General features: G+C 44.3%; 2 protein-coding genes across 2 annotated transcripts; both read left to right on the top strand.

Annotated features, from left to right (window-relative positions):
* Positions 1-17,647: 17,647 nt before the first annotated feature.
* Positions 17,648-46,291, top strand: saxo6 (stabilizer of axonemal microtubules 6). Its single transcript, XM_090201348.1, is given in 15 exon segments — positions 17,648-17,868; positions 18,609-18,717; positions 20,402-20,703; positions 20,991-21,131; positions 22,458-22,640; positions 24,423-24,589; positions 25,822-25,918; positions 26,970-27,008; positions 31,362-31,570; positions 31,926-32,180; positions 33,155-33,294; positions 35,170-35,303; positions 36,309-36,546; positions 43,779-43,847; positions 45,822-46,291. Coding segments are annotated over 15 exon segments (2,211 nt in total). The 5' UTR covers positions 17,648-17,850; the 3' UTR covers positions 45,932-46,291.
* Positions 46,292-62,081: 15,790 nt separating this feature from the next.
* On the top strand, positions 62,082-64,185 carry il-22 (interleukin 22). The gene is given in 5 exon segments (NM_001164064.1): positions 62,082-62,237; positions 62,413-62,472; positions 62,670-62,828; positions 63,188-63,247; positions 63,429-64,185. Coding segments are annotated over 5 exon segments (522 nt in total). The 3' UTR covers positions 63,516-64,185.
* The last annotated feature ends 7,904 nt before the right edge of the window (positions 64,186-72,089 follow it).

Here is a 72,089-nt window from a genome sequence, read left to right as displayed (position 1 = left end):
CCAAACATCCTACTAAATATCCTACTAGACATCATACCAAACATCCTACTAAATATCCTACTAGACATCATACCAAACATCCTACTAGACATCCTACTAAACATCATACCAAACATCCTACTAAATATCCTACTAGACATCCTACTAAACATCCTACTAAACATCTTACTAGACATCATACCAAACATCCTACTAGATATCCTACTAGACATCATACCAAACATCCTACTAAATATCCTACTAGACATCATACCAAACATCCTACTAAATATCCTACTAGACATCATACCAAACATCCTACTAGACATCATACCAAACATCCTACTACATATTCTACTAGACATCATACCAAACATCCTACTAGACATCCTACTAAATATCATACTAGACATCCTACTAGACATCATACCAAACATCCTACTAAATATCCTACTAGACATCATACCAAACATCCTACTAGACATCCTACTAGACATCTGACTAAACATCCTACTAGACATCCTACTAGACATCCTACTAGACATCATACCAAACATCCTACTAGACATCCTACTAGACATCTGACTAAACATCCTACTAGACATCATACCAAACATCCTACTAGACATCATACCAAACATCCTACTAAATATCCTACTAGACATCATACCAAACATCCTACTAGACATCCTACTAGACATCTGACTAAACATCCTACTAGACATCCTACTAGACATCCTACTAGACATCATACCAAACATCCTACTAGACATCCTACTAGACATCATACCAAACATCCTACTAGACATCCTACTAGACATCATACCAAACATCCTACTAGACATCCTACTAGACATCATACCAAACATCATAACAAACATCCTACTAGACATCATACCAAACATCCTACTAGACATCCTACTAGACATCATACCAAACATCCTACTAGACATCCTACTAGACATCCTACTAACATCCTACTAGACATCCTACTAGACATCCTACTAGACATCCTACTAGACATCCTACTAGACATCCTACTAGACATCCTACTAGACATCCTACTAGACATCCTACTAGACATCCTACTAGACATCCTACTAGACATCCTACTAGACATCCTACTAGACATCCTACTAACATCCTACTAGACATCCTACTAGACATCCTACTAACATCCTACTAGACATCATACCAAACATCCTACTAGACATCATACCAAACATCATAACAAACATCCTACTAGACATCATACCAAACATCCTACTAGACATCCTACTAGACATCATACCAAACATCCTACTAGACATCCTACTAGACATCCTACTAACATCCTACTAGACATCCTACTAGACATCATACCAAACATCCTACTAGACATCCTACTAGACATCCTACTAAACGTCCTACCAAACATCCTACTAGACATCATACTAGACATCATACTAAACATCCTACTAGACATCTAGTCAAAGTAAAAGTAGGTTATAGATGTAGTGAAATCAAACCGTTTATAAGACTAAAGGTCTAAAGCTCTTATGCCACAACAAAATACCAGCTGTAAGGAGCCTTTGGATCACCCATGTAGGCTACGACTTGGCTTATATTGATTTGTGAAGCATGTATGTAGTACTCTTCATGAATGCCCTCATAAAGCCTTAATATGGTAATTCGTTGTCTGTTAAAAGAGGGACTGTAGCAACAGGAGGAACACCGTTCGAGATCTGTTGATAAGGGGCCTCCGTCAACAGAACAGTATAATTAAACTACAGGAATGAACGACGGAGAGAATGTTTGTTTCCCGTCTTCCGGAGAGTTCTGGAATGTTGCTGATTATAGCGGTGCTCGTCGACAGACCTCATCTTCCCTGACGGACATACAGGGACACAGCGTCTGGTTGGTCACGGCAACCAACCAACCGCTGTACGGATGGAGGGAAGGGGGATCCGAGAGTGAGCTGAGGGGTAAGGGGAGAGGCCTAGTCACTTCCTGTCAGAGAGCAGGAGAGGAGCGTGTTCTGAAAGAGGAAGTGTATTGTTGGGAAATGGAGCTGATACCATGAAAATCCTGGTGAAGCTACGATAATGTACTGGCAGTAGGGTTGTTATACTGATACTCACACACAGTGTAAAGGGAGAATAGTCAGAGGACACACACACACACACACAATAGAGTGAGAGAATCTCCCAGAGTCCCCTAAGCAGTTATCAGGAAGGCTTCATTAAAATCAACAGCTGATATGGCATGTCTGTATTTCCTATCAAATCAAAGCTTATTGGTCACGTACACAGTTCAGCAGAGGTTATGTTACGAGCTCTTAACGATACAGTAAAATGTCAAGCAGGTACATCAAAAAAAATCAACAAATCTGAATCAAGAAATGTCGTAACAAATCCAATGAACAACCCAAATAACACTGTAACAGTGATCCAGTAGATATACTAGGAATGATATGAACAGCAGTAGATATACTAGGAATGATATGTACAGCAGTAGATATACTAGGAATGATATGTACAGCAGTAGATATACTAGGAATGATACGTACAGCAGTAGATATACTAGGAATGATATGTACAGCAGTAGATATACTAGAATGATATGTACAGCAGTAGATATACTAGGAATGATATGTACAGCAGTAGATATACTAGAATGATATGAACAGCAGTAGATATACTAGGAATGATATGTACAGCAGTAAATATACTAGGAATGATATGTACAGCAGTAGATATACTAGGAATGATATGTACAGCAGTAAATATACTAGGAATGATATGTACAGCAGTAGATATACTAGGAATGATATGTACAGCAGTAGATATACTAGGAATGATATGTACAGCAGTAGATATACTAGGAATGATATGTACAGCAGTAGATATACTAGGAATGATATGAACAGCAGTAGATATACTAGGAATGATATGTACAGCAGTAGATATACTAGGAATGATATGAACAGCAGTAGATATACTAGGAATGATACGTACAGCAGTAGATATACTAAGAATGATATGTACAGCAGTAGATATACTAGTTATATAGGATGGTGTCTATAGACAGTAGTTATATAGGATGGTGTCTATAGACAGTAGTTATATAGGATGGTGTGTATAGACAGTAGTTATACAGGATGGTGTGTATAGACAGTAGTTATATAGGATGGTGTCTATAGACAGTAGTTATATAGGATGGTGTGTATAGAGAGTAGTTATATAGGATAGTGTGTATAGACAGTAGTTATATAGGATGGTATGTATAGAGATTAGTTATATAGGATAGTGTGTATAGACAGTATAGACAGTAGTTATATAGGATGGTGTGTATAGACAGTAGTTATATAGGATGGTGTGTATAGACAGTAGTTATATAGGATGGTGTGTATAGAGAGTAGTTATATAGGATAGTGTGTATAGACAGTAGTTATATAGGATGGTATGTATAGAGAGTAGTTATATAGGATAGTGTGTATAGACAGTATAGACAGTAGTTATATAGGATGGTGTGTATAGACAGTAGTTATATAGGATGGTGTGTATAGACAGTAGTTATATAGGATAGTGTGTATAGACAGTATAGACAGTAGTTATATAGGATGGTGTGTATAGACAGTATGGACAGTAGTTATATAGGATGGTGTGTATAGACAGTAGTTATATAGGATAGTGTGTATAGACAGTATAAACAGTAGTTATATAGGATGGTGTGTATAGACAGTATAGACAGTAGTTATGTAGGATGGTGTGTATAAACAGTAGTTATGTAGGATGGTGTGTATAGACAGTAGTTATATAGGATGGTGTGTATAGACAGTAGTTATATAGGATGGTGTGTATAGACAGTATAGACAGTAGTTATGTAGGATGGTGTGTATAAACAGTAGTTATGTAGGATGGTGTGTATAGACAGTAGTTATATAGGATGGTGTGTATAGACAGTAGTTATATAGGATGGTGTGTATAGACAGTAGTTATGTAGGATGGTGTGTATAGACAGTAGTTATATAGGATGGTGTGTATAGACAGTAGTTATATAGGATGGTGTGTATAGACAGTAGTTATATAGGAGTGTGTGTATAGACAGTATAGACAGTAGTTATATAGGATGGTGTGTATAGACAGTAGTTATGTAGGATGGTGTGTATAGACAGTAGTTATATAGGATGGTGTTTATAGACAGTAGTTATATAGGATGGTGTGTATAGACAGTAGTTATATAGGATGGTGTGTATAGACAGTAGTTATATAGGATGGTGTGTATAAACAGTAGTTATGTAGGATGGTGTGTATAGACAGTAGTTATATAGGATGGTGTGTATAGACAGTAGTTATACAGGATGGTGTGTATAGACAGTAGTTATATAGGATGGTGTGTATAGACAGTAGTTATGTAGGATGGTGTGTATAGACAGTAGTTATATAGGATGGTGTGTATAGACAGTAGTTATATAGGATGGTGTGTATAGACAGTAGTTATATAGGATGGTGTGTATAGACAGTAGTTATATAGGATGGTGTGTATAGACAGTAGTTATATAGGATGGTGTTTATAGACAGTAGTTATGTAGGATGGTGTTTATAGACAGTAGTTATATAGGATGGTGTGTATAGACAGTAGTTATGTAGGATGGTGTTTATAGACAGTAGTTATGTAGGATGGTGTCGACACAGCTGTATTCAGACAACAACATGTTTCCACCAACACAAGTATATATACACTCCAGTTTAGATGCACTCCTCCTCCTCGCCAACCCTTACATCTGTTACGGTTCGACAGGAAGAGGAAGTGATGGGGTAATAAACCATTCCTTCTCCTTTAAGGTGACCTGACCTGACCTCAACCCCCTTTAATGCCTAATCCGAAGATCTCTCTCCCCTCTATCAATGCCTGCGGCATCATCAAATCAAATTTATTTATATAGCCCTTCGTACATCAGCTGATATCTCAAAGTGCTGTACAGAAACCCAGCCTAAAACCCCAAACAGCAAGCAATGCAGGTGTAGAAGCACGGTGGCTATAGAGGATGGTGTCATGTGATCGCTTCTCTGCCCAACTCACGGTTGTCATGATGCCTGGTACCAGTGTGTGTCTCTTCTCCTCCCAGAGGATCCCTGATGTCTGACCTGACCTCTACCCCAAAGTGCTCACTCCTCCCCAGCTCACGGTTGTCATGATGCCTGGTACCAGTGTGTGTCTCTTCTCCTCCCAGAGGATCACTGATGTCTGACCTGACCTCTACCCCAAAGTGCTCACTCCTCCCCAGCTCACAGCTGTCATGGTGACTGGTACCAGTCTGTGTCTCTTCTCCTCCCAGAGGATCCCTGACGTCTGACCTGACCTCTACCCCAAAGTGCTCACTCCTCCCCAGCTCGCAGCTGTCATGGTGACTGGTACCAGTCTGTGTCTCCTCTCCTCCCAGAGGATCCCTGATGTCTGACCTGACCTCTACCCCAAAGTGCTCACTCCTCCCCAGCTCACGGCTGTCATGGTGACTGGTACCAGATTGTGTCTCCTCTCCTCCCAGAGGATCCCTGATGTCTGACAATAACATATCCTGACATAATGTAAACGTTATACATTACCCTCTCTCCCTCAGTGACAAATCCTGACATAATGTTAACGTTATACATTACCTTCTCTCCCTCAGTGACATATCCTGACATAATGTTAACGTAATACATTACCCTCTCTCCCTCAGTGACATATCCTGACATAATGTTAACGTTATACATTACCTTCTCTCCCTCAGTGACATATCCTGACATAATGTAAACGTTATACATTACCCTCTCTCCCTCAGTGACATATCCTGACATAATGTAAACGTTATACATTACCCTCTCTCCCTCAGTGACATATCCTGACATAATGTAAATGTTATACATTACCCTCTCTCCCTCAGTGACATATCCTGACATAATGTAAACGTTATACATTACCCTCTCTCCCTCAGTGACATATCCTGACATAATGTAAATGTTATACATTACCCTCTCTCCCTCAGTGACATATCCTGACATAATGTAAACGTTATACATTACCCTCTCTCCCTCAGTGACATATCCTGACATAATGTAAACGTTATACATTACCCTCTCTCCCTCAGTGACATATCCTGACATAATGTAAATGTTATACATTACCCTCTCTCCCTCAGTGACATATCCTGACATAATGTAAACGTTATACATTACCCTCTCTCCCTCAGTGACATATCCTGACACAATGTAAACCCAACAATACATGTGAAGTGGGTAAAACAGTATGTAAACATCATTAAAGTGACCTGTGTTCCATGACTCTATGAACATAGGGCAGCAGTCTCTAATGTGCAGGGTAGAGTACCGGGTGGTAGCTGGCTAGTAACAGTGACTATAGTTCAGGGCAGGGTACCGGGTGGTAGCCGGCTAGTAACAGTGACTAAGGTGCAGGGTAGAGTACCGGGTGGTAGCCGGCTAGTAACAGTGACTATAGTTCAGGGCAGGGTACCGGGTGGTAGCCGGCTAGTAACAGTGACTAAGGTGCAGGGTAGAGTACCGGGTGGTAGCCGGCTAGTAACAGTGACTAAGGTTCAGGGTAGAGTACCGGGTGGTACCCGGCTAGTAACAGTGACTATAGTTCAGGGTAGAGTACCGGGTGGTAGCCGGCTAGTAACAGTGACTAAGGTGCAGGGTAGAGTACCGGGTGGTAGCCGGCTAGTAACAGTGACTAAGGTTCAGGGTAGAGTACCGGGTGGTACCCGGCTAGTAACAGTGACTATAGTTCAGGGTAGAGTACCGGGTGGTAGCCGGCTAGTAACAGTGACTATAGTTCAGGGCAGGGTATTGGGCGGAGGCTGGCTAGTGGTGGCTGTTTAACAGTCTGATGGCCTGGAGATAGAAACTGTAGAGACTGTTTTTTCAGTCTCTCGGTCCCAGCTTTGATGCACCTGTAGTGTCTCCACTTTCCAGATGGTAGCAGGATGAACAGGCCGTGACTCTGGTGGCTGAGGTCCTTGATGATCTTCTAGATGGTAGCAGGGTGAACAGTCCGTGACTCTGGTGGCTGAGGTCCTCAATGATCTTCTAGATGGTAGCAGGGTGAACAGTCCGTGACTCTGGTGGCTGAGGTCCTTGATGATCTTCTAGATGGTAGCAGGGTGAACAGTCCGTGACTCTGGTGGCTGAGGTCCTCGATGATCTTCTAGATGGTAGCAGGGTGAACAGTCCGTGACTCTGGTGGCTGAGGTCCTCGATGATCTTCTAGATGGTAGCAGGGTGAACAGTCCGTGACTCTGGTGGCTGAGGTCCTCGATGATCTTCTAGATGGTAGCAGGGTGAACAGTCCGTGACTCTGGTGGCTGAGGTCCTCAATGATTTTCTAGATGGTAGCAGGGTGAACAGTCCGTGACTCTGGTGGCTGAGGTCCTCGATGATCTTCTAGATGGTAGCAGGGTGAACAGTCCGTGACTCTGGTGGCTGAGGTCCTCGATGATCTTCTAGATGGTAGCAGGGTGAACAGTCCGTGACTCTGGTGGCTGAGGTCCTTGATGATCTTCTAGATGGTAGCAGGGTGAACAGTCCGTGACTCTGGTGGCTGAGGTCCTTGATGATCTTCTAGATGGTAGCAGGGTGAACAGTCCGTGACTCTGGTGGCTGAGGTCCTTGATTATCTTCTTGTCCTTCCTGTAACACCGGGTGCTGTAGATTTCCTGAAGGGCAGGCAGTGTGAACCCCCGGTGATGTTGTGGGCTACCCGCACCACCCTCTGGAGAACCATGTGGTTGAGGGCGGAGAAGTCGCCGTACCAGGCGGTGACGCAGCCCGACAGGATGCTCTCAATGGTGCATCTGTAGAGGTTTGCGACGGTCTTAGGGGGCAAGAATCATTTCCTCAGCCTCCTGAGGCTGAAGAGGCACTATTGCACCTTCTTCACCACGCTGTCGTGTGAAGGGACCATTTCAGGTACTCTGTGATGTGCACGCCAAGGAACTTCAAGCTTTTGGTGGTCTCTGGGTCTCTCCCTAGAGCAGGCACTAACAGGCACCCAGTTGTCTCTCCCTAGAGCAGGCACTAACAGGGCCCCAGTTGTCTCTGGGTCTCACCCTAGAGCAGGCACTAACAGGGCCCCAGTTGTCTCTCCCTAGAGCAGGCACTAACAGGGCCCCAGTTGTCTCTCCCTAGAGCAGGCACTAACAGGGACACAGTGGTCTCTGGGTCTGTCCCTAGACCAGGCACTAACTGGGCCCCAGTGGTCTCTGGGTCTCTTCCTAGACCAGGCACTAATAGGGCCCCAGTGGTCTCTCCCTTGATACCGGTTCTCTATAGTCCATCCTCCTCCATAACATCTGGACATATGTTTCTTCACCCACTCAGACGTGACAGATGGATGACAGAGAGGGAGCGAGAGGGAAAAGGTCAATGGTTGTCACGTGGCTTTGTAAACAGGCCCTCAGAAAGTGAGTCCATTATGTGGCATTGTATACAGGCCCTGAAAGAGCAGGCTCTCATCAGTAAGATAGGAGTACTGGAGTAGCTATGACTCAGAGAAGCATTACTCACCCTCCTCCTCCTCCTCCTCCTCCTCCTCTTCCTCCTCTGCCTAGGGATCAAGGTCAGACAGCGTTAATGAAGTTACTCCAAGTACTCTTTTTCACGTGTCCAATTCAATGCCCTCCCTCGCCTTTCTCTCACGAGTGTGTGTGTGTGTGTGTGTGTGCGTGTGCATGCGTGTGTGCACGTGTGTCCTACACAAGCAAATAGAATCATGAATCCATTGTTCTTCCCACATGAAAGTTTCCATCACCAGTGGTATTAACAGATCACTGATGTCCACGTTAATGTTACCTCACCAGTGGTATTAACAGATCACTGATGTTAATGTTTCCTCACCAGTGGTATTAACAGATCACTGATGTTAATGTTTCCTCACCAGTGGTATTAACAGATCACTGATGTTAATGTTTCCTCACCAGTGGTATTAACAGATCACTGATGTTAATGTTTCCTCACCAGTGGTATTAACAGATCACTGATGTTAATGTTTCCTCACCAGTGGTATTAACAGATCACTGATGTTAATGTTTCCTCACCAGTGGTATTAACAGATCACTGATGTTAATGTTTCCTCACCAGTGGTATTAACAGATCACTGATGTCCATGTTAATGTTTCCTCACCAGTGGTATTAACAGATCACAGATGTTAATGTTTCCTCACCAGTGGTATTAACAGATCACTGATGTTAATGTTTCCTCACCAGTGGTATTAACAGATCACAGATGTTAATGTTTCCTCACCAGTGGTATTAACAGATCACTGATGTTAATGTTTCCTCACCAGTGGTATTAACAGATCACTGATGTTAATGTTTCCTCACCAGTGGTATTAACAGATCACTGATGTTAATGTTTCCTCACCAGTGGTATTAACAGATCACTGATGTCCACTCACCAGTGGTATTAACAGATCACTGATGTCCACGTTAATGTGAGACACAGTGAATTATCAGTGAAAAAATCTGTCTGTAAACAATTGTTGGAAAGATTACTTGTGTCATGCACAAAGTAGATGTCCTAATCAACTTGCCAAAACTGTAGTTTTTTTAACAAGAAATTTGTGGAGTGTTTGAAAAACTAGTTTTAAATGACTCCAACCTAAGTATACTGTATGTAAACTTCCAACTTCAACTGTATGTGTTCAGCACTTTTGAAATCTATAGCGACAGAATTCCGAACACGGGCCATTCTTACAGTATTCTCCCTGTACACCAAGTCAGAACTATAGGATAAATAAAGGGGGCATATAAGCAGACAATGAAAGCTATTACAATATTTGATGATGACATTTCTCTAAAACAGGCCATAGGCTACATGGGCATCACCAAGTCAGAACAGTAGGCTAAATCATGAGGGGGAAAGTGACAAAATTATTCGGGGAGGCACATGTGTTACTAACAGCTTACTACACAACATACACTTAGTATTACTTTCTTAGCTACAGTTTACATATCTCCCTGGCATATTTTAAGCCAGCAGCATACCACCCTGCATACCACTGCTGGCTTGCTTCTGAAGCTAAGCAGGGTTGGTCCTGGTCAGTTCCTGGATGGGAGACCAGATGCTTCTGGAAGTGGTGTTGGAGGGCCAGTAGGAGGCACTCTTTCTGGTCTAAAAAAATATCCAATGCCCCAGGGCAGTGATTGGGGACACTGCCCTGTGTAGGGTGCAGTCTTTCGGAAGGGACGTTAAATAGGTGTCCTGACTCTCTGAGTTCATTAAAGATCCCATAGCACTTATCGTAAGAGTAACCCCGGTGTCCTGGCTAAATTCCCATTATGGCCCTCAAACTATCACGGTCACCTAATCATCCCCCCAGCTTCCAATTGGCTCATTCCTCCCCCCTCCTCTCCCCTGTAACTATTCCCCAGGTCGTTGTTGTAAATGAGAATGTGTTCTCAGTTAACTGACCTGGTAAAATAACGGATAAATATTACCTCATTTATACAGCAGCATACAAGACATTTTTGGCCTCACCTTGTTGTGCTGTGATCACTTGATCAGGAAGGTGGCGTGGCGGTCCTTCGTGGACAAATTCTGTCATCGAACTTTGTCAAAGTCCGGCATTCTCTGAATTTATGGTGCTTTCAAGACAACTGGGATCTCGGGGAAAAAAACAAGGTTGAATCATGACGTTAGTGATCTTCAGGTCGGAGCTCTAGAAAGAGGCCCGAGTTGGATGACTGTTCAAAACGTTTCCAGTTGTTTTGAACTCACTGAAGTCTCACAATTCCCAGGTTCCGAGTTTCCAGTTGTTTTGAATTCACTGAAGTCATGCTGAATTGACAGCATGACCCATGTCGAATGTTTATCTATTTAAGCCTGGAAAAGAGACCCTTCAACCCAGACTTGGACCACACATCCACTCCATTGAATAGCAGGCTAGTGACTGCTTTGCAATGCTTGCAGTTAATCACTGACCACCTTCCAAACCTGTCATTGTTGAATTTGCGATTTCAGTCCAATCAAAGCTACTGTAGATATAACGTGATTTGAGGTCACTTTATCTGTGGCCAATGACCTTGAGCCTTCTTGGATGGGCACTTCTAATGTAACTCTACTTCCTTCTACTTTATTGTGGTCATTACCATAGAAACGGCAGTTGTTTGACCTGTTGCCCTCATGCCCTGATGTGTCATTTATATCAACTCAGTTACACCACTACATTCTCCCTCATTTCAGTAGAATCACCATTTTGTCTGTCTAATTAGACTAGTGAAAAATCAGCTGAAATTAAAACCAGCTGAAATGTATTGATTAGGGGTGCGTCCCCAAATGGAAGTGTGTTCCCTATGCAGTGCACTACTTTTGAGCCCTGTGGGCCACTATAAAGGGAATAGGGTGCCATTTGGGATGCAACCCCAGTTCTATCCATGCTATACTAGTTCTATCCATGCTATACTAGTTCTATGCATGCTATACTAGTTCTATGCATGCTATACTAGTTCTATCCATGCTATACTAGTTCTATGCATGCTATACTAGTTATATCCATGCTATACTAGTTCTATGCATGCTATACTAGTTCTATCCATGCTATACTAGTTCTATGCATGCTATACTAGTTCTATCCATGCTATACTAGTTCTATGCATGCTATACTAGTTCTATGCATGCTATACTAGTTCTATGCATGCTATACTAGTTCTATGCATGCTATACTAGTTCTATGCATGCTATACTAGTTATATCCATGCTATACTAGTTCTATGCATGCTATACTAGTTCTATGCATGCTATACCAGTTCTATCCATGCTATACTAGTTATATGCATGCTATACTAGTTCTATGCATGCTATACTAGTTCTATCCATGCTATACTAGTTCTATGCATGCTATACTAGTTCTATCCATGCTATACTAGTTCTATGCATGCTATACTAGTTCTATCCATGCTATACTAGTTCTATGCATGCTATACTAGTTCTATGCATGCTATACTAGTTCTATGCATGCTATACTAGTTCTATCCATGCTATACTAGTTCTATCCATGCTATACTAGTTCTATCCATGCTATACTAGTTCTATGCATGCTATACTAGTTCTATGCATGCTATACTAGTTCTATCCATGCTATACTAGTTCTATGCATGCTATACTAGTTCTATCCATGCTATACTAGTTCTATGCATGCTATACTAGTTCTATGCATGCTATACTAGTTCTATCCATGCTATACTAGTTCTATGCATGCTATACTAGTTCTATCCATGCTATACTAGTTCTATGCATGCTATACTAGTTCTATGCATGCTATACTAGTTCTATGCATGCTATACTAGTTCTATGCATGCTATACTAGTTCTATGCATGCTATACTAGTTCTATCCATGCTATACTAGTTCTATGCATGCTATACTAGTTCTATGCATGCTATACTAGTTCTATGCATGCTATACTAGTTCTATGCATGCTATACTAGTTCTATCCATGCTATACTAGTTCTATGCATGCTATACTAGTTCTATGCATGCTATACTAGTTCTATGCATGCTATACTAGTTCTATGCATGCTATACTAGTTCTATCCATGCTATACTAGTTCTATGCATGCTATACTAGTTCTATCCATGCTATACTAGTTATATGCATGCTATACTAGTTCTATCCATGCTATACTAGTTCTATGCATGCTATACTAGTTCTATCCATGCTATACTAGTTCTATCCATGCTATACTAGTTCTATGCATGCTATACTAGTTCTATGCATGCTATACTAGTTCTATGCATGCTATACTAGTTCTATCCATGCTATACTAGTTCTATGCATGCTATACTAGTTCTATGCATGCTATACTAGTTCTATGCATGCTATACTAGTTCTATGCATGCTATACTAGTTCTATGCATGCTATACTAGTTCTATCCATGCTATACTAGTTCTATCCATGCTATACTAGTTCTATGCATGCTATACTAGTTCTATCCATGCTATACTAGTTCTATCCATGCTATACTAGTTCTATCCATGCTATACTAGTTCTATCCATGCTATACTAGTTCTATGCATGCTATACTAGTTCTATCCATGCTATACTAGTTCTATCCATGCTATACTAGTTCTATCCATGCTATACTAGTTCTATCCATGCTATACTAGTTCTATCCATGCTATACTAGTTCTATCCATGCTATACTAGTTCTATCCATGCTATACTAGTTCTATCCATGCTATACTAGTTCTATGCATGCTATACTAGTTCTATCCATGCTATACTAGTTCTATCCATGCTATACTAGTTATATGCATGCTATACTAGTTCTATGCATGCTATACTAGTTCTATCCATGCTATACTAGTTCTATCCATGCTATACTAGTTCTATGCATGCTATACTAGTTCTATCCATGCTATACTAGTTCTATCCATGCTATACTAGTTCTATCCATGCTATACTAGTTCTATCCATGCTATACTAGTTCTATCCATGCTATACTAGTTCTATGCATGCTATACTAGTTCTATGCATGCTATACTAGTTCTATGCATGCTATACTAGTTCTATCCATGCTATACTAGTTCTATCCATGCTATACTAGTTCTATCCATGCTATACTAGTTCTATGCATGCTATACTAGTTCTATGCATGCTATACTAGTTCTATCCATGCTATACTAGTTCTATGCATGCTATACTAGTTCTATCCATGCTATACTAGTTCTATGCATGCTATACTAGTTCTATGCATGCTATACTAGTTCTATGCATGCTATACTAGTTCTATCCATGCTATACTAGTTCTATGCATGCTATACTAGTTCTATGCATGCTATACTAGTTCTATGCATGCTATACTAGTTTTATCCATGCTATACTTCACCTTTCGGTCAGCTCTCACTAAAGCCTCCGTCCATATGAACGTGATGTCACTGATGAGCTCTGACAGGAATGATTGTTACAACTCCTGTTATCCACACTCAAAGAAGGTGTGTGTGTGTGTGAGAGAGTGTGTTTGTCTAAGGGTGATTAGGGGCCAGAGGAGGAAGCATCTCTCTCTCTCTCTGTCTGTCTCTCTCTCTCTGTCTGTCTCTCTGTCTGTCTGTCTGTCTCTCTGTCTCTCTGTCTCCCTCTCTCTCTCTCCGTCTCTCCCTCCCTCCTTCTCCATCCCTGCTCTGAGGTATATCAAAGCCTGCGTTGCCAGGAGACAACATGCATGCATCAATAGTGTGTTTTCTCTCTCTTAATTAGTAGTGTAAATATTCTCTCCCTTTTCCCTCTTTCTCTTCCTCCTTCTCTTCGTCCAGTCAGCCAATAGTATTGTAGCCCTTGAGTCTCAGCCAATAGTATTGTAGCCCTCGAGTCTCAGCCAATAGTATTGTAGCCCTGGAGTGTCAGCCAATAGCATTGTAGCCCTCGAGTCTCAGCCAATAGTATTGTAGCCTTCGAGTCTCAGCCAATATTATTGCAGCCCTCGAGTCTCAGCCAATAGTATTCCAGCCCTCGAGTCTCAGCCAATAATATTCCAGCCCTCGAGTCTTAGCCAATAGTATTGTAGCCCTGGAGTCTCAGCCAATAGTATTATAGCCATGGAGTCTCAGCCAATAGTATTGTAGCCCTGGAGCCTCAGCCAATAGTATTATAGCAATGGAGCCTCAGCCAATAGTATTGTAGCCCTGGAACCTCAGCCAATAGTATTGTAGCCCTGGAGCCTCAGCGAATAGTACTGTAGCCATGGAGTCTCAGCCAATAGTATTATAGCCATGGAGTCTCAGCCAATAGTATTGTAGCCCTGGAGCCTCAGCCAATAGTATTGTAGCCATGGAGCCTCAGCCAATAGTATTGTAGCCATGGAGCTTCAGCCAATAGTATAGTAGTTGTGGAGTGGTGAACTGTGCCGCGTCGCATCAGAGGCTCTGGCCAATAGGAGCGCCCTATATAAGGAACAGGTTATCATTTGGGACTCACAACTGGTGAACTGTGGGTCTGTGGTGACCTTTGACCCTTTGAGGATGAGGAAACAAAGACCAGCTGTGGAGTCCTGAAGGGTCTGTGTGTCTCTGTGTGGGGGGGGGGGGTTGAGTCATGTGGTATTTGGTGTTGTCATGTCATCGAGGAGCAGTCTCATCGTTGCCGGCACTTAGTTCATAACACAAAGAGAGCTACACGTCTGTAACAAGGGGGCCTCTTTTCTTTCTGAGTGTGAGGGAGGACGAACAAGTGTGTGTGTGTGTGGGGGGGGGGGAGCTGTTGAAAGCGTGTGAGGGTGAACAAGGCCTGCTGTGGTGCTGAGCTGAGCTCATCCCATCAGAAACACTGGGCGCATTGGACCGTGCCTAGCTCTGCCAAACGGTAAGCCTGCCCTTGCAAAGATCAGATCAGTACAATCCCTGTGAGAATCAGTGCCAGTTGCTACCCACAACAGTTTTCAATGAAGATGTTTTGTCAGGAAGTGAATTTTAAAATCACTTCCTCAATTGACTGAATTGGCCCCCCCCAACCTGCTGCATCAGTCATAAAAACGAGAGAACAGATTTATTTTTTAAATGTAACCTTTATTTATGTAGGCAACCCTTCATATTACCTGTCCTCCATTTCTCTCCACTATCATCTCCCACATCCAAACCGGCCTCTATCAACGAGACGCAGCAGGAAACAGACTGTAAGAGAGCCAGGCAGCCAGGCTCAGTGTTGCAGCAAGACGAGTGACATGATTGACAGGTGAACTGAAGAGGCCTGTGTGGCACTGGTACAATATTAAATATTCCATCGTTAGTACACATTATCATTAAGGCCTAGTAAACATGGACACTCAGGCTCACTCATTTATATAATATAATATTTAGTTATTATATTATGATTAGTTATTATAATAATGGTTGTTGCCATGTTGCAAATGACCGACACTGAGCTGATTGTAGTTATAAGGGTTTTAGCGCCCCCTTCTGGGCATTCTAACATACCAACTTCAATAGGCTGAAGACAGTGTAGGCTACCTCTCTCTCTCTCTCTCTCTGTCTATTATTAGGTTGAAGACAGTGTAGGCTACCTCTCTCTCTCTCTGTCTATTATTAGGTTGAAGACAGTGTAGGCTACCCCTCTCTCTCTCTGTGTCTATTATTAGGCTGAAGACAGTGTAGGCTACCTCTCTCTCTCTCTCTCTCTATTATTAGGCTGAAGACAGTGTAGGCTACCTCTCTCTCTCTCTCTCTCTCTATTATTAGGCTGAAGACAGTGTAGGCTACCTCTCTCTCTCTCTCTCTCTGTCTATTATTAGGCTGAAGACAGTGTAGGCTACCTCTCTCTCTCTCTCTCTCTCTCTGTCTATTATTAGGCTGAAGACAGTGTAGGCTACCCCTCTCTCTCTCTGTCTATTAATAGGCTGAAGACAGTGTAGGCTACCCCTCTCTCTCTCTGTCTATTAATAGGCTGAAGACAGTGTAGGCTACCCCTCTCTCTCTCTGTCTATTATTAGGCTGAAGACAGTGTAGGCTACCTCTCTCTCTCTGTGTCTATTATTAGGCTGAAGACAGTGTAGGCTACCCCTCTCTCTCTCTGTCTATTAATAGGCTGAAGACAGTGTAGGCTACCCCTCTCTCTCTCTGTCTATTATTAGGCTGAAGACAGTGTAGGCTACCTCTCTCTCTCTCTGTCTATTATTAGGCTGAAGACAGTGTAGGCTACCTCTCTCTGTCTCTGTCTATTATTAGGCTGAAGACAGTGTAGGCTACCTCTCTCTCTCTCTCTCTATTATTAGGCTGAAGACAGTGTAGGCTACCCCTCTCTCTCTCTGTCTATTAATAGGCTGAAGACAGTGTAGGCTACCCCTCTCTCTCTCTGTCTATTATTAGGCTGAAGACAGTGTAGGCTACCTCTCTCTCTCTCTCTGTCTATTATTAGGCTACCTCTCTCTCTCTTTGATCTTAAGTGACTTGCCTAGTTAAAGGTTGCATTTTATTTTTATATGTGAACAGAACTGTCGTTTATGGTGAAACTATTCCTCATCAAATAATTTATTTTCAAAGGAAACATTGAACATCTAATAGCCAAATCATATAGTGTAAAAGTAGGTGAGCTGGTTCTACTCCTTTTAGTGTAAAAGCACTATATGTGCTACCTAAAAGCATAGGTCTGACACAGCTACTAGTTATCAACCCCTCTAAGCATAGGTCTGACACAGCTACTAGTTATCAACCCCTCTAAGCATAGGTCTGACACAGCTACTAGTTATAAACCCCTCTAAGCATAGGTCTGACACAGCTACTAGTTATAAACCCCTCTAAGCATAGGTCTGACACAGCTACTAGATATCAGCCCCTCTAAGCATAGGTTTGACACATGTCGACACAGCTACTAGTTATCAACCCCTCTAAGCATAGGTCTGACACATGTCGACACAGCTACTAGTTATCAACCCCTCTAAGCATAGGTCTGACACACGTCGACACAGCTACTAGATACCAACCCCTCTAAGCATAGGTCTGACACATGTCGACACAGCTACTAGTTATCAACCCCTCTAAGCATAGGTCTGACACATGTCGACACAGCTACTAGTTATCAACCCCTCTAAGCATAGGTCTGACACACGTCGACACAGCTACTAGATACCAACCCCTCTAAGCATAGGTCTGACACATGTCGACACAGCTACTAGTTATCAACCCCTCTAAGCATAGGTCTGACACAGCTACTAGATATCAGCCCCTCTAAATGACAACGGGTTTGATCACGCATGCGCAGGTCGACGCTTTGCCAAGGCAACTCAAAGCCGCTGCTGTAACCGTCCAGATACCTTGTAACTTCACCTCACAACAATAACAACATAGCTGGAAAACACAGACACAGTTCTCGCAAACACCTGCAGAATTTTAACCAACAGAACAATGCCACTACATTTCAAGGTAAACAAATGTACTTTTTAAATTGAACGAGTATAGAAATTCAACTCTTGGCTTTGGTTAGCGCAGTGTTTTTGAAACAACCACGTCCAGTAATCTGGGTCACCGCCTGAGTGAGGTGAAGAGGTTTCGACTGATACGAGAAAACGGAAACATTGTTTCATTCGCACAAATACAATGTTTAGTTTATTAACATCGTGTATTGCGATTACATCGGATAAACCATCTTCGACGATTGCAGGTATAGTTAGCTAGACGGGGAAACAACCAAGTCCCACGTCCAAGGTGTCGGTTATTAGCTTGGTTTAGCTAAGTGTTTCCTAACACGTTACAATGGTATACAGCGGATAAACTCATGTAAACTAGCTAACAGTGGCTATTTCCTGTTTTTATTGATACATAGAGATACGTGGTTAACGTGGTTTATTGCGTTAGTATGATTAATCAGCCTAGATAAAGACAGTGGTACAGTATGGTTTATAAACTGTGACCTAGACAGCTGTACACTTGCTAGATATGCCTGTAGCTGCAAACTCAGTTCACAGATTTCATTCAAACGAATGCAGCCAATCGGTTTCCTAGGAAACATCTGACCAACACGAATCATGCAAACGTTTGTGCATGCATGATGCTTACAGTCCTTTTAAAGGCATGCTATTTGCTAAATATCTCCCACTTAAACAATATAGTAAGTCATGTATTCCTATGCTATTTACTAATGTTTTGGATACTCACATGCACAGGGCATCAGTGAGTACAAGAAGAAATTTAAAGACCGAGTCGCTACCCGCTCCAGAAGCGCCTCTCCTCAGCGACGAATGCGCTTAGCTGGACTTCGATCTGACCAGATGGGTAAGATTGATTGATTGATTTATTGATTGATTGATATAGACCCTTTTCCAGGACACGACACACTGACGTCACGCACAGATGCACGCGACTCTTGGTCGCCATCTGCAACCCCTTCAACATAGCCTGAATGTTTTTATTACTTCTAAACAAAATAACTTTTTTCTAAACTTATCATCTTACAATGATGTTTTGATTCTTGCTTGAACGGTCGCTAAGATTATATTTGGATGTGAACTTTGATAAATAACTATTTTGGATGCGGCAGGTGTTGGCTAGAATGTTAACGCTCATTGACATACTGTAGCATGTAGCGAAAGCTAGACAAAGAGCCATTCTACTGGTTGAAGTTCAAGTGTTTTTAAATAGAAGTATAATGCAGTCGAATTTGCGATGATGACACACACACATTATATTAAGCAGGACATTCATATACAACCCTTTCAAATCCAGTTATAATCCAAAAGTAGTGTGAAAAGCACTCATAAACAACATGTAAATAGAGGTGTGTTTTTGTGTGTTCGTTCTGTCACGAGCTTGCGTGTATTGCACTTCCTGCAGCAATCTTTGCAAAAACAGAAAGGGGTCTATATGACCGGTAACAGTATAATATGCCAAGTTAACATATCACACATCATTCATATTCCTGTCGTGCATCTTCATCTTTAAAACACTGAGCGCAGCTCTACTATTCTTATTTGACTATTTACAGTTTAGTCGTAGTGAGTGAATACATTATCATACTGGTCCTCCGTGGGAATAGAACCCACAACCCTGGCTTTGTAAGAACCGTGCTCTACCACCTGAGTCACATGGTCAACTATCATCTCTCCTTCTGTCATCCATATTACACCAGGTATCAGTCGAGAAACTATCATCTCTCTGTCATCCATATTACACCAGGTATCAGTAGAGAAACTATCGTCTGTCCTTCCGTCATCCATATTACACCAGGTATCAGTCGAGACACTATCATCTCTCTGTCATCCATATTACACCAGGTATCAGTCGAGAAGCTATCATCTCTCTGTCATCCATATTACACCAGGTATCAGTAGAGACACTATCATCTGGCCTTCTGTCATCCATATTACACCAGGTATCAGTAGAGACACTATCATCTCTCTGTCATCCATATTACACCAGGTATCAGTAGAGATACTATCATCTCTCCTTCTGTCATCCATATTACACCAGGTATCAGTAGAGACACTATCATCTCTCCTTCTGTCATCCATATTACACCAGGTATCAGTCGAGAAACTATCATCTCTCTGTCATCCATATTACACCAGGTATCAGTAGAGAAACTATCGTCTGTCCTTCCGTCATCCATATTACACCAGGTATCAGTCGAGACACTATCATCTCTCTGTCATCCATATTACACCAGGTATCAGTCGAGAAGCTATCATCTCTCTGTCATCCATATTACACCAGGTATCAGTAGAGACACTATCATCTGGCCTTCTGTCATCCATATTACACCAGGTATCAGTAGAGACACTATCATCTCTCTGTCATCCATATTACACCAGGTATCAGTAGAGATACTATCATCTCTCCTTCTGTCATCCATATTACACCAGGTATCAGTAGAGACACTATCATCTGTCCTTCTGTCATTCATATTACACCAGGTATCAGTAGAGAAACTATCATCTCTCTGTCATCCATATTACACCAGGTATCAGTCGAGAGCCTCAGTTTCTGTCCAAAAGGAAGGTGCCCTCCTCCCACACGCCCCAGGTGTCCAGCTCCTTCCAATGGAACCCCACCACCACAGAGCCCCCACAGAGACGAGATGAGACCCCCAGACCTGGTACCTCTCCCCTGGCTCCTACCCCAGAGAGAGTCCACACCCCTCTGGCCCCTAGGGGTCCCCCTCCTCCAGGGGACCCCCAACGAGGCCCGACCACTCTCCAGGGCCAGACCCACACCCGGAGCCCCCTGGCTACTGTAGAGAGACAGGACCAAGCTTTCAACGGGGTGAGAATGGTTGTTATATATTTCTGCATGTTCTCGATTTAGCTTGCACTTTTGAGACTATTCTATTGGCTCCGTTGTACCAGGAAAACTAAATCAATGTATTTGAAAGGACCGTTTGACACACGTGTTTGACCCAGGCCTTCTAAGCAGCCCCGTGGCCTGTGCAGCAGACAGTTCATTTTTTAAATTTAACCAAGTCAGTTAAAAACAAATTCTTATTTTACGATGACCGCACAAGTGAGTTATTACTGGTGACCTGTGTAGTAAAGTGAGAAATGTGATTCCAGGTCGACTACGTGTTGAGGAGGAAGGCAGGGCTGAAGTCGTCTGGACAGAGGACCGGACTACTGAACTCGGAGTACAGGAAACAGTTTCCGTGGAAGACACCTGTAGCTGGCCACGCCTCCCCACTGCTGGCTGCAGAGCAGGTGTTAGTTGTTCCACTCATATCCTCGTCTTGTCTGCACGTATATACAACCCCAAACATCCATAACATCCACGTTAAAGCCCAGATGTTCCGCTCATATCCTCGTCTTTTCTGAACGCCAACACATCCACGTTAAAGCCCTGATAGTCACACATTTGACATGTGTAGGCATTTCCTGGTCATAGAGGGGCCCAATGCACACCTATTAAGTATGATTCACTGCTTCATGTTACACCCTGAACCCAGGGTTGGTCACCCATTCTGCCCCATTACTAGTTAGTCTTGAAAACCCGATTGTAGACAACACAGTGACTAGGACCTGGTTTTAATGAGGGTCTGTTGAAAACCCGACCGAGGGCAACACAGTGACTAGGGCCTGGTTTTAATGAGGGTCTGTTGAAAACCCGACTGAGGGCAACACAGTGACTAGGACCTGGTTTTAATGAGGGAGTCTTCTGAAAACCCGACCGTAGACAACACAGTGACTAGGGCCTGGTTTTAATGAGGGAGTCTGTTGAAAACCCGACCGAGGGCAACACGGTGACTAGGACCAGGTTTTAATGAGGGTCTGTTGGCCTAGAGGAACTACATCATGACCTACGTCGATAAGGGGTTTGGGGGGGGGGGGGACAGTTCTGGGGACTCTCATAACAAATCACGAGGCGGACATGCCAGAACGCTGTGATTTAAAACCAAACTTTGCAGTGGTTTTAGTTGAGGTAGTTGAGGTAGTTGATGTTAACCCAAGGCTGTTAACCCACTGTTCCCCGGGTGCCAAAGATGTGGATGTTGATTAAGGCAGCCCCCCCCCCCCCCCCCCCCCCCCCCCGCACCTCTCTGATTCAGAGGGGTGGGGTTAAATGAGGAAGACACACCTCTCTGATTCAGAGGGGTGGGGTTAAATGAGGAAGACACACCTCTCTGATTCAGAGGGGCGGGGTTAAATGAGGAAGACACATTTCAGTTGAAGGCATTCAGTTGTACAACCTGAGTAGGTATCTACTTGCGAACTATAACCTCTGGGATGTCCATCTTGCTAGCTACTATTTAGTATTTTATTCAAGAGGATAAAGTCGGAAGTGACGTAGGAAGTGACGTAGTTCCTCTATGCCAAAAGAGTCCATCATTGAAACCAGACGTCAGTCAGTGTGTTGCCTAGGGTCTGGTTGTCAAAACGAAATGACTAGTTTGAGAGGTAGGCAATCTACCCAAGCTGTGGAGCAGAGATGCTGTTTCGTCAAACAGCCAGTAGATGGTAGCAGAGTATTTGAGTATGAATCAACTATGACAGTTACAGTATATTTCCTTGCATGGTCTTCTTCTTCAGATGCTGTACACCAGCCACCGTTCCATCCCTCCTTTCAAGTCTAACCCGGTGGTGGTGTTGGAGAGCGAGTACAGCAGGAACTTTAAAGCCTCTCCTCCTCCCAGAGGACCACGGCTACGCAGCGACGTAGACCAGGTGCCTCCGTTCCAGAGAGAGAACGTTTCACCCGAGAAAGCATCAAAGGTACTTCCGAGTTCCAGTCAGTCCACACGCCACACTACAACTCAATCTTTGATCTGGTAATCGATTTCTTCAACCTCTTATGTAACAGACTTTACGAACGTGTGTCGTAGCTGGCCAGAGACCAGCACTCAAACATGATCTGATTCTGGGTGCCAAGATTAGGCCACAATATAATACTCCCAGCGTTGGCAATATCTTCAACGGTACCTTTTGTATTTCAATAAGGAAGCAGATAGCCCTACTTACTTATAACAAGTATTTGTCACTGATTTCTGGGAAGATCAGGATACATAAGGACATAGACTAGCAAGGTTTTTCTCTGTTTATTGACATTTTTTTTTAAAAACCTTGGAGGAATACAATGAACACCTAGAACGTCCAATATGAAAGGGGAATACAATGAACACCTAGAACGTCCAAAATGAAAGAGGAATACAATGAACACCTAGAACGTCCAATATGGAAGAGGAATACAATGAACACCTAGAACGTCCAATATGGAAGGGGAATACAATGAACACCTAGAACCTCCAATATGGAAGGGGAATACAATGAACACCTAGAACGTCCAATATGAAAGAGGAATACAATGAACACCTAGAACGTCCAATATGAAAGAGGAATACAATGAACACCTAGAACGTCCAATATGAAAGGGGAATACAATGAACACCTAGAACGTCCAATATGAAAGGGGAATACAATGAACACCTAGAACGTCCAATATGAAAGGGGAACACAATGAACACCTAGAACGTCCAATATGAAAGGGGAATACAATGAACACCTAGAACGTCCAATATGGAAGAGGAATACAATGAACACCTAGAACGTCCAATATGGAAGAGGAATACAATGAACACCTAGAACGTCCAATATGGAAGAGGAATACAATGAACACCTAGAACGTCCAATATGAAAGAGGAATACAATGAACACCTAGAACGTCCAATATGAAAGAGGAATACAATGAACACCTAGAACGTCCAATATGGAAGAGGAATACAATGAACACCTAGAACGTCCAATATGGAAGAGGAATACAATGAACACCTAGAACGTCCAATATGAAAGAGGAATACAATGAACACCTAGAACGTCCAATATGAAAGGGGAATACAATGAACACCTAGAACGTCCAATATGAAAGAGGAATACAATGAACACCTAGAACGTCCAATATGAAAGAGGAATACAATGAACACCTAGAACGTCCAATATGGAAGAGGAATACAATGAACACCTAGAACGTCCAATATGGAAGAGGAATACAATGAACACCTAGAACGTCCAATATGAAAGGGGAATACAATGAACACCTAGAACGTCCAATATGAAAGAGGAATACAATGAACACCTAGAACGTCCAATATGGAAGAGGAATACAATGAACACCTAGAACGTCCAATATGAAAGAGGAATACAATGAACACCTAGAACGTCCAATATGGAAGTAAATAAACCGCTAGATACACCCACTGGAGTGTACAGGAGGTTTGGTGGTATTTCCGTACTGGTTCCACTGGTTTTATACCCAGGTTCCTCTGACTGACTGACTGGATTGCATCCCAAATGGCACCCTATTCCCTATATAAGGGCTCTGGTCAAAAGTAGTGCACTATGTAGGGAATAGGGTGCCATTTGGAACGACGCGGCCTTTACGAATGGCTCTGTTCTGTTCTGTTGCGATGATGACATCAGAGAAAGCGGAGGAAGAAGAGGGAAGAGAGAGAGAGAAAGTCCAGCGTAATATTTACGAATGGCTCTGTTCTGTCCTGAAAGAGGGAAGAGAGAGAGAGAAAGAGGGAAGAGCGGAAGAAGAAGAGGGAAGAGGGAGAGAGAAAGTCCAGCATCGTGGAGGAGAATATTCCAGTTCCACAGCCTCGGGAGCAGCTGGCGGACCAGGAAGTGAAGTCACAGAGCCCCCAGAAGGCACATCTTCCCCACAGGTGAGATCAGCGGTCAGTTGTGATTACAGGGTATGATGGAGGGTGAAGTCACCTCGACACGCTGATCCTGGGTTCATTTAGCATTCTTCCCACTAACTGTTAAGGGTAGGATTAGGGGGAGGGGGAGCTGATCCTAGACCTGTCCCTTTGGGAAACTTCACCTGGAGTCAGAGGTCAGGGGTGGGGAAGGGGAAGTAGGAGGGGAAAGAGAGAGGCAACCTGTCAGTAATAGGAACTCTCATGTATTGTATATTGTCTCTTTCCATCTTCACTTCCTGCTATGTGTCATGCAGTATTTTGGTAATAATTACCAGTAACACTGCTCTCTCTCTCTCTCTCTCTCTCTCTCTCTCTCTCTCTGTGTCTCTCTCTCTCTCTCTCTCTCGCTGTGTCTCTCTCGCTGTGTCTCTCTCGCTGTGTCTCTCTCGCTGTGTCTCTCTCGCTGTGTCTCTCTCTCTCTCTCTCTCTCTCTCTCTCTCTCTCTGTGTCTCTCTCTCTCTCTCTCTGTGTCTCTCTCTCTCTCTGCTCTCTCTTCTCTCTGCTCTCTCTGCTCTCTCTGCTCTCTCTCTCTCTCTCTCTCTGCACTCTCTCTCTCTCTATGCACTCTCTCTCTCTGCACTCTCTCTGTCTCTCTCTCTGCACCTCTCTCTCTCTCACTCACTCACTCACTCACACGCTCTCTCTCTCTCTCTCTGCACTCTCTCTGTCTCTCTCTCTGCACCTCTCTCTCACTCACTCACTCACTCACTCACACTCTCTCTCTCTCTCTCTCTCTGCACTCTCTCTCTCTGCACTCTCTCTCTCTGCACTCTCTCTCTCTCTCTCTCTCTCTCTGCACCTCTCTCTCTCTCACTCACTCACTCACTCACTCACTCACTCACACTCTCTCTCTCTCTCTCTCTGCACTCTCTCTCTCTCTCACTCACTCACTCACTCACTCACTCACTCACTCACTCACTCACTCACTCACTCACTCACTCTCTCCCTGTCTCTCTCTCTCTCTCTCTCTCTCTCTCTCTCTCTCTCTCTCTCTCTCTCTCTCTCTCTCTCTCTCTCTCTCTCACATGGAACTTCTCCAATGGACAGCAGCAGAGTTTGGTCATTCACATGTGGCCTATTCAACTAATACATTTTAGTTTATAAATCATAATGCCAAGTGCAATGCTAAACGATCACTGAATAGACATTATCTGACTTGGCCTGTCTCTGTGTATTTCTGTCCCTCTCTCCAGAAAGGTGAAATCAGAGTACAATGCCAACTTCCGCTCTCCACTGAACTACATGTACAAGGACGGCGCCTGGGTCAAGGCTTCCACAGTAGGAGAGGAGGTCAGTGTAGTTATTACAGTGTCTACCACAGTAGGAGAGGAGGTCAGTGTAGTTATTACAGTGTCTACCACAGTAGGAGAGGAGGTCAGTGTAGTTATTACAGTGTCTACCACAGTAGGAGAGGAGGTCAGTGTAGTTATTACAGTGTCTACCACAGTAGAGGAGGTCATTGTAGTTATTACAGTGTCTACCACAGTAGAGGAGGTCAGTGTAGTTACTCCCCTGTCTACCACAGTAGAGGAGGTCAGTGTAGTTACTCCCCTGTCTACCACAGTAGAGGAGGTCAGTGTAGTTACTCCCCTGTCTACCACAGTAGAGGAGGTCAGTGTAGTTATTACCCTGTCTACCACAGTAGAGGAGGTCAGTGTAGTTATTACCCTGTCTACCACAGTAGAGGAGGTCAGTGTAGTTACTACAGTGTCTACCACAGTAGAGGAGGTCAGTGTAGTTATTACAGTGTCTACCACAGTAGAGGAGGTCATTGTAGTTATTACAGTGTCTACCACAGTAGAGGAGGTCAGTGTAGTTACTCCCCTGTCTACCACAGTAGAGGAGGTCAGTGTAGTTACTCCCCTGTCTACCACAGTAGAGGAGGTCAGTGTAGTTATTACCCTGTCTACCACAGTAGAGGAGGTCAGTGTAGTTATTACCCTGTCTACCACAGTAGAGGAGGTCAGTGTAGTTATTACAGTGTCTACCACAGTAGAGGAGGTCAGTGTAGTTACTACAGTGTCTACCACAGTAGAGGAGGTCAGTGTAGTTATTACAGTGTCTACCACAGTAGAGGAGGTCAGTGTAGTTACTACAGTGTCTACCACAGTAGGAGAGGAGGTCAGTGTAGTTATTACAGTGTCTACCACAGTAGAGGAGGTCAGTGTAGTTACTACAGTGTCTACCACAGTAGAGGAGGTCAGTGTAGTTACTACAGTGTCTACCACAGTAGAGGAGGTCAGTGTAGTTGTTGTATAAAGTAATGACCTACAGGCTCTAAATAAATGTCATTGATATGGAGTCTCTTTAACACATTCTCTCTTCCCATCCTCCATTGCAGGGGCGTGACAGTCAGCATAGTCACGTTTGGTATCACGAGGTAACACGGTCCTAGTCTCCCCGCTGTTCTACTGTACCTTCCTTCTCTTTTGGCTGTTGGCAATGACCCCCCCCCCCCCCATCCCTCCTCTCACGTTGACATCAAACTGAGTGATGATACATGAGTGAACAGAACACCTGTGTATCCACCTTAGAAACAATACAATGGGCAAAAAAAGAGTTTCCATTGTTGAGTTTCAGAAAGGCCTCATACCTGAGATCTAGGCCTGAGATTGTTGAGTTTCAGAAAGGCCTCATACCTGACATCTAGGCCTGAGATTGTTGAGTTTCAGAAAGGCCTCATACCTGAGATCTAGGCCTGAGATTGTTGAGTTTCAGAAAGGCCTCATACCTGAGATCTAGGCCTGAGATTGTTGAGTTTCAGAAAGGCCTCATACCTGAGATCTAGGCCTGAGATTGTTGAGTTTCAGAAATGCCTCATACCTGAGATCTAGGCCTGAGATTGTTGAGTTTCAGAAAGACCTCATACCTGAGATCTAGGCCTGAGATTGTTGAGTTTCAGAAAGGCCTCATAGCTGAGATCTAGGCCTGAGATTGTTGAGTTTCAGAAAGGCCTCATACCTGAGATCTAGGCCTGAGATTGTTGAGTTTCAGAATGGTCTCATACCTGAGATCTAGGCCTGAGATTGTTGAGTTTCAGAAAGGTCTCATACCTGAGATCTAGGCCTGAGATTGTAGAGTTTCAGAAAGGCCTCATACCTGAGATCTAGGCCTGTGATTGTTGAGTTTCAGAAAGGCCTCATACCTGAGATCTAGGCCTGAGATTGTTGAGTTTCAGAAAGGCCTCATACCTGACATCTAGGCCTGAGATTGTTGAGTTTCAGAAAGGCCTCATACCTGAGATCTAGGCCTGAGATTGTTGAGTTTCAGAAAGGCCTCATACCTGACATCTAGGCCTGAGATTGTTGAGTTTCAGAAAGGCCTCATACCTGAGATCTAGGCCTGAGATTGTTGAGTTTCAGAAAGGCCTCATACCTGAGATCTAGGCCTGAGATTGTTGAGTTTCAGAAAGGCCTCATACCTGAGATCTAGGCCTGAGATTGTTGAGTTTCAGAAAGGCCTCATACCTGAGATCTAGGCCTGAGATTGTTGAGTTTCAGAAAGGCCTCATACCTGACATCTAGGCCTGAGATTGTTGAGTTTCAGAAAGGCCTCATACCTGAGATCTAGGCCTGAGATTGTTGAGTTTCAGAAAGGCCTCATACCTGAGATCTAGGCCTGAGATTGTTGAGTTTCAGAAAGGCCTCATAGCTGAGATCTAGGCCTGAGATTGTTGAGTTTCAGAAAGGCCTCATAGCTGAGATCTAGGCCTGAGATTGTTGAGTTTCAGAAAGGCCTCATACCTGAGATCTAGGCCTGAGATTGTTGAGTTTCAGAAAGGCCTCATACCTAAGATCTAGGCCTGAGATTGTTGAGTTTCAGAAAGGCCTCATACCTGAGATCTAGGCCTGAGATTGTTGAGTTTCAGAAAGGTCTCATACCTGAGATCTAGGCCTGAGATTGTTGAGTTTCAGAAAGGCCTCATACCTGAGATCTAGGCCTGAGATTGTTGAGTTTCAGAAAGGCCTCATACCTGAGATCTAGGCCTGAGATTGTTGAGTTTCAGAAAGGCCTCATACCTGAGATCTAGGCCTGAGATTGTTGAGTTTCAGAAAGGCCTCATACCTGAGATCTAGGCCTGAGATTGTTGAGTTTCAGAAAGGCCTCATACCTGAGATCTAGGCCTGAGATTGTTGAGTTTCAGAAAGGCCTCATACCTGAGATCTAGGCCTGAGATTGTTGAGTTTCAGAAAGGCCTCATACCTGAGATCTAGGCCTGAGATTGTTGAGTTTCAGAAAGGCCTCATACCTGAGATCTAGGCCTGATATTGTTGAGTTTCAGAAAGGCCTCATACCTGAGATCTAGGCCTGAGATTGTTGAGTTTCAGAAAGGCCTCATACCTGAGATCTAGGCCTGAGATTGTTGAGTTTCAGAAAGGCCTCATACATGAGATCTAGGCCTGAGATTGTTGATCTGATAGGTTGCTTCAAAGATGAATTGTGAGTGTGCGTGTGTGTGTATGTGTGTGCGTGCTTGTATGAGAACACTGTGTGTGTGTGTGTTTTTTCAGGCAATGTCAGCATAAATACAATGAGTCAGCAGGAGGTTGGTTAGACGGCGTTCTTCTTTCCGTTCAACCTGAATATGCTGAGTGGTTAACCGTACCTTGCCTTGTACGATACGTAGAAACCTGGCCCATAAACTTCATGGAACAGTACTAAATATAGTCTAGATGTGGAAGAACTTTCTAGAAATTCGATTGCCGTTTTGTAAGTAAATTAGTAGTAGTAGTTTAATAACGACCAATATAATGAAGGAATTCTTAGGACCATTAGTTGGACCAAGTCTGATCTGATCTGATGTTCCACTCCAGGATCGGGCTCAAAGTCATTTCAACTGGGCTCTAGTTTAATTTGAGGAAATCAATGAGGACAGAAAGAGATGTTTTTATTTTTCAGCTGAATGAGGATTTTCTGTTGAATTTCAGTGTAACCTACCTCTAATTGATTCTGTTGAAAAGTTGTTCACATCAACCCTTCTCCTAAGTCCTGATAGCTATCAATGTATCAGTTTACCAGTCTACCAGTCTATCAGTCTATTCCCTATATAGTGCACTATTAGAGGCCTATGGGTCCTGGTCAAAAGTAGTGCACTATATAAGGACAGAGGGAGGAAGACTGTGTCCAGATGCCAGTCTAGGTTCAGATGCCAGTCTAGGTCCAGATGCCAGCCTAGGTCCAGATGCCAGCCTAGGTCCAGATGCCAGCCTAGGTCCAGATGCCAGCCTAGGTCCAGATGCCTGCCTAGGTCCAGATACCAGCCTAGGTCCAGATGCCAGTCTAGGTCCAGATGCCAGCCTAGGTCCAGAGGTCAGCCTAGGTCCAGATGCTAGTCTAGGTCCAGATGCCAGCCTAGGTTCAGATGCCAGCCTAGGTCCAGATGCCTGCCTAGGTCCAGATACCAGCCTAGGTCCAGATGCCAGTCTAGGTCCAGATGCCAGCCTAGGTCCAGATGCCAGCCTAGGTCCAGATGCCAGTCTAGGTCCAGATGCCAGTCTAGGTCCAGATGCCAGTCTAGGTCCAGATGCCAGTCTAGGTTCAGATGCCAGTCTAGGTCCAGATGCCAGTCTAGGTCCAGATGTCAGCCTAGGTCCAGATGTCAGCCTAGGTCCAGATGCCAGCTCAGTGTGTGTTGTGTCGTGCCCTGGCTTTGCTTGTGTGCATGAAAGTCAGGCATCTGTTGCATCATTGTGTGTGTCTTAAAGCTATTGATAACACTTTCTGTGTTGAGATCTCTCTACCACACACCTGTGATCAGTATCAGAGTAAAGTGTTGACTCACAGAGCTCTGATTAATGTGATCAGTATCAGAGGAAAGTGTTGACTCACAGAGCTCTGATTTTTGTGATCAGTATCAGAGGAAAGTGACTCACAGAGCTCTGATTTTGTGATCAGTATCAGAGGAAAGTGACTCACAGAGCTCTGATTTTGTGATCAGTATCAGAGGAAAGTGACTCACAGAGCTCTGATTTTGTGAGAAAAAAAAAACAACAACGACAACTAAACATGAGTCTGCTGCCTTTGCTTCTGCTGCCACAGATACTGCAAGGCCCCCCCCCCCCCCTTACCACGTGCTGTTAATGTGCTGCCACAGATACTGCACGGCCCCCCCTTACCACGTTCTGTTAATGTGCTGCCTCAGATACTGCAAGCCCCCCCCCCTTACCAGGTTCTGTTAATGTGCTGCCACAGATACTGCAAGGCCCCCCCCCCCCTTACCACGTGCTGTTAATGTGCTGCCTCAGATACTGCACGGCCCCCCCTTACCACGTTCTGTTAATGTGCTGCCTCAGATACTGCAAGCCCCCCCCCTTACCACGTTCTGTTAATGTGCTGCCTCAGATACTGCAAGGCCCCCCTTACCACGTGCTGTTAATGTGCTGCCTCAGATACTGCAAGGCCCCCCTTACCACGTGCTGTTAATGTGCTGCCTCAGATACTGCAAGGCCCCCCCTCCTTACCACGTTCTGTTAATGTGCTGCCACAGATACTGCAAGGCCCCCCTCCCCCCTTACCACGTGCTGTTAATGTGCTGCCACAGATACTGCCAGCCCCCCCCCCCCCCCCTTACCATGTGCTGTTAATGTGCTGCCTCAGATACTGCAAGGCCCCCCTCCTTACCACGTGCTGTTAATGTGCTGCCTCAGATACTGCAAGGCCCCCCCCCCTTACCATGTGCTGCCTCAGATACTGCAATGCTATCAACCAACCAACCAATCCTCCATCCTCCCAGGTGCGAGAGCTTCGTAAGAAGGCGGAGGCCTACAGACAGAGGGCGTGGGGGACCCATTTCTCCCGCCTCCACCTCAACCAGATCCTGTCGGACCAGAACCAGCTGTGGGAGGCCTCCACCCCTTCCTCCTCTAACCTCAGCTCTGGGACAGGTTCCGGGGACGGGGAGGAAGACAGGAGTCCTACCCCCCAGGCTCTGGAGCTCGCTAGGTGAGGGAGACCGACCACAGAGCTGGCTATAGCATGACATTAGCATGTCTTTAGTGTGGGCTGGATGTGTAGTACGTCTGGCTCAGGATTTGCAACTTTCGGCCTTAAAATCGGGCTTCTGTAAGTATAGAATGAAATTGAAATTCAAGTGTAGCCAAATGATTAGACTTAGAAGCAAAGCCTCATATTTCTGGGTAGAAGCCACAGAGCTGAATGGGGGGGTTGACCCAGCTATATGGAATAGAGGAAACTGATGCTGAGAGTCCTTTACTGGGGTCTTAATACATCTGACCTATTAAGGTCATGTTCTCTGTGTGTCCCTCCTCTCCCTCCTCCTCTCCTTGTGTGTCTGTAGGGTTGACAGTAGCTCCAGCTCCGTAGCCGGACCCCCTCCCCTCACCCCCGTGTCCAGTAGAAGGAGCTCCACCCGGGGGGCTGGGGACACAGCAGTCCCCCCTGGTCACCTTAACCCTTTAGCCCCTAACCTACCTATTCAGAGGAGACTAGCCTAGGAGGAGGAGACAGGGGCTGGGGGTGGAACAGGGGAGGAGAGAGAGGAAGAAGAGGACAAGGAGAGAAAGGATGAGAGAAAGGATGAGAGAAAGGATGAGTATGTGGTTGTTTCATTCCCTCTCCATTTCCTGTTGATTTCTGCTTTCACTGAGTGGCTTTGAGTTCTCTGTTACCTCCACTCTGTTTATATCCATATAGGAGACGGTCAGTTCTGTTACCTCCACTCTGTTTATATCCATATAGGAGACAGTCAGTTCTGTTACCTCCACTCTGTTTATATCCATATAGGAGACAGTCAGTTCTGTTACCTCCACTCTGTTTATATCCATATTGGAGACAGTCAGTTCTGTTACCTCCACTCTGTTTATATCCATATTGGAGACAGTCAGTTCTGTTACCTCCACTCTGTTTATATCCATATTGGAGACAGTCAGTTCTGTTACCTCCACTCTGTTTATATCCATATAGGAGACAGTCAGTTCTGTTACCTCCACTCTGTTTATATCCATATAGGAGACAGTCAGTTCTGTTACCTCCACTCTGTTTATATCCATATTGGAGACAGTCAGTTCTGTTACCTCCACTCTGTTTATATCCATATAGGAGACAGTCAGTTCTGTTACCTCCACTCTGTTTATATCCATATTGGAGACAGTCAGTTCTGTTACCTCCACTCTGTTTATATCCATATTGGAGACAGTCAGTTCTGTTACCTCCACTCTGTTTATATCCATATTGGAGACAGTCAGTTCTGTTACCTCCACTCTGTTTATATCCATATTGGAGACAGTCAGCTCTGTTACCTCCACTCTGTTTATATCCATATTGGAGACAGTCAGCTCTGTTACCTCCACTCTGTTTATATCCATATTGGAGACGATCATCATTTTGTTACTTATTTTAAGAGCTACTATTTTAAGAGACACAGTGTGACTCTGTCCTGTCTGTCTGCCTGCCTGTCTGCCTGTCTGCCTGCCTGCCTGCCTGTCTGCCTGTCTGCCTGTCTGTCTGCCTGCCTGCCTGCCTGTCTGCCTGCCTGCCTGTCTGCCTGTCTGCCTGCCTGTGATCCAGACTGAGGGTGCTGGACCATCGTTCGTCGTCTGTAGCAGGCTCCCACAGGTCCAGAGAGGGTGGCAGGATGCCCACACCCACACTGCAAAGGATCGCTACTGTTCAGAGAACTCACCACGACCTGACGACTCCAGCCACTGGTAACCTAGCAGATATATTGTTGACATATTGTTTTTATTTTTGTGACAAACTTTTTATTCAAATTTTTATTTTTGAGAGAGAGGTTACTGGTACAAAAACAATCAAATAAATTATCCAGGTACAGTGTGTGGTCCGGCCCAGTCTGGGTTTGTCTCCAGGGACAGTGTGTGGTCCGGCCCAGTCTGGGTTTGTCTCCAGGGACAGTGTGTGGTCCGGCCCAGTCTGGGTTTGTCTCCAGGGACAGTGTGTGGTCCGGCCCAGTCTGGGTTTGTCTCCAGGGACAGTGTGTGGTCCGGCCCAGTCTGGGTTTGTCTCCAGGGACAGTGTGTGGTCCGGCCCAGTCTGGGTTTGTCTCCAGGGACAGTGTGTGGTCCGGCCCAGTCTGGGTTTGTCTCCAGGGACAGTGTGTGGTCCGGCCCAGTCTGGGTTTGTCTCCAGGGACAGTGTGTGGTCCGGCCCAGTCTGGGTTTGTCTCCAGGGACAGTGTGTGGTCCGGCCCAGTCTGGGTTTGTCTCCAGGGACAGTGTGTGGTCCGGCCCAGTCTGGGTTTGTCTCCAGGGACAGTGTGTGGTCCGGCCCAGTCTGGGTTTGTCTCCAGGGACAGTGTGTGGTCCGGCCCAGTCTGGGTTTGTCTCCAGGGACAGTGTGTGGTCCGGCCCAGTCTGGGTTTGTCTCCAGGGACAGTGTGTGGTCCGGCCCAGTCTGGGTTTGTCTCCAGGGACAGTGTGTGGTCCGGCCCAGTCTGGGTTTGTCTCCAGGGACAGTGTGTGGTCCGACCCAGTCTGGGTTTGTCTCCAGGGACAGTGTGTGGTCCGGCCCAGTCTGGGTTTGTCTCCAGGGACAGTGTGTGGTCCGGCCCAGTCTGGGTTTGTCTCCAGGGACAGTGTGTGGTCCGACCCAGTCTGGGTTTGTCTCCAGGGACAGTGTGTGGTCCGGCCCAGTCTGGGTTTGTCTCCAGGGACAGTGTGTGGTCCGGCCCAGTCTGGGTTTGTCTCCAGGGACAGTGTGTGGTCCGGCCCAGTCTGGGTTTGTCTCCAGGGACAGTGTGTGGTCCGGCCCAGTCTGGGTTTGTCTCCAGGGACAGTGTGTGTTCCGGCCCAGTCTGGGTTTGTCTCCAGGGACAGTGTGTGGTCCGACCCAGTCTGGGTTTGTCTCCAGGGACAGTGTGTGGTCCGGCCCAGTCTGGGTTTGTCTCCAGGGACAGTGTGTGGTCCGGCCCAGTCTGGGTTTGTCTCCAGGGACAGTGTGTGGTCCGACCCAGTCTGGGTTTGTCTCCAGGGACAGTGTGTGGTCCGACCCAGTCTGGGTTTGTCTCCAGTAGCAGTTTCACCATGACCATAAACTAGGTGATAGTGGAAACAAACCAACTAACTACTGTGTTGAGGCAGTGTCACCATAAACTAGGTGATAGTGGAAACAAACCAACTAACTACTGTGTTGAGGCAGTGTCACCATAAACTAGGTGATAGTGGAAACAAACCAACTAACTACTGTGTTGAGGCAGTGTCACCATAAACTAGGTGATAGTGGAAACAAACCGACATCAGACTCATCATCTTCCCACCTTAGCTTGCATCCAGCCTACACTTTTTCAAAAACTCTTTTATCTTCACAGTTCAGTTATGGGTCACATCAATATAATACACTAAACTCACTGTTTTTAACATTTTACATGACAATTGAATCATTTAGCAGACACTCATATCCAGAGCATCTTATAGAGTTAGTATTCTCATTCAGTTTAGTAGATAAACAACCACATATCACAGTCAAGATCAAATCATGGCTCATTACTTCTGTGTTGAATTGAAAAAAAAACAACTTTATTGATCCCCAGAGGGTAAACGCGATCACCTTGTCTAATGTCTTGTCAGGAGGTGCTATCCTGGTGTCTCCTCCTAAGATGGAGGCTAACGGCTGGGCGAAGAGAAGTGAACCTCCGTTGGGTAAAAGCCGTCCCCCATTTAAACGCCTCTCTCTGGCCTCGCCACGACGAGCAGCCAGACAGGTAACATTCTACACCACTGGATATCGGGATAGTTGGGTAGAGCTTCTCCTTGGTGAGAAGATACATCTTGTAGTAATGTATAGGCTTCTCCTTGGTGAGAAGATACATCTTGTAGTAATGTATAGGCTTCTCCTTGGTGAGAAGATACATCTTGTAGTATTTATAGGCTTCTCCTTGGTGAGAAGATACATCTTGTAGTAATGTATAGGCTTCTCCTTGGTGAGAAGATACATCTTGTAGTAATGTATAGGCTTCTCCTTGGTGAGAAGATACATCTTGTAGTAATTTATAGGCTTCTCCTTGGTGAGAAGATACATCTTGTAGTAATGTATAGGCTTCTCCTTGGTGAGAAGATACATCTTGTAGTAATGTATAGGCTTCTCCTTGGTGAGAAGATACATCTTGTAGTAATGTATAGGCTTCTCCTTGGTGAGAAGATACATATTGTAGTAATGTATAGGCTTCTCCTTGGTGAGAAGATACATCTTGTAGTAATGTATAGGCTTCTCCTTGGTGAGAAGATACATCTTGTAGTAATGTATAGGCTTCTCCTTGGTGAGAAGATTCATCTTGTAGTAATGTATAGGCTTCTCCTTGGTGAGAAGATTCATCTTGTAGTAATGTATAGGCTTCTCCTTGGTGAGAAGATTCATCTTGTAGTAATGTATAGGCTTCTCCTTGGTGAGAAGATACATCTTGTAGTAATGTATAGGCTTCTCCTTGGTGAGAAGATTCATCTTGTAGTAATGTATAGGCTTCTCCTTGGTGAGAAGATTCATCTTGTAGTATTCATAGGCAGGGTTACTGTAAAAACACGTTGTGATAACTTCTGTGCTGATTTAAAAAAGCTTTATAAATTGATTGATTGATTGTATTTGCTCGTGTTTCGACTAAGATAAGAACATTGTCCCGGGCTGGTTGTAATGCCTATGTCTTGTTAATGCTCTCTGTTATAGGTTCCTCTAGTCTGGTTAGTTAGTGAATCTGATGTTGTGTCTCGATCAGAATGAGGAGCGGAATCAGCCCCAGTCCTCTCCTGCAGCAGGGGTGACTACTGTGGACCCCCTCCCCCTGAGAGAGGACTCCTGGTCGGGGGAGACCTCTCCGGAGAACCCCCCTGATCCTCCACCGGAGGCCAAAGCCTCCCGTAAACGCACTACCAGCGGACAACCAGACGCCGCCGTCCCTGCACCTGTTAACCGCATCCAGGGGACGCTCAGAGACCCAGAGTTCCAACATAACGGTAACTGTCCTGAGGACCTCTCTGGTACCTACTGTAGTAGTGTGGTACTGTAGTAGTGTGGTGCTGTCTGTCATAATGGTAACTGTCCTGAGGACCTCACTGGTACCTACTGTAGTAGTGTGGTACTGTAGTAGTGTGGTGCTGTCTGTCATAATGGTAACTGTCCTGAGGACCTCACTGGTACCTACTGTAGTAGTGTGGTACTGTAGTAGTGTGGTACTGTCTGTCATAATGGTAACTGTCCTGAGGACCTCACTGGTACCTACTGTAGTAGTGTGGTACTGTAGTAGTGTGGTACTGTAGGGGTGTGGTACTGTAGGGGTGTGGTAGTGTGGTACTGTAGTGGTGTGGTAGTGTGGTACTGTAGTAGTAGTGTGGTACTGTAGTAGTAGTGTGGTACTGTAGTGGTGTGGTAGTGTGGTACTGTAGTAGTGTGGTACTGTAGTAGTGTGGTGCTGTCTGTCATAATGGTAACTGTCCTGAGGACCTCACTGGTACCTACTGTAGTAGTGTGGTACTGTAGTAGTGTGGTACTGTAGTAGTGTGGTACTGTAGTAGTGTGGTGCTGTCTGTCATAATGGTAACTGTCCTGAGGACCTCACTGGTACCTACTGTAGTAGTGTGGTACTGTAGTAGTGTGGTGCTGTCTGTCATAATGGTAACTGTCCTGAGGACCTCACTGGTACCTACTGTAGTAGTGTGGTACTGTAGTAGTGTGGTGCTGTCTGTCATAATGGTAACTGTCCTGAGGACCTCACTGGTACCTACTGTAGTAGTGTGGTACTGTAGTAGTGTGGTGCTGTCTGTCATAATGGTAACTGTCCTGAGGACCTCACTGGTACCTACTGTAGTAGTGTGGTACTGTAGTAGTGTGGTGCTGTCTGTCATAATGGTAACTGTCCTGAGGACCTCACTGGTACCTACTGTAGTAGTGTGGTACTGTAGTAGTGTGGTGCTGTCTGTCATAATGGTAACTGTCCTGAGGACCTCACTGGTACCTACTGTAGTAGTGTGGTACTGTAGTAGTGTGGTGCTGTCTGTCATAATGGTAACTGTCCTGAGGACCTCACTGGTACCTACTGTAGTAGTGTGGTACTGTAGTAGTGTGGTGCTGTCTGTCATAATGGTAACTGTCCTGAGGACCTCACTGGTACCTACTGTAGTAGTGTGGTACTGTAGTAGTGTGGTACTGTCTGTCATAATGGTAACTGTCCTGAGGACCTCACTGGTACCTACTGTAGTAGTGTGGTACTGTAGTAGTGTGGTGCTGTCTGTCATAATGGTAACTGTCCTGAGGACCTCACTGGTACCTACTGTAGTAGTGTGGTACTGTAGTAGTGTGGTGCTGTCTGTCATAATGGTAACTGTCCTGAGGACCTCACTGGTACCTACTGTAGTAGTGTGGTACTGTAGTAGTGTGGTACTGTCTGTCATAATGGTAACTGTCCTGAGGACCTCACTGGTACCTACTGTAGTAGTGTGGTACTGTAGTAGTGTGGTGCTGTCTGTCATAATGGTAACTGTCCTGAGGACCTCACTGGTACCTACTGTAGTAGTGTGGTACTGTAGTAGTGTGGTACTGTAGTAGTGTGGTACTGTAGTAGTGTGGTACTGTAGTAGTGTGGTGCTGTCTGTCATAATGGTAACTGTCCTGAGGACCTCACTGGTACCTACTGTAGTAGTGTGGTACTGTAGTAGTGTGGTGCTGTCTGTCATAATGGTAACTGTCCTGAGGACCTCACTGGTACCTACTGTAGTAGTGTGGTACTGTAGTAGTGTGGTACTGTCTGTCATAATGGTAACTGTCCTGAGGACCTCTCTGGTACCTACTGTAGTAGTGTGGTACTGTAGTAGTGTGGTACTGTAGTAGTGTGGTACTGTAGTAGTGTGGTACTGTAGTAGTGTGGTACTGTAGTAGTGTGGTGCTGTAGTAGTGTGGTGCTGTAGTAGTGTGGTGCTGTAAATTCAAATTCAAATTCAAATTCAAATTTATTTTATATAGCCCTTCGTACATCAGCTGATATCTCAAAGTGCTGTACAGAAACCCAGCCTAAAACCCCAAACAGCAAGCAATGCAGGTGAAGAATCACGGTGGCTAGGAAAAACTCCCTAGAAAGGCCAAAACCTAGGAAGAAACCTAGAGAGGAACCAGGCTATGTGGGGTGGCCAGTCCTCTTCTGGCTGTGCCGGGTGGAGATTATAACAAAACATGGTCAAGATGTTCAAATGTTCATAAATGACCAGCATGGTCGAATAATAATAAGGCAGAATAGTTGAAACTGGAGCAGCAGCACAGTCAGGTGGACTGGGGACAGCAAGGAGTCATCATGTCAGGTATTCCTGGGGCATGGTCCTAGGGCTCAGGTCCTCCGAGAGAGAGAAAGAAAGAGAGAATTAGAGAGAGCATATGTGGGATGGCCAGTCCTCTTCTGGCTGTGCCGGGTGGAGATTATAACAGAACATGGCCAAGATGTTCAAATGTTCATAAATGATCAGCATGGTCGAATAATAATAAGGCAGAACAGTTGAAACTGGAGCAGCAGCACAGCCAGGTGGACTGGGGACAGCAAGGAGTCATCATGTCAGGTAGTCCTGGGGCATGGTCCTAGGGCTCAGGTCCTCCGAGAGAGAGAAAGAGAGAAGGAGAGAATTAGAGAACGCACACTTAGATTCACACAGGACACCGAATAGGACAGGAGAAGTACTCCAGATATAACAAACTGACCCTAGCCCCCCGACACATAAACTACTGCAGCATAAATACTGGAGGCTGAGACAGGAGGGGTCAGGAGACACTGTGGCCCACTCCGAGGACACCCCCGGACAGGGCCAAACAGGAAGGATATAACCCCACCCACTTTGCCAAAGCACAGCCCCCACACCACTAGAGGGATATCTTCAACCACCAACATACCATCCTGAGACAAGGCTGAGTATAGCCCACAAAGACCTCCGCCACGGCACAACTTAAGGGGGGGGGGGGGGGGCGCCAACCCAGCTGTAGTAGTGTGGTACTGTAGTAGTGTGGTACTGTAGTAGTGTGGTACTGTAGTAGTGTGGTACTGTAGTAGTGTGGTACTGTAGTAGTGTGGTACTGTAGTAGTGTGGTGCTGTAGTAGTGTGGTGCTGTAGTAGTGTGGTACTGTAGTAGTGTGGTACTGTAGTAGTGTGGTACTGTAGTGGTGTGGTACTGTAGTGGTGTGGTACTGTAGTGGTGTGGTACTGTAGTGGTGTGATACTGTAGTGGTGTGGTACTGTAGTGGTGTGGTACTGTAGTAGTGTAGTGGTGTGGTAGTGTAGTAGTGTGGTACTGTAGTAGTAGTGTGGTACTGTAGTAGTGTGGTGCTGTCTGTCATAATGGTAACTGTCCTGAGGACCTCACTGGTACCTACTGTAGTAGTGTGGTACTGTAGTAGTGTGGTACTGTCTGTCATAATGGTAACTGTCCTGAGGACCTCACTGGTACCTACTGTAGTAGTGTGGTACTGTAGTAGTGTGGTGCTGTCTGTCATAATGGTAACTGTCCTGAGGACCTCACTGGTACCTACTGTAGTAGTGTGGTACTGTAGTAGTGTGGTACTGTAGTAGTGTGGTACTGTAGTAGTGTGGTACTGTAGTAGTGTGGTGCTGTCTGTCATAATGGTAACTGTCCTGAGGACCTCACTGGTACCTACTGTAGTAGTGTGGTACTGTAGTAGTGTGGTGCTGTCTGTCATAATGGTAACTGTCCTGAGGACCTCACTGGTACCTACTGTAGTAGTGTGGTACTGTAGTAGTGTGGTACTGTCTGTCATAATGGTAACTGTCCTGAGGACCTCTCTGGTACCTACTGTAGTAGTGTGGTACTGTAGTAGTGTGGTACTGTAGTAGTGTGGTACTGTAGTGGTGTGGTACTGTAGTAGTGTGGTACTGTAGTAGTGTGGTACTGTAGTAGTGTGGTACTGTAGTAGTGTGGTGCTGTAGTAGTGTGGTACTGTAGTAGTGTGGTACTGTAGTAGTGTGGTACTGTAGTAGTGTGGTACTGTAGTAGTGTGGTGCTGTAGTAGTGTGGTACTGTAGTAGTGTGGTACTGTAGTAGTGTGGTACTGTAGTAGTGTGGTACTGTAGTAGTGTGGTACTGTAGTAGTGTGGTACTGTAGTGGTGTGATACTGTAGTGGTGTGGTACTGTAGTGGTGTGGTACTGTAGTAGTGTGGTACTGTAGTAGTGTAGTGGTGTGGTAGTGTAGTAGTGTGGTACTGTAGTAGTGTGGTACTGTAGTAGTAGTGTGGTACTGTAGTAGTAGTGTGGTACTGTAGTAGTGTGGTGCTGTCTGTCATAATGGTAACTGTCCTGAGGACCTCACTGGTACCTACTGTAGTAGTGTGGTACTGTAGTAGTGTGGTGCTGTCTGTCATAATGGTAACTGTCCTGAGGACCTCACTGGTACCTACTGTAGTAGTGTGGTACTGTAGTAGTGTGGTACTGTAGTAGTGTGGTACTGTAGTAGTGTGGTACTGTAGTAGTGTGGTGCTGTCTGTCATAATGGTAACTGTCCTGAGGACCTCACTGGTACCTACTGTAGTAGTGTGGTACTGTAGTAGTGTGGTGCTGTCTGTCATAATGGTAACTGTCCTGAGGACCTCACTGGTACCTACTGTAGTAGTGTGGTACTGTAGTAGTGTGGTACTGTCTGTCATAATGGTAACTGTCCTGAGGACCTCTCTGGTACCTACTGTAGTAGTGTGGTACTGTAGTAGTGTGGTACTGTAGTAGTGTGGTACTGTAGTGGTGTGGTACTGTAGTGGTGTGGTACTGTAGTGGTGTGGTACTGTAGTAGTGTGGTACTGTAGTAGTGTGGTGCTGTAGTAGTGTGGTACTGTAGTAGTGTGGTACTGTAGTAGTGTGGTACTGTAGTAGTGTGGTACTGTAGTAGTGTGGTACTGTAGTAGTGTGGTACTGTAGTAGTGTGGTGCTGTAGTAGTGTGGTGCTGTAGTAGTGTGGTACTGTAGTAGTGTGGTACTGTAGTAGTGTGGTACTGTAGTAGTGTGGTACTGTAGTGGTGTGGTACTGTAGTGGTGTGGTACTGTAGTGGTGTGATACTGTAGTGGTGTGGTACTGTAGTGGTGTGGTACTGTAGTAGTGTGGTACTGTAGTAGTGTAGTGGTGTGGTACTGTAGTGGTGTGGTACTGTAGTAGTGTGGTACTGTAGTAGTGTGGTACTGTAGTAGTAGTGTGGTACTGTAGTAGTAGTGTGGTACTGTAGTAGTGTGGTACTGTCTGTCTACGAACAGCGTCAGCAGTTGAACCCGAACATCTAAATTTCCTTGGTTTTTGACTGATCAAACCACTTTTACATTACTGGCATATGGGATGCTGTATCTGCGTCTTTAGTTCCACCTGTGTGACGTTGTCCCATCACATCATCACCCCAAATAGTTATGGTCCAATAAAAACTCTGCATTGCCTCATCAAAGACAGTTTACGAGACTTAAACGCTCATATAAATGTGACAATGAGCGTCATTTACCGTTGATGGGAGGTGTGTGTGTGTCAGGTTTCCGCCACCTCTACAGTATATAGGTCAGTCTGTTTGACTTAGTCCCTGTGGGGTGGGGTCTCTCTCTCTCTCTCTCTCTCTACTGCTGAGACATCTTTACAGTTTGTGGCTTTTCTCAGCATATTCTACTGTTGCATAACAAAACCTGGTCCCAGATCTGTTGTAGTCCGCTCCTCGTTCCTTCCCGCCAGCCCAGATATTGTCTAGTGTTGTAGTTCCTAGCTGCTTCTTTCTCCTCAGGACAAAAGATACCCTGGCAGCGACTTCTATATCACAACCTGGTCCCAGATCTGTTGTAGTCCGCTCCTCATTCCTTCCCGCCAGCCCAGATATTGTCTAGTGTTGTAGTTCCTAGCTGCTTCTTTCTCCTCAGGACAAAAGATACAGAAGTCGATGCCAGGGTATCACAATTGGGGGAATTCCCTTTCTCTCTCCCAGAGTCCTCACCTCTTTCTCTTCCTCACGTCTCCCTCCATTCCTGACTCCACTCCAGAACCCCCCCCTCCCTACCCCCCCATTCAGTTTATTTTCAGAACAATAGGCCTACACCTGGGGTAGACACACCTGGGGTAGAAACACCTGAGGTAGACACACCTGGGGTAGAAACACCTGAGGTAGACACACCTGGGGTAGAAACACCTGGGGTAGACACACCTGGGGTAGACACACCTGGGGTAGACACACCTGGGGTAGACACACCTGGGGTAGACACACCTGGGGTAGACACACCTGAGGTAGACACACCTGGGGTAGACACACCTGGGGTAGAAAGACCTGGGGTAGAAAGACCTGGGGTAGAAAGACCTGGGGTAGACACACCTGGGGTAGACACACCTGGGGTAGACACACCTGGGGTAGACACACCTGGGGTAGAAACACCTGAGGTAGAAACACCTGAGGTAGAAACACCTGAGGTAGAAACACCTGAGGTAGAAACACCTGAGGTAGAAACACCTGGGGTAGAAACACACCTGGGGTAGAAACACCTGGGATAAGAAACACCTGAGGTAAGAAACACCTGGGGTAGAAAGACCTGGGATAAGAAGCACCGGAGGTAGAAACACCTGGGGTAGAAAGACCTGAGGTAAGAAACACCTGAGGTAGAAACACCTGGGGTAGAAACACCTGAGGTAGAAAGACCTGGGGTAGAAAGACCTGAGGTAGAAAGACCTGAGGTAGAAAGACCTGAGGTAGAAAGACCTGGGGTAGAAAGACCTGGGGTAGAAAGACCTGAGGTAGAAAGACCTGAGGTAGAAAGACCTGAGGTAGAAAGACCTGAGGTAGAAAGACCTGAGGTAGAAAGACCTGAGGTAGAAAGACCTGAGGTAGAAAGACCTGAGGTAGAAAGACCTGAGGTAGAAAGACCTGAGGTAGAAAGACCTGAGGTAGAAAGACCTGAGGTAGAAAGACCTGAGGTAGAAAGACCTGAGGTAGAAAGACCTGAGGTAGAAAGACCTGAGGTAGAAAGACCTGAGGTAGAAAGACCTGAGGTAGAAAGACCTGGGATAAGAAGCACCGGAGGTAGAAACTACTATGGAGTTGATTGGAAGACAACAGGCTATAACTGCAGCAGTATTGTGCATCATGTGTAATAACATGGAACTCTAAAATGTACTGTTATCTAGACATTTACATGTAACCCCTAAACAACAACAACTAACAGAACAGGCGTCCATTGTCTTCTCTACTCTAGGTAATTTAGGCCTGAGGACGTCTGAGCTGCTGCTGTGTCCTGGTGGTGGCTGTGGAACTGATGATGAAGGTAATGTAGCAGTAACAAGCTTCTTCACATTAGTCTGATAATGAAGGTAATGTAGCAGTAACAAGCTTCTTCACACTAGTCTGATAATGAAGGTAATGTAGCAGTAACAAGCTTCTTCACATTAGTCTGATAATGAAGGTAATGTAGCAGTAACAAGCTTCTTCACATTGGTCTGATAATGAAGGTAATGTAGCAGTAACAAGCTTCTTCACATTGGTCTGATAATGAAGGTAATGTAGCAGTAACAAGCTTCTTCACATTGGTCTGATAATGAAGGTAATGTAGCAGTAACAAGCTTCTTCACATTAGTCTGATAATGAAGGTAATGTAGCAGTAACAAGCTTCTTCACATTGGTCTGATAATGAAGGTAATGTAGCAGTAACAAGCTTCTTCACATTGGTCTGATAATGAAGGTAATGTAGCAGTAGCACGCTTCTTCACATTGGTCTGATAATGAAGGTAATGTAGCAGTAACACGCTTCTTCACATTAGTCTGATAATGAAGGTAATGTAGCAGTAACAAGCTTCTTCACATTAGTATGATAATGAAGGTAATGTAGCAGTAACAAGCTTCCTCACATTAGTCTGATAATGAAGGTAATGTAGCAGTAACAAGCTTCCTCACATTAGTCTGATAATGAAGGTAATGTAGCAGTAACAAGCTTCTTCACATTAGTCTGATAATGAAGGTAATGTAGCAGTAACAAGCTTCTTCACATTAGTCTGATAATGAAGGTAATGTAGCAGTAACAAGCTTCTTCACATTAGTCTGATAATGAAGGTAATGTAGCAGTAACAAGCTTCTTCACATTAGTCTGATAATGAAGGTAATGTAGCAGTAACAAGCTTCTTCACATTAGTCTGATAATGAAGGTAATGTAGCAGTAACAAGCTTCTTCACATTAGTCTGATAATGAAGGTAATGTAGCAGTAACACGCTTCTTCACGGTAGTCTGATAATGAAGGTAATGTAGCAGTAACAAGCTTCTTCACATTAGTCTGATAATGAAGGTAATGTAGCAGTAACAAGCTTCTTCACATTAGTCTGATAATGAAGGTAATGTAGCAGTAACAAGCTTCTTCACATTAGTCTGATAATGAAGGTAATGTAGCAGTAACAAGCTTCTTCACATTAGTCTGATAATAGGTACATTTTCTGGTTAATTTAGAAACCTAAACTTAAATTTTGGTTGTTGAATCATTTAGACGATGCCCATTTCAGGCTTATAAATATATATTTTATTTTTTCAACTGGCTAACTCCTTTATCCTGTTCTGTAGTATACCCCTCTGGTGTCCTGGACTTCTGGATAAGTTAAAGCTCAGTTTATCACAAGTAGACTAACTAGGCTGATGTTGGTCTTCAGTGTTAAAGGCAGGCTTAGGGGTGATTTCAGTGTTAAAGTCAGGCTTAGGGGTCATTTCAGTGTTAGTCAGGCTTTGGGGTCATTTTAGTGTTAAAGGCAGGCTTAGGGGTAATTTCAGTGTTAAAGGCAGGCTTAGGGGTAATTTCAGTGTTAAAGTCAGGCTTAGGGGTAATTTCAGTGTTAAAGGCAGGCTTAGGGGTCATTTTAGTGTTAAAGTCAGGCTTAAGGGTAATTTCAGTGTTAGTCAGGCTTAGGGGTCATTTCAGTGTTAAAGGCAGGCTTAGGGGTCATTTCAGTGTTAAAGTCAGGCTTAGGGGTCATTCCAGTGTTAAAGTCAGGCTTAGGGGTCATTCCAGTGTTAAAGTCAGGCTTAGGGGTCATTCCAGTGTTAAAGTCAGGTTTAGGGGTCATTTCAGTGTTAAAGTCAGGTTTAGGGGTCATTTCAGTGTTAAAGTCTTGATGCAAGGGAAGTGACCTCTTACACTAAATCAAATTAGACATTTGCTTCAATATCTCCATGACATAGCTGAGGTTCTAAATCTTTGGGAGTCAGCCGATCACTCTCTCCCCGACCTGGCTAACCTCTGACCCTTGGTGAACCCTCCAGATGACAGGATGTCCCAGATCTCATCCAGGTCAGCAGCGTCCTGCTCTATGGCCTCCCAGGTCCTGGACCGAGCCCAGAGGAGGAAGGACCACTTCTGGGGGAAGAGATAACAGGAAGCACTGCCCCCCCTCACAGTGCATTCCAAATGGAACCCTATTCCCTATGTAGTGCACTACTGTTAAGAGGAGGAAGGATGACTTCTGGGGGAAGAGATAACAGGAAGCACTGCCCCCCCTCACAGTGCATTCCAAATGGAACCCTATTCCCTATGTAGTGCACTGCTGTTAAGAGGAGGAAGGATGACTTCTGGGGGAAGAGATAACAGGAAGCACTGACCCCCCCCCTCCACAATGCACACCAGACTACTAGACTGAATCTGGGTTTATATAACCAGAGTGTCCAGACTACTAGACTGAATCTGTGTTTATATAACCAGACTACTAGACTGAATCTGGGTTTATATAACCAGTGTGTCCAGACTACTAGGTTGAATCTGGGTCTATATAACCAGACTACTAGACTGAATCTGGGTTTATATAACCAGTGTGTCCAGACTACTAGACTGAATCTGGGTTTATATAACCAGAGTGTCCAGACTACTAGACTGAATCTGGGTTTATATAACCAGACTACTAGACTGAATCTGGGTTTATATAACCAGACTACTAGACTGAATCTGGGTTTATATAACCAGAGTGTCCAGACTACTAGACTGAATCTGGGTTTATATAACCAGACTACTAGACTGAATCTGGGTTTATATAACCAGACTACTAGACTGAATCTGGGTTTATATAACCAGAGTGTCCAGACTACTAGACTGAATCTGGGTTTATATAACCAGAGTGTCCAGACTACTAGACTGAATCTGGGTGTATATAACCAGACTACTAGACTGAATCTGGGTTTATATAACCAGACTACTAGACTGAATCTGGGTTTATATAACCAGAGTGTCCAGACTACTAGACTGAATCTGGGTGTATATAACCAGAGTGTCCAGACTACTAGACTGAATCTGGGTTTATATGACCAGACCTCTAGACTGAATCTGGGTTTATATAACCAGAGTGTCCAGACTACTAGGTTGAATCTGGGTTTATATGACCAGACCTCTAGACTGAATCTGGGTTTATATAACCAGAGTGTCCAGACTACTAGGTTGAATCTGGGTTTATATAACCAGCGTGTCCAGACTACTAGACTGAATCTGGGTTTATATAACCAGACTACTAGACTGAATCTGGGTTTATATAACCAGAGTGTCCAGACTACTAGACTGAATCTGGGTGTATATAACCAGACCTCTAGACTGAATCTGGGTTTATATAACCAGAGTGTCCAGACTACTAGGTTGAATCTGGGTTTATATAACCAGCGTGTCCAGACTACTAGACTGAATCTGGGTTTATATAACCAGACTACTAGACTGAATCTGGGTTTATATAACCAGAGTGTCCAGACTACTAGGTTGAATCTGGGTTTATATGACCAGACCTCTAGACTGAATCTGGGTTTATATAACCAGACTACTAGACTGAATCTGGGTGTATATAACCAGAGTGTCCAGACTACTAGGTTGAATCTGGGTTTATATAACCAGAGTGTCCAGACTACTAGGTTGAATCTGGGTTTATATAACCAGAGTGTCCAGACTACTAGACTGAATCTGGGTTTATATAACCAGACTACTAGACTGAATCTGGGTTTATATAACCAGACTACTAGACTGAATCTGGGTTTATATAACCAGAGTGTCTAGACTACTAGGTTGAATCTGGGTTTATATAACCAGAGTGTCCAGACTACTAGGTTGAATCTGGGTTTATATAACCAGAGTGTCCAGACTACTAGGTTGAATCTGGGTTTATATAACCAGAGTGTCTAGACTACTAGACTGAATCTGGGTTTATATAACCAGACTACTAGACTGAATCTGGGTTTATATAACCAGACTACTAGACTGAATCTGGGTTTATATAACCAGAGTGTCCAGACTACTAGACTGAATCTGGGTTTATATAACCAGAGTGTCCAGACTACTAGGTTGAATCTGGGTTTATATAACCAGAGTGTCCAGACTACTAGGTTGAATCTGGGTTTATATAACCAGAGTGTCTAGACTACTAGACTGAATCTGGGTTTATATAACCAGACTACTAGACTGAATCTGGGTTTATATAACCAGACTACTAGACTGAATCTGGGTTTATATAACCAGAGTGTCCAGACTTCTAGACTGAATCTGGGTTTATATAACCAGAGTGTCCAGACTACTAGACTGAATCTGGGTTTATATAACCAGAGTGTCCAGACTACTAGGTTGAATCTGGGTTTATATAACCAGAGTGTCCAGACTACTAGGTTGAATCTGGGTTTATATAACCAGAGTGTCTAGACTACTAGACTGAATCTGGGTTTATATAACCAGACTACTAGACTGAATCTGGGTTTATATAACCAGACTACTAGACTGAATCTGGGTTTATATAACCAGAGTGTCCAGACTTCTAGACTGAATCTGGGTTTATATAACCAGAGTGTCCAGACTACTAGGTTGAATCTGGGTTTATATAACCAGCGTGTCCAGACTACTAGACTGAATCTGGGTTTATATAACCAGACTACTAGACTGAATCTGGGTTTATATAACCAGAGTGTCCAGACTACTAGGTTGAATCTGGGTTTATATGACCAGACCTCTAGACTGAATCTGGGTTTATATAACCAGACTACTAGACTGAATCTGGGTGTATATAACCAGAGTGTCCAGACTACTAGGTTGAATCTGGGTTTATATAACCAGAGTGTCCAGACTACTAGGTTGAATCTGGGTTTATATAACCAGAGTGTCCAGACTACTAGACTGAATCTGGGTTTATATAACCAGACTACTAGACTGAATCTGGGTTTATATAACCAGACTACTAGACTGAATCTGGGTTTATATAACCAGAGTGTCTAGACTACTAGGTTGAATCTGGGTTTATATAACCAGAGTGTCCAGACTACTAGGTTGAATCTGGGTTTATATAACCAGAGTGTCCAGACTACTAGGTTGAATCTGGGTTTATATAACCAGAGTGTCTAGACTACTAGACTGAATCTGGGTTTATATAACCAGACTACTAGACTGAATCTGGGTTTATATAACCAGACTACTAGACTGAATCTGGGTTTATATAACCAGAGTGTCCAGACTACTAGACTGAATCTGGGTTTATATAACCAGAGTGTCCAGACTACTAGGTTGAATCTGGGTTTATATAACCAGAGTGTCCAGACTACTAGGTTGAATCTGGGTTTATATAACCAGAGTGTCTAGACTACTAGACTGAATCTGGGTTTATATAACCAGACTACTAGACTGAATCTGGGTTTATATAACCAGACTACTAGACTGAATCTGGGTTTATATAACCAGAGTGTCCAGACTTCTAGACTGAATCTGGGTTTATATAACCAGAGTGTCCAGACTACTAGACTGAATCTGGGTTTATATAACCAGAGTGTCTAGACTACTAGACTGAATCTGGGTGTATATAACCAGAGTGTCCAGACTACTAGACTGAATCTGGGTGTATATAACCAGAGTGTCCAGACTACTAGACTGAATCTGGGTTTATATAACCAGACTACTAGACTGAATCTGGGTTTATATAACCAGACTACTAGACTGAATCTGGGTTTATATAACCAGAGTGTCCAGACTACTAGGTTGAATCTGGGTTTATATAACCAGACTACTAGACTGAATCTGGGTTTATATAACCAGACTACTAGACTGAATCTGGGTTTATATAACCAGAGTGTCTAGACTACTAGGTTGAATCTGGGTTTATATAACCAGACTACTAGACTGAATCTGGGTGTATATAACCAGAGTGTCCAGACTACTAGGTTGAATCTGGGTTTATATAACCAGACTACTAGACTGAATCTGGGTTTATATAACCAGACTACTAGACTGAATCTGGGTTTATATAACCAGAGTGTCCAGACTACTAGGTTGAATCTGGGTCTATATAACCAGACTACTAGGTTGAATCTGGGTTTATATAACCAGACTACTAGACTGAATCTGGGTTTATATAACCAGACTACTAGACTGAATCTGGGTTTATATAACCAGAGTGTCCAGACTACTAGACTGAATCTGGGTTTATATAACCAGAGTGTCCAGACTACTAGGTTGAATCTGGGTTTATATAACCAGAGTGTCCAGACTACTAGGTTGAATCTGGGTTTATATAACCAGAGTGTCTAGACTACTAGACTGAATCTGGGTTTATATAACCAGACTACTAGACTGAATCTGGGTTTATATAACCAGACTACTAGACTGAATCTGGGTTTATATAACCAGAGTGTCCAGACTTCTAGACTGAATCTGGGTTTATATAACCAGAGTGTCCAGACTACTAGACTGAATCTGGGTTTATATAACCAGAGTGTCTAGACTACTAGACTGAATCTGGGTGTATATAACCAGAGTGTCCAGACTACTAGACTGAATCTGGGTGTATATAACCAGAGTGTCCAGACTACTAGACTGAATCTGGGTTTATATAACCAGACTACTAGACTGAATCTGGGTTTATATAACCAGACTACTAGACTGAATCTGGGTTTATATAACCAGAGTGTCCAGACTACTAGGTTGAATCTGGGTTTATATAACCAGACTACTAGACTGAATCTGGGTTTATATAACCAGACTACTAGACTGAATCTGGGTTTATATAACCAGAGTGTCTAGACTACTAGGTTGAATCTGGGTTTATATAACCAGACTACTAGACTGAATCTGGGTGTATATAACCAGAGTGTCCAGACTACTAGGTTGAATCTGGGTTTATATAACCAGACTACTAGACTGAATCTGGGTTTATATAACCAGACTACTAGACTGAATCTGGGTTTATATAACCAGAGTGTCCAGACTACTAGGTTGAATCTGGGTCTATATAACCAGACTACTAGGTTGAATCTGGGTTTATATAACCAGAGTGTCCAGACTACTAGGTTGAATCTGGGTTTATATAACCAGAGTGTCCAGACTACTAGGTTGAATCTGGGTTTATATAACCAGAGTGTCCAGACTACTAGACTGAATCTGGGTTTATATAACCAGAGTGTCCAGACTACTAGGTTGAATCTGGGTTTATATAACCAGAGTGTCCAGACTACTAGACTGAATCTGGGTGTATATAACCAGACTACTAGACTGAATCTGGGTTTATATAACCAGACTACTAGGTTGAATCTGGGTGTATATAACCAGAGTGTCTGGGATACCCTCCCTATTTGTATGAATTTAGTTCAGATGTTTTGTAATAATGTATTGAATGAAGTGTAAAGAACTAGGTTTGTATTTATTTTAAATTATTTTGTTTTATTATATGCAGAACCACTTTTTTATTGTAATTTATATTTTTACTGTATTATCGATAAGTTATCTTTGTACTGTATTATCGATAACTTATCTTTTTACTGTATTATCGATAACTTATCTTTTTACTGTATTATCGATAACTTCTTTTTACTGTATTATCGATAACTTCTTTTTACTGTATTATCGATTCTGCATTGTTCATATATTTCTTGATACACTATCCTTGTTGGAAAGTGAATTATGCACTACTACTGCTACTACGAATCAACATTGATGCAATTTAAACATGTTGTATAGGTTTGTATAAGAGATATACACTGTGTGTTTGAATACAACAACTGTTGAGAGGAAATATTAAATAAATGTTGGAACAATCGGTATGCATTCAGCTGTCTCATTGACTTCCTGTACATAGAATAGCCTTTTGTAGCAATCCACTGCAATATTGTTGTTCCGTAGGTGATGGACGTGTTTCATTTAATCAACATGTTTCCCAAAATAGCACCCTAGTCCTTTAACAGAGCCTTCAGAAGATATTGGGGCAGGCAGGGTAGCCTAGCGGTTAGAGTGTTGGAACTAGTAACCGGAAGGTTGCAAATTCAAATCCCCGAGCTGACAAGGTACAAATCTGTCGTTCTGCCTCTGAACAGGCAGTTAACCCACTGTTCCTAGGCCAGTTAACCCACTGTTCCTAGGCAGTTAACCCCACTGTTCCTAGGCCAGTTAACCCACTGTTCCTAGGCCAGTTAACTCACTGTTCCTAGGCCAGTTAACCCACTGTTCCTAGACCAGTTAACCCACTGTTCCTAGACCAGTTAACCCACTGTTCCTAGGCCGTCATTGAAAATAAGAATTTGTTCTTAACTGACTTAACTAGTTAAATAAAGGTAAAACAAATATATATATATATATATTCACACCCCTTGACTTTTTCCACATTTTGTTGTCTTGCAGCGTGAGTTTAACATGGATTCAATTGAGATTTTATGTCACTGTCCCAACACACAATAAATACCGCATAATGTCATAGTAGAATTAGAATTTATGCAAATTAAATACCCCCATAATGTCATAGTAGAATTAGAATTTATGCAAATTAAATACCCCCATAATGTCATAGTAGAATTAGAATGTATGCAAATTAAATACCCCCATAATGTCATAGTAGAATTAGAATTTATGCAAATTAAATACCCCCATAATGTCATAGTAGAATTAGAATTTATGCAAATTAAATACCTCATAATGTCATAGTAGAATTAGAATATATGCTAATTAAATACCCCCATAATGTCATGGTAGAATTAGAATGTATGCAAATTAAATACCCCATAATGTCATAGTAGAATTAGAATTTATGTAAATTAAATACCCCATAATGTCATAGTAGAATTAGAATGTATGCAAATTAAATAACCCCCATAATGTCATAGTAGAATTAGAATTTATGTAAATTAAATACCCCATAATGTCATAGTAGAATTAGAATGTATGCAAATTAAATACCCCATAATGTCATAGTAGAATTAGAATTTATGCAAATTAAAAGTAAATACGTATTCAAACCCTTTGTTATGGCAAGGATAAATTAGTTCAGGAGTAAAAATGTGCTTAACAAGACATAGAAAGTTGCATGGACTCATCTCTCTGTGTGCAATAGTTTTTTAACATGATTTTTGGGTTTGTATATCCGGAGTGGCCACACATAGTGTTATCTGTAAGGTCCCTCAGTCGAGCAGTGAATTTCAAACACAGATTTAACCACGAAGACCAGGGAGGTTTTCCAGTGCCTCGCAAAGAAGGGCACCTATTGGTAGATGGGTAAAAAATAAATAAAAGCAGACTCATTGAATAACCTTTTGAGAATTGTGAAGTTATTAATTTCACTTTGGAAAGTGTATCAATACACCCATTCACTACAAAGATACAGGTGTCCTTCCTAACTCAGTTGCCGGAGAGGAAGGAAACCGCTCAGGGATTTTCACAAAGAGGCCAATGATGACTTTAAAACAGTTACAGAGTTTAATGACTGTGATAGGAGAAAACTGTGGATGGATCCATAACATTGTAGTTACTCCACAATACCGACCTAAATCACAGAGGGAAAAGAAGCCTTTACAGAATAAAAAATGTTCCAAAACACGCCTCCTGTTTGCAATAAGACACTAAAGTAATACTGCAAAAAATGTGGCAAAGAAATTAACTTTGTCTTGAATACAAAGTGTTATGTTTAGGGTGAATACAACACATCAATGAATACCACTCTTCATATTTTTAAGCATGGTGGTGGCTGCATCATGTTATGGGTATGCTTGTCATCGGCATGGACTAGGGAGTTTTTTTAGGATAAAACATGTCATCCTAGAGGGATCCCTGGATCAGTCTGCTTTCCACCAGACACTGAGAGATGCATGCACCTTTCAGCAGGACAATAACATACAACACAAGGCCAAATAAACACTGGAGTTGCGTACCAAGATGACATTGAATGTTCCTGAGTTACAGTTTTGACTTAAATCGGCTTGGAAATCTCCGGAAAGACTTGAAAATGGCTATCTTGAAATGATCAACAACCAATTTGACAGATCTTTAAGAATTTTAAATGTTGTACAATCCAGGTGTGCAAAGCTCTTAGAGACTTACCCAGAAAGACTCACAGCTGTAATCGCTGATTTCAACATGTATTGACTCAGAGGTATGAATACTTATGTAAATTTGATATTTGTGTATTTAATTTTCAATAAATGAGCAAAAAATTTCTAAAAACATGTTTTCATTTTGTCATTATGGGGTAAATGTGTGAGAATCAAAGTACATTTAATTCACTTTGAATTCAGGCTGTAACACAACAAAAATGTGCAATAATATGTCAAGAGGTATGAATACCTTCTGATGGCATTTTGACCAGGAACCATGGTTGGTCTGTCATACCCAGGTAACAGGTAATTTACCAGGAACCATGGTTTGTCTGTCATACCCAGGTAACAGGTAATTTACCAGGAACCATGGTTGGTCTGTCATACCCAGGTAACAGGTAATTTACCAGGAAGGAACCATGGTTGGTCTGTCATACCCAGGTAACAGGTAATTTACCAGGAAGGAACCATGGTTGGTCTGTCATACCCAGGTAACAGGTAATTTACCAGGAAGGAACCATGGTTGGTCTGTCATACCCAGGTAACAGGTAATTTACCAGTAACCATGGTTGGTCTGTCATACCCAGGTAACAGGTAATTTACCAGGAACCATGGTTTGTCTGTCATACCCAGGTAACAGGTAATTTACCAGGAACCATGGTTGGTCTGTCATACCCAGGTAACAGGTAATTTACCAGGAACCATGGTTTGTCTGTCATACCCAGGTAACAGGTAATTTACCAGGAACCATGGTTGGTCTGTCATACCCAGGTAACAGGTAATTTACCAGGAAGGAACCATGGTTGGTCTGTCATACCCAGGTAACAGGTAATTTACCAGGAAGGAACCATGGTTGGTCTGTCATACCCAGGTAACAGGTAATTTACCAGGAAGGAACCATGGTTGGTCTGTCATACCCAGGTAACAGGTAATTTACCAGTAACCATGGTTGGTCTGTCATACCCAGGTAACAGGTAATTTACCAGTAACCATGGTTGGTCTGTCACACCCAGATAACAAGTAATTTACCAGGAAGGAACCACGGTTGGTCTGTCATACCCAGGTAACAGGTAATTTACCAGGAACCATGGTTGGTCTGTCATACCCAGGTAACAGGTAATTTACCAGGAAAGAACCATGGTTGGTCTGTCATACCCAGGTAACAGGTAATTTACCAGGAAGGAACCATGGTTGGTCTGTCATACCGAGGTAATAGTCAGGTCATTTACCAGGAAAGAACCATGGTTGGTCTGTCATACCCAGGTAACAGGTAATTTACCAGGAACCATGGTTGGTCTGTCATACCCAGGTAACAGGTAATTTACCAGGAAGGAACCATGGTTGTTCTGTCATACCCAGGTAACAGGTAATTTACCAGGAACCATGGTTGGTCTGTCACACCCAGGTAACAGGTAATTTACCAGGAAGCATGGTTGGTCTGTCACACCCAGGTAACAGGTAATTTACCAGGAAGGAACCATGGTTGGTCTGTCATACCCAGGTAATTTACCAGGAACCATGGTTGGTCTGTCATACCCAGGTAACAGGTAATTTACCAGGAACCATGGTTGGTCTGTCATACCCAGGTAACAGGTAATTTACCAGGAACCATGGTTGGTCTGTCATACCCAGGTAACAGGTAATTTACCAGGAAGGAACCATGGTTGTTCTGTCATACCCAGGTAACAGGTAATTTACCAGGAACCATGGTTGGTCTGTCATACCCAGGTAACAGGTAATTTACCAGGAAGGAACCATGGTTGGTCTGTCATACCCAGGTAATTTACCAGGAACCATGGTTGGTCTGTCATACCCAGGTAACAGGTAATTTACCAGGAACCATGGTTGGTCTGTCATACCCAGGTAACAGGTAATTTACCAGGAACCATGGTTGGTCTGTCATACCCAGGTAACAGGTAATTTACCAGGAACCATGGTTGGTCTGTCATACCCAGGTAACAGGTAATTTACCAGGAAGGAACCATGGTTGTTCTGTCATACCCAGGTAACAGGTAATTTACCAGGAAGGAACCATGGTTGTTCTGTCATACCCAGGTAACAGGTAATTTACCAGGAAGGAACCATGGTTGGTCTGTCATACCCAGGTAATTTACCAGGAACCATGGTTGGTCTGTCATACCCAGGTAACAGGTAATTTACCAGGAACCATGGTTGGTCTGTCATACCCAGGTAACAGGTAATTTACCAGGAACCATGGTTGGTCTGTCATACCCAGGTAATTTACCGGGAACCATGGTTGGTCTGTCATACCCAGGTAACAGGTAATTTACCAGGAAGGAACCATGGTTGGTCTGTCATACCCAGGTAATTTACCAGGAACCATGGTTGGTCTGTCATACCCAGGTAACAGGTAATTTACCAGGAACCATGGTTGGTCTGTCATACCCAGGTAACAGGTAATTTACCAGGAACCATGGTTGGTCTGTCATACCCAGGTAACAGGTAATTTACCAGGAAGGAACCATGGTTGGTCTGTCATACCCAGGTAATTTACCAGGAACCATGGTTGGTCTGTCACACCCAGGTAACAGGTAATTTACCAGGAACCATGGTTGGTCTGTCATACCCAGGTAACAGGTAATTTACCAGGAACCATGGTTGGTCTGTCATACCCAGTTAACAGGTAATTTACCAGGAAGGAACCATGGTTGGTCTGTCATACCCAGGTAACAGGTAATTTACCAGGAACCATGGTTGGTCTGTCATACCCAGGTAACAGGTAATTTACCAGGAAGGAACCATGGTTGGTCTGTCATACCCAGGTAACAGGTAATTTACCAGGAAGGAACCATGGTTGGTCTGTCATACCGAGGTAATAGTCAGGTCATTTACCAGGAAAGAACCATGGTTGGTCTGTCATACCCAGGTAACAGGTAATTTACCAGTAACCATGGTTGGTCTGTCACACCCAGATAACAGGTAATTTACCAGGAAGGAACCACGGTTGGTCTGTCATACCCAGGTAACAGTCAGGTCATTTACCAGGAAGGAACCATGGTTGGTCTGTCATACCCAGGTAACAGTCAGGTCATTTACCAGGAAGGAACCATGGTTGGTCTGTCACACCCAGGTAACAGTCAGGTCATTTACCAGGAAGGAACCATGGTTGGTCTGTCATACCCAGGTAACAGTCAGGTCATTTACCAGGAAGGAACCATGGTTGGTCTGTCATACCCAGGTAACAGTCAGGTCATTTACCAGGAAGGAACCATGGTTGGTCTGTCATACCCAGGTAACAGTCAGGTCATTTACCAGGAAGGAACCATGGTTGGTCTGTCATACCCAGGTAACAGTCAGGTCATTTACCAGGAAGGAACCATGGTTGGTCTGTCATACCCAGGTAACAGTCAGGTCATTTACCAGGAAGGAACCATGGTTGGTCTGTCATACCCAGGTAACAGTCAGGTCATTTACCAGGAAGGAACCATGGTTGGTCTGTCATACCCAGGTAACAGTCAGGTCATTTACCAGGAAGGAACCATGGTTGGTCTGTCATACCCAGGTAACAGTCAGGTCATTTACCAGGAAGGAACCATGGTTGGTCATGCGTGCTCAGCCCTCTCCTGTACTCCCTGTTCAGCCATGACTGCGTGGCCACGCACGCCTCCAACTCAATCATCACGTTTGCAGATGACAACAGTAATAGGCCTGATTACCAACGATGATGAGACAGCCTACAGGGAGGAGGTGCCCGTAAAATAACCTCTCCCTCAACGTCAACAAAACGAAGAAGCTGATTGTGGACTTCAGGAAACAGCTGAGAGAGCACGTCCCTATTCACATCGACGGGACCACAGGGGAGAAGGTGAAAAGCTTCAAGTTCCTCGGCGTTTACACACCACCGACAAAACTGAAATGGTCCACCCACACAGACAGTGTGGTGAAGCAGGAGAAACGGCGCCTCTTCAACCTCAGGAGGCTGAAGAAATGTGTCTTGTCCCCCAAAACCCTGTCAAACTTTTACAGATGCACAATTGAGAGCATCCTGTCGGGCTGTACCGCCTGGTACGGCAACAGCACCTCCCACAACCGCAGGGCTCTCAAGAGGGTGGCGCGGTCTGCCCAACGCATCACCGGGGGCACACAGCCTGCCCTCCAGGACACCTACAGCACCCGATGTCACAGGAAGGCCAAAAAGATAATTAAGGACAACAACCACCCGAGCCACTGCCTGTTCACCCCGCTATCATCCAGAAGGCGAGGTCAGTACAGGTGCATCAAAGCAGGGCCCGAGAGACTGAAAAACAGCTTCTATCTCAAGGCCATCAGACTGTTAAATGGCCATCACTAGCCGGCTACCACCCGGTTACCCAACCCTGCACCTTAGAGACTGCACCACCCGGTTACCCAACCCTGGACCTTAGAGACTGCACCACCCGGTTACCCAACCCTGCACCTTAGAGACTGCACCACCCGGTTACCCAACCCTGCACCTTAAAGGCTGCTGCCACAAAAACATAGACATGGAATCACTGGCTACTTTAATAATGTTTGCATACTGCTTTACTCATCTCATATGTGTATACCGGGGAGGCAGGTAGCCTAGTGGTCAGAGCGGTGGGCCAGTAACTGAAAGGCTGCTGGATCAAATCCCAGAGCTGACAAGGTAAAACATCTGTCATTCTGAGCAAGGCAGTGAACCCTCTATTCCCCGGGAACTGAAGATGTGGATGAATAAGGCAGCCCCCCCCCCCCCGCACCTCTCTGATTCAGAAGGGTTGGGTTAAATGTGGAAGACACATTTCAGTTGTACAACTGACTAGGCATCCTTCCCCCACTGTATTCTATTCTACTGTATTTCAGTCAATGCCACTCAGACGTTGCTCGTCCTAGCATTCCTTTACTTTTAGATGTGTGTGTATTGCTGTGAGTTGTTAGATATTACTGCACTGTTGGAACTAGGAACGCCAGCATTTCGCTACAGCCGCAATAACATCAGCTAAAAATGTGTACGTGACCAATACAATTTGATTTTGATTTTATTTGATACCCAGATAACAGTCAGGTCATTTACCAGGAAGGCCCCGAGGTTGGTCTGTTATAGCCAGGTAATAGTCAGGTCATTTACCAGGAAGGCCCCGAGGTTGGTCTGTTATAGCCAGGTAACAGTCAGGTCATTTACCAGGAAGGCCCCGAGGTTGGTCTGTTATAGCCAGGTAATAGTCAGGTCATTTACCAGGAAGGCCCCGAGGTTGGTCTGTTATAGCCAGGTAACAGTCAGGTCATTTACCAGGAAGACCCCGAGGTTGGTCTGTCATAGCCAGGTAATAGTCAGGTCATTTACCAGGAAGGCCCCGAGGTTGGTCTGTTATAGCCAGGTAACAGTCAGGTCATTTACCAGGAAGACCCCGAGGTTGGTCTGTTATAGCCAGGTAATAGTCAGGTAATTTACCAGGAAGACCCCGAGGTTGGTCTGTTATAGCCAGGTAATAGTCAGGTCATTTACCAGGAAGGCCCCGAGGTTGGTCTGTTATAGCCAGGTAATAGTCAGGTCATTTACCAGGAAGGCCCCGAGGTTGGTCTGTTATAGCCAGGTAACAGTCAGGTCATTTACCAGGAAGGCCCCGAGGTTGGTCTGTTATAGCCAGGTAATAGTCAGGTCATTTACCAGGAAGGCCCCGAGGTTGGTCTGTTATAGCCAGGTAACAGTCAGGTCATTTACCAGGAAGACCCCGAGGTTGGTCTGTCATAGCCAGGTAATAGTCAGGTCATTTACCAGGAAGGCCCCGAGGTTGGTCTGTTATAGCCAGGTAACAGTCAGGTCATTTACCAGGAAGACCCCGAGGTTGGTCTGTTATAGCCAGGTAATAGTCAGGTAATTTACCAGGAAGACCCCGAGGTTGGTCTGTTATAGCCAGGTAATAGTCAGGTCATTTACCAGGAAGGCCCCGAGGTTGGTCTGTTATAGCCAGGTAATAGTCAGGTCATTTACCAGGAAGGCCCCGAGGTTGGTCTGTCATAGCCAGGTAACAGTCAGGTCATTTACCAGGAAGGCCCCGAGGTTGGTCTGTCATAGCCAGGTAATAGTCAGGTAATTTACCAGGAAGACCCCGAGGTTGGTCTGTTATAGCCAGGTAATAGTCAGGTCATTTACCAGGAAGGCCCCGAGGTTGGTCTGTCATAGCCAGGTAATAGTCAGGTAATTTACCAGGAAGACCCCGAGGTTGGTCTGTCATAGCCAGGTAATAGTCAGGTCATTTACCAGGAAGACCCCGAGGTTGGTCTGTCATAGCCAGGTAATAGTCAGGTCATTTACCAGGAAGGCCCCGAGGTTGGTCTGTCATAGCCAGGTAATAGTCAGGTCATTTACCAGGAAGACCCCGAGGTTGGTCTGTCATAGCCAGGTAACAGTCAGGTCATTTACCAGGAAGGCCCCGAGGTTGGTCTGTCATAGCCAGGTAACAGTCAGGTAATTTACCAGGAAGGCCCCGAGGTTGGTCTGTCATAGCCAGGTAGTAGTCGTCAGGTAATATAACCAGGTAATATCAGGTAATATAACCAGGTAATATCAGGTAATATAACCAGGTAACAGTGGTCAGGTAATATAACCAGGTAACAGTCATCAGGTAATATAACCAGGTAACAGTCATCAGGTAATATAACCAGGTAACAGTCATCAGGTAATATAACCAGGTAACAGTCATCAGGTAATATAACCAGGTAACAGCCAATGATGTGCTTCTCAGCTGTTTATCCCTCCGCCTGTTTCAATGTGGTATGAAAATGGTACTCTGTAAAATGAGGCATGAAAACACGTTTCATAAGATAACAACATGGAACAATGTAGCTGGACCGACACTGGTCTGCTTCACTGGTCTGCGTCACTGTCTCTGCTTCACTGGTCTGCTTCACTGGTCTGCTTCACTGTCTCTGCTTCACTGGTCTGCTTCACTGGTCTGCTTCACTGGTCTGCTTCACTGTCTCTGCTTCACTGGTTCACTGGTCTGCTTCACTGGTCTGCTTCACTGTCTCTGCTTCACTGGTCTGCTTCACTGGTCTGCTTCAAAGAAACACGTCCCACTGTGTTTGATGACAGGTGCTCACCCTCCCGCCAATAACAAGGGAAAATGCCCCAAGTTGTGAAAGAGCCTAGTGGTTTCTCTCTATGGCTGAACAAAATCACGTGTCGCAAAATGGCACCCTGTTTCCCTATTATAGAGCACTACTTATGACCAGAGCCTTATGGGCCCTGTTCAAACGTAGTGCACTACATAGGGTGCCATTTGGGATGTAGCCAAGCTCTCAGAGGGTCACTTGGCAACTCCTGTGTGCTGAATCTGCCTCAATCTGTCTCAAGCGCACCAGCTCTCCTTTATTGGGATAAGTCCCAAATGGTACCTGATTCACTACATAGTGCACTACTTCTGACCGGAGCCTGATGGGCCCTGTTCAAAAGTAGTGCACTATAAAGGGAATAAGGTGCCATTTGGGATGTGGGACATGATCTACTGTAAACATCATGATGTGTGTAGAGCCTGGGCCTCAATGGCTGATCTGTTTGCAGTTGTTGTCCATATATTTCATTACATCGAGGGGAATTTACAGTGAGCGTTATACAGTTACTCTATCGGGTGTTCCAGCATCCTAAACCACTTGAGGAGAAGAAAACTGACGTAATCATTTCACATATTAATAACTGGGTGACGTAGGCACAATATCCCGAACCCTTGGCCATCAGTTCTCTTTTTGACGAATGACTGATTCCACACATCATTAATTTAGGAACACACACGTATTTATATTATGTCATCTTTTTGTTCATAAATCACCTTCTCTTTTTTTCTGCCTATGATGTTATTTTTGTGTATAGTTTTGCAATTCTGTGTAATAACGTTGACCTGGTTAACCCAGGTAGGGAGGCCGGAAGGGAGGGGGGATACCCGCGGATTGACCTGAATGCAGAGAAAGGAACCACAATGACGTCTCCTAGACAATATAAATACTGTCCCTACCAGGTAGAAAACATGACAACCTACCAAACCAACCCGCAAGGTAAGCAGCCTAATCTGCGATCTTGGTTGTAGTATTACAACAGGTCTCTCATACAAAATATATTTATGATCACCTGTAGCGTGTAGTCTATAGGATTAGATAAGGCTGACCTAAATCAAAACAAGTTATCTGACTGTCATTTATTCTTTCCAGGTGAACTGTGATATTTTCGCATTATTATTCAAACTGAAGAAAGACAAATCTCCCGGAGCCAATATGAAGTTCAGCACGGTCCAACTCGTAGCCGCTGTGGTAGTGGTGATGAGCGTCTGTCTGCTGCGCGAATCCGTGGCGCACTCCATCCATCGCCCGCTCAGCGCCCCCCTGCACAGCGCGGATACCGACACCATGGTACAGCAGGTGGCTCAACATGTAAGTTACTTTATCATATTTCATATTCCATAATGGCTTATAATTGTAGGACTAAACTAAATATACTATATTTGTAGAACTAGTAGCCTATTATTTAGTCCATTTATTCGGGTTTATTTAATTATGATTATGACTTTAAAAAGCCTAATGATGCCATTCCTGTCTGTTTCAACAGGCGCAAAGTTCTGACACCGATACTGACACTAAACTGATGCCAGACATCGATACTAAAAAGGTTTGTCTATTAAACCAATTAGTAATGTCATGTTAATCCATGTCTAGCCTACATTATTTTACAGCTTGGTCTGAAATGGTGTTTAGTTGTTTTTTCTATTTCTACCACCTGATGCAGCTGTAGGCAATACTAACCATATCATACTAATGAATTGATGCCTTTTGAACTGAACTTTGAACTGATGTCTCCAACGGCAGAACCACAGAGACATCTGCTGCCTGCATGCTAACATCCTGGACTTCTACCTGAGTAACATCCTGACCACTAAGGAGAAGCAGGACAAGCATCATCCTAAACTCCCTGCCCTGAAGGAAGACCTGGCCCGAGTCAGCAGAGACCTGAAGGAACACGGCTGTGTAAGTCTCTGTCATCTGCTTCACCTACACTCCTTTGTTTCATCCCCTTCTCTCTTCATCCATTCTTTACCTTTTCAACACCTTTCAATGTTTCTCTGTTTCTCTGTCTCTCTCTCTCTTCGTCTCTCTCTTCGTCCCTCTCTTCGTCCCTCTCTTTGTCTCTCTCTTCGTTGTCTCTCTTTGTGTCTCTCTTCGTGTCATTCTTCATGTCTCTTTCTCTCCTCTCCTCTCTCTCTCCCCTCTCCTTCCTCCTCTTTTTCCTCTCTCTCTCTCCTCTCTCTGCGATCTTAAGTGTGATATTGTGTAGAGATGGTGTTTATATCAGAGAAAGTGACTGATTTTCTCTCTCTTTCTTCAAGGCTATTAAACACTACAATGACCACCACCACAGCATTGCTTTCCGCAAGAAGTTGTCCGAGGTAATTCTCCAGGGGACCCTGTTCAGACTTGATCATTTTCATACTTGTCACAAAGAAACACGATAAACAAAGTTATGAACAAGAGTTCATGCATTAATCAAAGTGAAAATGAATCCATTGAACATTTGATTGAATGTGATCTTTGTCTAAAACCTCCATTATTTTTGGTTTGTTGTTTCAGATGGAGGAGGGGAAAGGGATCAAGAAAGCCATTGGAGAGATCGACATCCTCTTCACCTTCCTGAAAGACTTCTGTGTGCACGCCTAGATCCAACATCATCCTATATCATCACATAGAGATGTACATCTAGATCCAACACATCCTATATCACCACATAGAGATGTACATCTAGATCCAACATCATCCTATATCACCACATAGAGATGTACATCTAGATCCAACATCATCCTATATCATCACATAGAGATGTACATCAACATCATCCTATATCACCACATAGAGATGTACATCTAGATCCAACACATCCTATATCATCACATAGATCTGAGTCTAGATTTGAGTCATGCTATGTTTCTGTACCTTATATCCTATAAGGATATTGTGTGTTATATTTTTATTCATTTTGCATTGCTTATTTATTATTGATCTATTTATTGTTGTTACTTAGCAACATGCAAACTGGTGAAATGTATTTAAAATGCATCCCGATTCTGTTGACATCAGATGTGCAGGGTCTTGAGCATTTCATATGTAGCCCCATGGTGGCCCTTACTTTCTACATCTTGTGCTGGACACAATAATAATATTATATTTATGAAAACTTTTTGGAGAATATATTTAACCAGAGAATTTATTCCATTTTTAAGTTATTATCATTGTTTTAATGATTATGAAATGTTTAAGTTATTTATACATCTATTGAGCTAATGTGTATTTAGCTATAAAGTGATTGTATTTATATAGGAAGTGAATGCAGCTGTCTGTAACATGGGGAAATGTATTGAATTTACCACAGTGTTTGTAACCTAAGATTCCTAAAATAAAACACTTTTCAAAAGCACATTCTTCTTGTCAAATATATTATTGTCTTTAGACGGTGTACGTTATAGACTGAGACAGACGTGGAATATCTTTATTTTTCCAGAAAGATCTTTACACGGTGTACGTTATAGACTGAGACAGACGTGGAATAACTTTATTTTTCCAGAAAGATCTTTAGACGGTGTACGTTATAGACTGAGACAGACGTGGAATAACTTTATTTTTCCAGAAAGATCTTTAGACGGTGTACGTTATAGACTGAGACAGACGTGGATTAACTTTATTTTTCCAGAAAGATCTTTAGACGGTGTACGTTATAGACTGAGACAGACGTGGAATATCTTTATTTTTCCAGAAAGATCTTTAGACGGTGTACGTTATAGACTGAGACAGACGTGGAATATCTTTATTTTTCCAGAAAGATCTTTAGACGGTGTACGTTATAGACTGAGACAGACGTGGAATATCTTTATTTTTCCAGAAAGATCTTTAGACGGTGTACGTTATAGACTGAGACAGACGTGGAATATCTTTATTTTTCCAGAAAGATCTTTAGACGGTGTACGTTATAGACTGAGACAGACGTGGAATATCTTTATTTTTCCAGAAAGATCTTTACACGGTGTACGTTATAGACTGAGACAGACGTGGAATAACTTTATTTTTCCAGAAAGATCTTTAGACGGTGTACGTTATAGACTGAGACAGACGTGGAATAACTTAATTTTTCCAGAAAGATCTTTAGACGGTGTACGTTATAGACTGAGACAGACGTGGAATAACTTTATTTTTCCAGAAAGATCTTTAGACGGTGTACGTTATAGACTGAGACAGACGTGGAATATCTTTATTTTTCCAGAAAGATCTTTAGACGGTGTACGTTATAGACTGAGACAGACGTGGAATATCTTTATTTTTCCAGAAAGATCTTTAGACGGTGTACGTTATAGACTGAGACAGACGTGGAATATCTTTATTTTTCCAGAAAGATCTTTAGACGGTGTACGTTATAGACTGAGACAGACGTGGAATATCTTTATTTTTCCAGAAAGATCTTTAGACGGTGTACGTTATAGACTGAGACAGACGTGGAATAACTTTATTTTTCCAGAAAGATCTTTAGACGGTGTACGTTATAGACTGAGACAGACGTGGAATATCTTTATTTTTCCAGAAAGATCTTTAGACGGTGTACGTTATAGACTGAGACAGACGTGGAATATCTTTATTTTTCCAGAAAGATCTTTAGACGCTGAACATACAAACAACATTTAATTCACACATTCAGCACACAACTATATTTCCCATAGAAATACATTGTTCACTGTGTACAGCGACCACACAGCAAGGTTTAAGGGTGAATTCATCAATAAATGGTTCCTAAATTGATTGGGCCAGGTTCCTGGAGATTCTCCATTGAGTCCAGTACAAGACTTAATCTGAGTCCGGAAAACATCTACAGACTGTGATATTGAAATAGGAATGATTTTCAGTCAAATTACAGAGGCAATTTAGGCCTTCATTATTATAGCAAACAATATATAATATGTCTCAATTCAGTGAGAGTTGATGACAGAGGCAGAAGGGCTGTCATTATGCTCTGGAACATATGACTTAAACCTTGGATGGTCGTTACTGAGAGAGTCTGGAACATATGACCTAAACCTTGGATGGTCGTTACTGAGAGAGTCTGGAACATATGACCTAAACCTTGGATGGTCTTTACTGAGAGAGTCTGGAACATTACCTAAACCTTAGATGGTCGTTACTGAGAGAGTCTGGAACATATTACCTAAACCTTGGATGGTCGTTACTGAGAGAGTCTGGAACATATGACCTAAACCTTGGATGGTCGTTACTGAGAGAGTCTGGAACATATGACCTAAACCTTGGATGGTCGTTACTGAGAGAGTCTGGAACATATGACCTAAACCTTGGATGGTCGTTACTGAGAGAGTCTGGAACATATGACCTAAACCTTGGATGGTCTTTACTGAGAGAGTCTGGAACATTACCTAAACCTTAGATGGTCGTTACTGAGAGAGTCTGGAACATATTACCTAAACCTTGGATGGTTGTTACTGAGAGAGTCTGGAACATATTACCTAAACCTTGGATGGCCGTTACTGAGAGAGTCTGGAACATATTACCTAAACCTTGGATGGTCGTTACTGAGAGAGTCTGGAACATATGACCTAAACCTTGGATGGTCGTTACTGAGAGAGTCTGGAACATATGACCTAAACCTTGGATGGTCGTTACTGAGAGAGTGTGGAACATATGACCTAAACCTTGGATGGTCGTTACTGAGAGAGTCTGGAACATATGACCTAAACCTTGGATGGTCGTTACTGAGAGAGTCTGGAACATATGACCTAAACCTTGGATGGTCGTTACTGAGAGAGTCTGGAACATATTACCTAAACCTTGGATGGTCGTTACTGAGAGAGTCTGGAACATATTACCTAAACCTTGGATGGTCGTTACTGAGAGAGTCTGGAACATATGACCTAAACCTTGGATGGTCATTACTGAGAGAGTCTGGAACATATGACCTAAACCTTGGATGGTCTTTACTGAGAGAGTCTGGAACATTACCTAAACCTTAGATGGTCGTTACTGAGAGAGTCTGGAACATATCACCTAAACCTTGGATGGTTGTTACTGAGAGAGTCTGGAACATATTACCTAAACCTTGGATGGTCGTTACTGAGAGAGTCTGGAACATATTACCTAAACCTTGGATGGTCGTTACTGAGAGAGTCTGGAACATATGACCTAAACCTTGGATGGTCGTTACTGAGAGAGTCTGGAACATATGACCTAAACCTTGGATGGTCGTTACTGAGAGAGTCTGGAACATATGACCTAAACCTTGGATGGTCGTTACTGAGAGAGTCTGGAACATATCACCTAAACCTTGGATGGTCGTTACTGAGAGAGTCTGGAACATATGACCTAAACCTTGGATGGTCGTTACTGAGAGAGTCTGGAACATATCACCTAAACCTTGGATGGTCGTTACTGAGAGAGTCTGAAACATATGACCTAAACCTTGGATGGTCGTTACTGAGAGAGTCTGGAACATATCACCTAAACCTTGGATGGTCGTTACTGAGAGAGTCTGGAACATATGACCTAAACCTTGGATGGTCGTTACTGAGAGAGTCTGGAACATATCACCTAAACCTTGGATGGTCGTTACTGAGAGAGTCTGGAACATTACCTAAACCTTAGATGGTCGTTACTGAGAGAGCCTGGAACATATTACCTAAACCTTGGATGGTCGTTACTGAGAGTCTGGAACATATGACCTAAACCTTGGATGGTCGTTACTGAGAGAGTCTGGAACATATGACCTAAACCTTGGATGGTCGTTACTGAGAGAGTCTGGAACATTACCTAAACCTTGGATGGTCGTTACTGAGAGAGTCTGGAACATATGACCTAAACCTTGGATGGTCGTTACTGAGAGAGTCTGGAACATTACCTAAACCTTAGATGGTCGTTACTGAGAGAGTCTGGAACATATTACCTAAACCTTGGATGGTCGTTACTGAGAGAGTCTGGAACATATGACCTAAACCTTGGATGGTCGTTACTGAGAGAGTCTGGAACATATGACCTAAACCTTGGATGGTCTTTACTGAGAGAGTCTGGAACATATTACCTAAACCTTGGATGGTCGTTACTGAGAGAGTCTGGAACATATGACCTAAACCTTGGATGGTCGTTACTGAGAGAGTCTGGAACATATGACCTAAACCTTGGATGGTCGTTACTGAGAGAGTCTGGAACATATGACCTAAACCTTGGATGGTCGTTACTGAGAGAGTCTGGAACATATGACCTAAACCTTGGATGGTCGTTACTGAGAGAGTCTGGAACATATGACCTAAACCTTGGATGGTCGTTACTGAGAGAGTCTGGAACATATGACCTAAACCTTGGATGGTCGTTACTGAGAGAGTCTGGAACATACAATAACATCAACTATCGTTGATGCGTGTGTGTGTCTCCATGTGTGTGTGTGTGTGTGTGTGTCTCCATGTGTGTGTGTGTGTGTGTGTGTGTCTCCAAGTGTGTGTACTTGTGTTTGTGTCTCCCTGAGTGTGTGTGTGTGTGTGTGTGTGTGTGTGTGTGTGTGTGTGTGTGTGTGTGTGTGTGTGTGTGTGTGTGTGTGTGTGTGTGTGTGTGTGTGTGTGTGTGTGAGTGTGTGTGTGTGTGTGTGTGAGTGTGTTTGTGTCTCTGTGTGTATGTGTGTGAGGGTGTGTTGGTGCATGAGTGTGTGTATTGTGTCATGCAGAAAGCATGCTCCAACAGTGGGATTGTCCAATCAGGAAGTTTACCTGCTTCCTCAGTTCAGGTAAATGACAACATGATGACACCTGAGACAGGTAAACACTTACTTCCTGGTTCCTCTCTGCTCTTCTCTGCTCAGGGGAAGCAGCTGGCGGAGGTTTGGCCGGGGGCGTGGCCGGGGGTGTGGCCGGGGGCGTGGCCGTGCCAGGTTCTTGTATTCCACCTCTGGAGTGTTTAAGGTGATGAAACACAGACAGAGAGAGATAAAGACCTGGAGTTTTTACAGATATTTCCTGTTCCACATCAGCAGAGGAAACGGAGGGCTTTCAGAGAGCAAACAAAGGATGTATCTTCCTGAGAATTACCCAGAATTACCCCATGGTGACAGTGACTGTGAACCCCCAACACCACACCTCTCAGCTCCTAACTGTGACCCCCCCCCCCCCCCCACCACCACACCTCTCAGCTCCCAACTGTTACCCCCCCCCCCCCCACCGCCACCACACCTCTCAGCTCCTAACTGTGACCCCCCCCCCACCTCTCAGCTCCTAACTGTGACCCCCCCCCCCACCAAACCTCCCAGCTCCTAACTGTGACCCCCCCACCACCACCTCTCATCTCCTAACTGTGACCCCCCCACCACCACCTCTCATCTCCTAACTGTGACCCCCCCCCCCACCACACCTCTCAGCTCCTAACTGTGACCCCCCCCCCACCACACCTCTCAGCTCCTAACTGTGACCCCCCCCACCACCACCACCTCTCAGCTCCTAACTATGACCCCCCCCGCCACCACCACCCCTCAGCTCCTAACTGTGACCCCCCCCACCACCCCCCCACCACCACCACCACCACACCTCCCAGCTCCTAACTGTGACCCCCCCCACCACCACCACCACCTCTCAGCTCCTAACTGTGACCCCCCCCCCACCACCACCTCTCAGCTCCTAACTGTGACCCCCCCCCCCCACCACACCTCTCATCTCCTAACTGTGACCCCCCCACCACCACCACCTCTCAGCTCCTAACTGTGACCCCCCCCCACCACCACCACCACACCTCTCAGATCCTAACTGTGACCCCCCCCCACCACCACCACCGCCTCTCAGCTCCTAACTGTGACCCCCCCCCACCACACCTCTCAGCTCCTAACTGTGACCCCCCCACCACCACCTCTCAGCTCCTAACTGTGACCCCCCCCCCACCACCATACCTCTCAGCTCCTAACTGTGACCCCCCCCCCACCACCACACCTCTCATCTCCTAACTGTGACACCCCCCCACCACACCTCTCATCTCCTAACTGTGACCCCCCCCCCACCATACCTCTCATCTCCTAACTGTGACCTCCCCCCCACCACACCTCTCATCTCCTAACTGTGACCCCCCCACCACCACCACCACCTCTCAGCTCCTAACTGTGACCCCCCCACCACCACCACCACACCTCTCAGCTCCTAACTGTGACCCCCCCCCACCACCACCTCTCAGCTCCTAACTGTGACCCACCCCCACCACCACACCTCTCAGCTCCTAACTGTGACCCCCCCCCCCACCACCACACCTCTCAGCTCCTAACTGTGACCCCCCCCCCCACCACCACCACCACACCTCTCAGCTCCTAACTGTGACACCCCCCCACCACCATCTCTCAGCTCCTAACTGTGACCCACCCCCACCACCACACCTCTCAGCTCCTAACTGTGACCCCCCCACCACCACCACCACACCTCTCAGCTCCTAACTGTGACCCACCCCCACCACCACACCTCTCAGCTCCTAACTGTGACCCCCCCCCCCCCCCCCCCCACCATACAATGGTGAATATACAATGTTCTGACTAGATATATCAAATGTAACAGACTATATATATAATGTTCTGACTAGCTGTATCCAGAGAGACATTACCTGTTCTGCTGTACGTGGTGCCATTATGGGACAGTCAGAGGCATATTGTGCACTATGCAGCTGTGCTGCCATGCAGTATGGACCTAAACCAGTTCTTATGACAGAGGTCCAACCCAGTTCTGATGACAGAGGCCTAACCCAGTTCTGATGACAGAGGTCTAACCCAGTTCTGATGACAGAGGTCTAACCCAGTTCTGATGACAGAGGTCTAAACCAGTTCTGATGACAGAGGTCTAACCCAGTTCTGATGACAGAGGTCTAATCCAGTTCTGATGACAGAGGTCTAACCCAGTTCTGATGACAGAGGTCTAACCCAGTTCTGATGACAGAGGTCTAACCCAGTTCTGATGACAGAGGTCTAACCCAGTTCTTATGATAGAGGTCTAACCCAGTTCTTATGGCCAGAGGTCTAACCCAGTTCTTATGACAGAGGTCTAACCCAGTTCTTATGACAGAGGTCTAACCCAGTTCTTATGACAGAGGTCCAACCCAGTTCTGATGACAGAGGTCTAACCCAGTTCTGATGACAGAGGTCTAACCCAGTTCTGATGACAGAGGTCTAACCCAGTTCTTATGATAGAGGTCTAACCCAGTTCTTATGGCCAGAGGTCTAACCCAGTTCTTATGACAGAGGTCTAACCCAGTTCTTATGACAGAGGTCTAACCCAGTTCTTATGACAGAGGTCCAACCCAGTTCTTATGACAGAGGTCCAACCCAGTTCTTATGACAGAGGTCTAACCCAGTTCTTATGGCCAGAGGTCTAACCCAGTTCTTAAGACAGAGGTCTAACCCAGTTCTTATACAGAGGTCTAACCCAGTTCTTATAACAGAGGTCTAACCCAGTTCTTATGACAGAGGTCTGACCCAGTTCTTATGACAGAGGTCTAACCCAGTTCTTATGATAGAGGTCTAACCCAGTTCTTATGGCCAGAGGTCTAACCCAGTTCTTATGACAGAGGTCTAACCCAGTTCTTATGACAGAGGTCCAACCCAGTTCTGATGACAGAGGTCTAACCCAGTTCTGATGACAGAGGTCTAACCCAGTTCTGATGACAGAGGTCTAACCCAGTTCTTATGATAGAGGTCTAACCCAGTTCTTATGGCCAGAGGTCTAACCCAGTTCTTATGACAGAGGTCTAACCCAGTTCTTATGACAGAGGTCTAACCCAGTTCTTATGACAGAGGTCCAACCCAGTTCTTATGACAGAGGTCCAACCCAGTTCTTATGACAGAGGTCTAACCCAGTTCTTATGGCCAGAGGTCTAACCCAGTTCTTAAGACAGAGGTCTAACCCAGTTCTTATACAGAGGTCTAACCCAGTTCTTATGACAGAGGTCTAACCCAGTTCTTATGACAGAGGTCTGACCCAGTTCTTATGACAGAGGTCTAACCCAGTTCTTATGACAGAGGTCTAACCCAGTTCTTATGACAGAGGCCTAACCCAGTTCTTATGACAGAGGTCTAACCCAGTTCTTATGACAGAGGCCTAACCCAGTTCTTATGTCAGAGGTCCAACCCAGTTCTTATGACCAGAGGTCTAACCCAGTTCTTATGACAGAGGTCTAACCCAGTTCTTATGACAGAAGTCTAACCCAGTTCTTATGACAGAGGTCTAACCCAGTTCTTAT

Source organism: Oncorhynchus mykiss, chromosome 15, assembly GCF_057628025.1.
Source record: "Oncorhynchus mykiss isolate SJ-2025 chromosome 15, ASM5762802v1, whole genome shotgun sequence".
NCBI classification, from domain to species: domain Eukaryota; kingdom Metazoa; phylum Chordata; class Actinopteri; order Salmoniformes; family Salmonidae; genus Oncorhynchus; species Oncorhynchus mykiss.
Note: the sequence above shows the minus strand (reverse complement) of the source record. Positions and strands in the feature narration are given on the sequence as shown.